General features: G+C 41.5%; 2 protein-coding genes and 1 pseudogene across 3 annotated transcripts; 2 read left to right on the plus strand and 1 right to left on the minus strand.

The window, feature by feature from the left end:
- Positions 1 to 8,372: 8,372 nt before the first annotated feature.
- LOC308414429 (large ribosomal subunit protein uL30m-like) lies at positions 8,373 to 9,042 on the minus strand (annotated as a pseudogene). The gene is made up of 2 exons: positions 8,900 to 9,042; positions 8,373 to 8,728 (listed from the first exon to the last, which is right to left on the minus strand). The product of its transcript is annotated as a large ribosomal subunit protein uL30m-like (transcript).
- Positions 9,043 to 19,648: 10,606 nt separating this feature from the next.
- SLC25A43 (solute carrier family 25 member 43) lies at positions 19,649 to 51,520 on the plus strand (the record flags this gene model as incomplete). The annotated part of the gene is made up of 5 exons (XM_080909787.1): positions 19,649 to 19,923; positions 26,662 to 26,903; positions 31,696 to 31,868; positions 50,184 to 50,318; positions 51,320 to 51,520. The coding sequence occupies 5 exons, from the start codon at positions 19,649 to 19,651 to the stop codon at positions 51,518 to 51,520; spliced, it is 1,026 nt and encodes a 341-aa protein (XP_080765913.1).
- Positions 51,521 to 66,359: 14,839 nt separating this feature from the next.
- Positions 66,360 to 69,538, plus strand: SLC25A5 (solute carrier family 25 member 5). The gene is made up of 4 exons (XM_080909595.1): positions 66,360 to 66,538; positions 67,538 to 68,024; positions 68,509 to 68,649; positions 69,126 to 69,538. The coding sequence occupies exons 1-4, from the start codon at positions 66,428 to 66,430 to the stop codon at positions 69,281 to 69,283; spliced, it is 897 nt and encodes a 298-aa protein (XP_080765721.1). The 5' UTR covers positions 66,360 to 66,427; the 3' UTR covers positions 69,284 to 69,538.
- Positions 69,539 to 72,089: the final 2,551 nt, after the last annotated feature.

Raw genomic sequence — 72,089 nt, forward strand, 5'->3', positions numbered from 1 at the left:
GAACACATAGGCACAGGAGAAAATTTCCTGAACAAAACACCAATGGCTCAAGCTCTAAGGTCAAAGATTAACAAATGGGACTTAATGAGATTGCAAAGTTTCTGTAAGGCTAAGGACATCGTCAAGAAAACAAAACGGCAACCAACAGAATGGGAAAAGATCTTTACCAACACCACATCAGATAGAGGCCTAATATCCAAGGTGTACAAGGAACTCAAAAAGCTAGACACCAGAGAATCAAATAACCCTATTAAAAAATGGGGTACAGAGCTAAACAAAACGTTCTCAGTTGAGGAACACCGAATGGCCGAGAAACATCTGAGGAAGTGCTCCACATCCTTAGCCATCAGGGAAATGCAAATCAAAACAACCCTGATATTCCACCTCACACCAGTCAGATTGGCCAAGATCCAAAACTCAGATGACAGCAGATGCTGGCGAGGCTGCGGAGAAAGAGGAACACTTCTCCACTGTTGGTGGGGTTGCCAGCTAATTCAACCACTCTGGAAATCTGTCTGGCGATACCTCAGAAAATTGGATATAGTACTACCTGAAGACCCAGCTATTCCACTTCTGGGCATATACCCCAGAGACACTTTAATACACAACAAAGATATGTGCACCACAATGTTCATAGCGGCTCTATTTATAATAGCCAGAAGCTGGAAGGAACCCAGATGTCCTTCAGAAGATGAATGGATACAAAAATTGTGGTACATATACACAATGGAATACTACTCAGCCACCAGAAACAATGACTTAACCAAATTCTTAAGAAAATGGCTGCATCTAGAGAATATCATCCTGAGTGAGATAACCCAGTCACAAAAGAACAGACATAATATGCAGTCACTGATAGTGGGATGCTAACCCCAGAGGCTTGCACTCCCCCAGAAACAACTCACAGACTGTATGAAGTCCAAGAAATAAAGAAAACAAAACAAAACAAAACAAATATTTACAAAACAAGAAAACTTTAACTATTTCCATGTTACATTTTGTTTTACATGTACTTTAGCTCATTGTAACTATTAAGTTTTCAAGGCATACAACCAAACCTTGAAAAAAATCAAGTACTGACTAAAAAATATATTCATATAGTTTTATATAAAAATTATGTTAAAATCTGAAAAAAAGTACTGACAAAACATGTATAATTTTAAGCAAAAAAATGTTTAAAATCTGTACATTTATCTTTGTTTTGTAAAATAAAGTTGTTAAAAAAAAGAAAAGAAAAGAAGTCTTCGGAATCAAACTGAGAAGTTCAGTTTGGGAAGTGATGGTGCATGCCTTTGATCCCAGCAGTGAGGAGGCAATGAATGGCAGGCAGATCTCAGAGTTAGAGGCCAGTCTTGTCTACAGAGCAAGTTCCAGGACAGCCAGGACAACACAGAGAAACACTCGCTATCTAGAAAAACAGGAGTAAACAAACAAGCAAACTAAAAACTTGAGGTAGGAATTGGAGAAATGGTTCTGCAGGTAAGAGCACTGACTGTTCTTCCCAATGGTTGTTCTACCAAAGAGCCTAAGTTCAATTCTCAGCACCTACATAACACCATGTACAACACCATTTCCAGGGGATTCAACCTGTCTTCTGGCCTCTAGGTACTACATACTGGGTACCTAGACATACACATGGGCAAAATACCCATAAAGATAAAATATAAACAAATCTTTCTTTAAGAAATCAAGGTATCTATTAGGCAGTTAACAGGAAATATCAGTAGGCTATGAGTTTAGATAGAGTCCAAAATGGAAGTTGTTTAAAGAGGAAAGACTACAGATGGCAAATTGCTTTTGAAAATATGAAATTAGATAAGGTAGAGTTAAGAAATGTGGCACATACTGTAAACCTAGCATTGTGGGAGCTGAGGCAGAATCACAGCCTGAACTACATAGACTCTCAAAAAGCGTGGGGCAAGGGAGATAACTAAATTGATGAAGAATTTGCCACATAAGGTTCTGAGACCAACGTATCCCCAGTACCCTGCATCAAAGAGCAAGACAATATAATCTATATAAAGTCTACAATCCTAGTACCAGGAAGATCCCCAGGACTCACTGGCCAATGAGTTGAGCTAAATCCAGGAGCTCCAGATTCAGTGTGAGACCCTGTCTTCCAAAAAAAAAAAAAAAGGAAAACCATTTCTAAAGACATCGGTCTCAACTCTGGGCTCCATATGTGCACCTGTGTATACACAGGCACATACCCCAACTCAGGACAACAAACAAACATATACATATGAAGGAATAAGCAAGAGAAAACAAGTGGGCTAGGACAGAGAAATTGGAAAAAAAAGATGTAAAGGAGGTCAAGAAAAGAATTGATAAAGTCGAAAGGAGCCAGGAGATTACTGGTGTCCAACAAGCCAACGATAAGGCTTCAAGTTGGAAAGAGCAATCAGCTATTTCCAATTGTGTGAGGAAAGAGAGTTGAACACTACAATCAACTAATGTGTTGATCAAAGAAAACAAAGAATGAAACTGTAGAATAATAATCATGGGCTGGAGAGATGGCTCAGCGGTTAAGAGCACTGACTGCTCTTCCAGAGGTCCTGAGTTCAATTCCCAGCAACCACATGGTGGCTCACAACCATCTGTCATGAGACCTGATGCCCTCTTCTGGTGTGTCTGAAGACAGTGAGAATGTGCTTATATATAATAAATAAATCTTAAAAAAATGATTTCTCTCTCGGAATTCTTCCCTACATAAGTTTATTCTAACATATTGAATGTAAGTGGTACCCAATCACCAACACTAACTAATCCCTTTTTGAGTACTGGAAGTAGACCGAAAGCTTTCTACCTGCTAGACGAGCACAGTACCTTAACTATATTCTCAGCCCCCCACACAGTGCCTTTTTGATGAACACTAAGGCTGCTACCTTCTTGGTAATTGTAAACAATGCTGTGAAAAAGATCTCCAAAGACACTTATTCTGTGCAGATTGGGTTTCTGAATTCTGAAACTGGTAAATTAAAAACTACAGGCATTTTTAAAATTTTGATGGGCATTACCATATTGCCTTCAATTTATTTTCCCATTGATAATATATGAAAATGCCTCCCCCACTTCACCCCCAATCTTTGAAGCACTGAATAGTGATACTCTTTTAATCCTTACCAATTTGATAGATTTTAAAATAGCTACTTAATTTGCATCACTTTGATCACTGGTGAAACAGAACAGCGTTTCATGTTTATTTCCATTTGTATTTCTTCTTTTGTGTGACAACCGGGTTGTTTGCCAAGATTTCCATTTGAAGATGTGCCATCCTTTTATTTTAATCAATTTGTTAGAATCATGCTATGTAAGTTGAAAATCTTTTCTCTGAATATATTGTTTGGGTTTCAACATTAATGACGGTGTTTTTAATAGAAGCTTTTGTAAAATGTGATCTAAGCTTTCATTACTCCCTTTTAATGGCTTCTGCCTTCAATGTCCCATCTGATTGTTTTTTAACAAGGGCTACAGAAATGGATTTTAAGATTATTAACCTAAAGCTTAGAGAGAACACGTTTTCTTTTCATAGCTAATCAGACATCTACAATGGGGATAAAATTGCTTTTCTCCACCCCCCAACTTTATATTATTGGCAAAAACCATTACCTAATTGAGACTTCCATGTATTCAATGGATGCTTCTGTGTATTTGGCCTGACAATGCCTAGGGACTAATGGGACTATGTGTTCTCTCTAAGGAAAATGAGTACAAACATGAGTAAGGCAACCTAATAGGAGTCTGCATATGTCTTTTTAAAAATATAGCATTTTCAGCATATGAAGTGCATGAATTTAGTAGCACAATGCTTTCAATGCATTTTGGTTGATTCCATTTAAAAAGCCTTGTTGAAATAAAGCAATTCTGCTCCAAAGCACTTCTTAGACATGAGTTCTTTGAAAGCTCTAAATTTAGGCAAGATATTTTTTCCTTTCTTGAATCACTAGAAATCTATGAAATGAAGTAAATTACACAGTATGTGTATACTAAAAGCTGAATTTTCTTTTCATCTAAAAGCTCACACGTTTCCATCACCTGCATCTCATCCTTTCTCGTCACCTAATATTTACCCTTTCTTGTTCTCCTTTCTTTTTAAAAAAGAGATTTTAATTTACTTTATGTATGTGACTACATTGTACATTGTCGCTCTCTTCAGATATTACAGATGGTTGTGAGCCACCATGTGGTTGCTGGGAATTGAACTCAGGACCACTGGAAGAGCAGTCAGTGCTCCTAATCACTGAGCCGTCTCTCCAGCCCTTGTTCCCCTTTCTACATGTTATACTTCCTTCACATGTAATTTGTCTTCATGTATATATACATATAGCTGAGATCTACATATGAGGGAGAACATGTGGGTTTTTTTTTCCTTTGACACTTGAGTCATAAAAGAAGATATAAAGGTTTTTTTCTGGTTTTAACTCTAGTGGATTTTAGGGTAGTTGTGATAGATAAGTGCAAAAAATATGTTTGATAGTGAAAGCATAAAGTCTATTGTGAAGCCACACAGCTTCAAAATGCCTATTCTCACCTGTATAAAACATCACTGAGATGTTTAGAGCTTAAGGCACTATGTAATATTTTTATTTTCAAGTTTTTATAATAAAAATTTAATAAATAAAAATAAAAGCATGCACAAGAGAACTTTGCTATGAACTGAATACAATGTTTTCTATTAATTAAGATGTCAGTTTTTTAAATGTGCTCAATTCAAAACAGATGTTTTCAATTACCTATGGAGTAGAGTTCTCAGTCTTTGGTTTCCCAAAGTAGTTGAGGTGTTTAATACATAAATTTTGAATTCAGTAACTGTTCAAAACAAGGCAAGTCAAATAGAGTGTTTGGCCTTCAAGTACTACAAAAAGCTTACAATTTACAAAATATTAGTTAAAATATCACACTGTCCTTGTGGTAGCAGTTGTAATGTTCCTCTGTGGGAAAGGAACTGTTACACAATGTAATGCTTCTTTCTTAGCCACACAGAAAGAGGCATATAAATGACAGACACAAGAAAAGAAGAAAGAAGAAAGATCACAATGCTGAAACAATAAGCGTGCTTTCTACTTAAGTTCAACCTCCAAAACCCACATGGTGGAAGGAGGGAACTGACTCCCACAAATTGTCTTCTGGACCTTCATATGTTCACTATGGCACATGAGCACACACACACACACACACACACACACACACAGAGAGAGAGAGAGAGAGAGAGAGAGAGAGAGAGAGAGAGACAGAGACAGAGTTTTAATTCAGAGACATTTTAAGCATTCCTGATAGAGAAGTAAAACAATGTGGGCCACTATAATTGATTCCTTTATCCTTAATACCAGAAATAGAACGTTATGAAATGATCATAAAATAAAACTGATAACCATCCAGAATTTATGGCAAAAGAAACTAGCCCATTCATAAAAACAATAAGCATCTAGAACAAAATCAGAAATGTACTTGGGAAGCTTTGTGAAGAAAGCATCTATGTAATTCTATATGGATCCTAGACATGTGTGCATATGTATGTTTACATGAAAACTATGAAACACTACTATAGGACATAAAACAAGTCCACACAAATATAATCTTATAGAGAGAATTTGGGTTGTTGATTTGTTACATGAGACAAAGGTCTCACCATGTTGCCCAAACTGACAACAAATTATTATGCTCAAAAGATCCTCTACCTTACCCCGGTGGCTGGGACTAGAGGAATGGCATTTCATGACCAGTTAATGACGTATCTTAGTTAAATAGGAAGATTCTATGTGAAGTCAGTTCCCACAAACTGATCTACAAATCCTACACAAACCCAACCAAATTTCAGAGAGAAATTATCTGAAGATGAGGAACTTAACATAATGAACACATTATGCACTGATTTATGAAAACACAACGGTAATAAATGAGGACCGCACTATCTATCATTGAAATGGAAAAACAGTGCCGTCAGCTGAGAGGGAAGCCCATGTGACTGTCAAAATATTTTTCTAACAACTGAGACTCCATTTGAGACTCTCTTTAGTTCTAAAGTATGTCTTTTGTCATTGCCCTTAGAAAGGAGGTCATTTGGATACCACACCTTCCCACTATATCTTTGTCCTACAATAACCTTCACATTTGTAAATATGACCTTTTGGATTCTGTGGTCTCCATTAAAAACTGAACCCTGTTTACCTTCCATTATTAATTCATTGCATAAAAAAAGCCATCTGGAAGAATGAAATAGACTATTAATAGGAATACATCAAGGTGGAGACACAACTCAGTTGGTAAAGTTCTTGCCAAACACATATGAGGAACCTGATTTAGATACCCAGAATCCATGTAACACATACACACACACACACACACACACACACACACACACACATGCACCTGTGCAAACATTAAAACACAGAGAGAAACAAATGTTATGATGAACTATATAGTTTCAATTTGTGAGCTACAATGAACCCTTTCTCACTTTATTCGTTACTATTTTGTTGCTATGACAAAACGCCATGACCAAAGGCAAACTATAAAAGAGTTTGTTTTGATTTACAGTTGCAGAATTAGAATCCATCATAGCCGGGAGGCATGGTAGTAAACAGTTGGTACATCGGAAAAAGCAGGAAGCTGAGAGATCACATGGTTAATCACAAATATGAAGCAAAGAGCATGAACTTGAAGTAGGGAAAGGTTGTGAATTCTCTAAGCCCACCCCCAATGATGTTCTTCATCCAACCGGTTGTACCACCTCCCCAGACAGTACCACCGTCTGAAGAACAAAGTGTTCAAATGTCTGAGTCTTTGGGGAACATTTGCCATTTGTGATGGCTTGCAAATGTTCAGCACAGGGAGTGGCACTATTGGAAGATGTGGCCTTGTTGGAGTAGGTGTGTCACTGTGAGTGCCAGAAAGACTGTATTCTGCTAGCAGCCTTCAGATGAGGATGTAGAACTCTCAGCTCCGCCTGCACCATTCCTGCCTGGATGCTGCCATGTTCCTGCTTTGATGATAATGGACTGAATCTCTGAACCTGTAAGCCAGCCCCAATTAAATGTTGGCCTTTTAAGAGTTGTCTTGGTCATGGTGTCTCTTTACAGCAGTAAAATTCTATCTAAGACACCATTCAAACTACCACACTCCCTGAAGTGACTGCTCATCAGGTACGCCGACACAGCAATGACTAAAGTAATTAATACAGCCAGCAGGCTGGAAAGATGGCTCAGTGGTTAAGAGCACTGACTGCTCTTCCAGAGGTCCTGAGTTCAAATCCCAGCAACCACATGGTGGCTCACAACTATCTGTAATGGGGATCCGATGCCCTCTTTTGGTGTGTCTGCAGACAGCAACAGTGTACTCGCATACATAAAATAAGTAAATAAATCTTTTAAAAAATTTTAAAAACAATGAGTTGGGATCATTCTAGCTCTAGACCTGCTAGCTCCTGGGGAAGCCAACTAAAGAACGTTTCTAAATCCTCAAATGAGATAAACAGCCACTGGGCCCTTTTACAAAGAGACTCAATCCCTGGGAGACTATGATCAAGCAGCGAAGTGATGAAAGCAGGCTATAAAGGCCCAAGAAATGATTCTAGACAACGCCTAAAAGGTATGTGATCATACATGGCTGAGAAAGGGGGACATTAAAAAGGAGGCAGGTGTGTAATAGCGCAGCAATTAAGAACATGATCAACTACTGTGGACACCACTGTAGAGCTTCCTCGGAACAGCTCCATGTTGTGTCATCATGGATGTCCTACTGCCCCATAGACACATGTTTACCTTGTCCTGCTGAACTGTTGTTTACTTGCTTTTCTATGACCACTTCAATTAAGGAAATTTTAGATACAGCACTCTAACTTCCTATTTAGCAATTTCTTTAAATGATAAACATTAATGCATGATATACCAGATATTTGGAAAATATGAGTTACTGAAAGATTAATAACATAATTCACACTAATTAATGTATCTGAGGAAAGGCCATGCATATTTATCAACCAATTAGGACTATACAATCAAAGGAATAAAGAGTACTTCCATGGGGAGTATAAAATAAATAAATAACTATAATATTTTCATTAGTGTTGACAATGTTCCTTTGAGCCTCTTTGGATGCTAGAAATTCATGTATAAATTTAATGTTCTTGGCATTTACAAGTTTTAGCTCATTAGAACTGAGCGTAGGCCTGACACTTCTTTAGCATGAGCTAATATACTGTGTGGGCGAGGAGGTAATGCCAGTGCTAGAGCTCAAGCTAAAAATGTGTCAGGCCTAGGTTCAGTTCTCCATCTTCAACATCAATACTTTATTTGGTCATTAATTTTGATTAACCTACACTTTAATGAGAAATCTTTCCTCAGGAACTGCATCTGTGAGCTGAATCTGTGTCGTCAAGAGTTTGCTTCCTGCTCCACAGGCTCCAGCTGGCATTGTACAACCAACTCCCCAGTACTCTTGAGGCACAGGCTGGACATGTTCTCTTATGTGAGAAGTCCCTGTGGAAGCTTCAGGGGCTGGATGCTTATCAAGTGTTTAATCACTTTCAGCTTTGCATTCACCGATGGGATGTTCTTGTGGATTTAAGGGCTGTGCACCTTCTGCAGTCCAAGCATCTTGATTGTATCTTTTTCCCAGTATGGATGTCTCTTTGTACTTCTTATTCTTGTAGCAACGTGCAATTTATAAAGGCTCTGGGGGTCCCCACCATAGTTTTCATGATCTTCAAGTTTAGGTTGAAACACTTTATCTGGAATTATTTTTAAGATTTATTTATTTCATGTATATGGGTACACTGTAGCTGTCTGCAGACACACCAGAAGAGGGCGTCAGATCACATTACAGATGGCTGTGAGCCACCATGTGGTTGCTGGAAATTGAACTCAGGACCTCTGGAAGAGCAGTCAGCACTCTTAACCACTGAGCCATCTCTCCAGTCCTGGAATTTCTAATCTGGTAAATTTGTGACAAATCCACTGTACAGATGAGAGACTCCGCACCTTTCTTCACAGTCCATAGTCTGCCTGAAGGCCTCCAAAATACTGAGTGCAGAACCCCAGCCATAGGTGTGGTAATTCTTCTCTGTAGAGACAGCAACCACTGTGTCCACTCCAGATGTCACACCAATACTTTTAAAACATGTGTGCTATCTGAAGAAAATGACCCATTACTCCTTTCAAATTCTGAAAAGAATGTTTGAAAAGACTAGTCTCTAGATTCCTATGAGACATGAGAATTTTACAAATTTTCATAGAAGGTTTGACCAAAGAAAAACACACTAACTCTTAGATGGGGAGTGATAAAACTATTTAGAACAACTCATAGTCTGAATCTATTTTACCACTGGTTTTTGTTTTTCTACCCATGAGCTAAAATTAGCTTTCATATATGTATTAGCCAACATGGTTTCCTAGAGTAACAGAATTTATATAATAAATATTCCTCTATATATAGAAAGAGGATTTATTAGAATGACTTACAGGCTATGGTCCTGGTAATTCAACAATGGCTGCCTATAAACAGCTCCAAGAATTCAGTAGTGGTTTATTCTATGACAATGAATATATCAGCTCATCTTCAGTATCTGCCAGAACTCTGAAGAAGTAGGTCCTCATGCTAGTGAAGGAATGCACTTGCCAGCAAGAGTGAGGACATCAGGCAGAGAACAAGTTCCCTCCTTCCATGTCCTTTCTATAGGCTGCCAGCCGAAGATGTGGTCCAGATTAAAGGTGGGTCTTCCCACCTCAAAGGTCTGGATCAGAAGTGTTTCTTCCCACTTCAAAATACTTTTTAACTGGTATTATTTCATTTAGCACTAACTGAAATGATGTGTTTTGTCTTTGAGAAATCCTGAAATTAAGGGCATGCAGGGCACACTGGGAGAGGCCACTGGTTCTGAGGAAATACCCTGAGCACTTCTTGGCTGTAGAGGTTCAGATGGATGAGCAGTGGGCAAGGTGACCCTGAACTGTAAGAGATGTCTGCAGACAAAAGATTTAATTAAGAAAACCTTCTTCACAGGTGTACCCTACCATTTGGGTTTTGGTTCATTTCATACATAGTCAAATTAACAACCAAAAATGGACACCACAGTATATTGCAGTATATTTAATGATTCAGGGGGGAAAAGACAGAGCTTTGATGGTACATAAAGCTTGTATGAAATTCAAATGTAATGTCCATATATAAATAAAGTTTTACTAGACCACAGCCTCCCTCAGCATACACAGGTCTGCACCAGTTGGGATCCTAGAGCTGAAATGAGAAGTGAACACATGTCCTCATTAACCCAGAAGAAAATCCCTCATTGATAACCACTTGCAAATGAAAATTTAGTTTCAACCAAGGGAGTCTCACTGGGTAGACGAACTACTCTGAAGGGTAGGCCACATGCGCAACAGTAGATGGCCAACAGAAAACAAGCTCAATGACAGCTTTGGAGGTTCCTCTTTTCATAATATTGTGTCGGGACTCTTCCTTCTCTTTTTAACTTTATCTTATTCTTTTTCATTTTATTTGTATTTTTTTTCTTTTCTCTTTCTACCCTGTAGATCCTTTGTATATGTATGATGGCTTTGAGTTCTGGGTTTTTATGGGATTCCTGAGTGTGCAAATAAGCAGTCCTGTTTCTTGGGCCTTCTCTTGGACTCTTTGGTTGTTTGTTTTTTCCAATTTCAGTGTTCGTTTTTGTTTTATCTTGTATTTTATTTTATTATTCTCTTATAACAGCCTATTTGTTTTCTAATGAGACACAACAAGAGTAGATCTGGTTGGGAGTGGGGTGGTGAGGACCTGGGAGGGGTAGATGGAGAGGAAACTGTAGTAGGGATATATTTGTTGTTGATGGCTATTCATATCCATTTCCTAGAGTGTAACAAATTATCATAACTAAGTGGCTCAGTACCACACGAGTTTATTATCTCACTGTGTCTCTAGGTCCCGGCATGATTTAGCAGAGCATTGCTCTCAGAGTATCACCAGGCTAAACTTAAAAGTTTAGGCTGGAGCCAGAACAGCCATTTCATCTGAGTCTCAAAGTATCCTTTTCCATCTTTCTTTTTGTCTTTTCTTTGTTTCTCTCTTTCTTTTATTCCTTCATGTTCTTTTTATTTATTTTTGGCACAGGGGTCACACTCTATATCCTCAAGTTATCTTTAAACTAGTAATCCTCTTGTCAGCGCTGGCATTACAGGCATTATAGGCATGTGTGAGCACACCCTCAAAATCCTTAGAAACTAAGGATTCATAAAGTAGTACCTTGCATTGGTGCAACTGAGATGCTGTTTCATATTGGACTTTAGCTCAGGGATACTCTTAACAATTAAAGGCTGGCTACCTTCCTTGGCATGAATCTCTTTTATCCTCTTTAAAAAATTTTTGTAACAATTTAAATATCTCTTCCTGGGAGAAAGAGAAAGCCTAATTTACCTTAAAGATTCGAATATTTCAAGCCTACCAAGGACAATGCCCCCCCTATCTTGAGGTCAACTGATTTGGAACCTAGTTACACTTCCAAAATACCTTTTGCAACAGTGTCTAGATTAGTGTTTGATTGAACAACTCAGGAGCCAGGTATCTGGGGAATCATCTGAGAACCATGTGTGACACACTGCTTTACCATACAATGTCAACCATGTGTAAGTATAATAAAGCCTGTATTGGTTGCTTTTCTGTTGCTGTGCTAAAACACCAGAACAAAGGCAACTTATAAAAAGAAGGGTTTACTTTGAGCTTACAATCTCAGAGGGATAACAGTCCATTACTCTTACAGTAAGGAAACATGGCAGCTAGAAGGCATGGCAGATGGTCCTGGAAGCTGAAAGCACACCCTCCCCAAAAAAATAAAAAATATAGATAACAAAAATTGAACTTGTTTTTATGTAATTTTTATGCCCAATGTGTTTATAATTTTTCTACCTCTTTGTGTATAGTTAAATAAAATGTGATCATTTTTAACTGCCATATAGTATCCTACAATATGAATTTAGAGTGTTTTCCCTTTCCTATCTACTGCTATTGCTCACTAGGGTTCTAACTAGCCATTTTCCAGTACAAACGATTCTACTGTGAACAATCCTGTGGACTCTTCTTTACTCAGATATGAAAAAATACCTCTATCACATTATCCAGGAAGTATAATTTTCATTTTCTTCTATTTTGAAACCTCTAGTCTAAGCTAACCCAGAACCAACTGTACAGCCCAATCTAGCCCGAAATTCATGATCCTTCTTTCTGCTTCTACCTCCATGTACTGAAATTAAAGGCATGTGTCACCATACATCACCTTAGAAGTAGCACTTCTGGGTCTTAGAAAAATATGTCTAAGTTCATCTTTATTATATTACAACAAATTCTCCTCCAACTTGTGTAAATATATGCTCTAAGTAACAGAGAACAGTCCCCTATTCCCCCAAAGTCCTTAAAGATAACAAGCATTATCCAGTTTCAATTTTTACCAATCTCGTGGCTATGAAGTAGTCATTATTATTTAATATTGCATTTTCTTGATTACAAGTTTTATTAAATTTTTCCATATTTTCTTGTCCCTTCAGATTTCCTCTTCTATGAACAGCTTGCCCACAGCCCTTGACAATTTTCCTCTTAAAGCCCTTGTTAGTTTTTAATTGATGTAGGCTCATTACATATTCTGAGTACTAATCATTATCATTTATATTCATGTATTCATTCTTGTGACAAGTATGTATTTCATTGGTATATGCTATGTGCTGGACATTATTTGCGAACCAAGGGATATGGCAGCCAGAAAAACAAAGCTTCCACTCTCAAGGGGAGGATTTCTAATGAATAGACAGATAAGAACTAAAAGAGCAAACAGGTTACAGACAGCTAGTACAGTAAGTACTATGGAGACAAAGCAGGCAAGAAAGTGGTGTTAATATCAACAGGCTGTTTAAGGACAGATTCTCTGAAGTAACATTTGGATAGAGATATAAATGAATTGAAGGAGAAAGTCAAATGCATATTTATATCAAGAATATTCTATTTAGAGGAAGACGAGGTGTCAAAGGTCTGGACATACTTGGGATGTAACTCAGTGGGAGAGTGTTGCCTGGGAGGCACAAAGAAAAAGTTGTAGGTGGCAGCCAGCAAGCTGCTGCCTTTTCCCAGTCTCTGCTTTGTTTTCCTCACTTTATGGTTTCTATTCATATACGCAAAAGTTTAATCTTTCTAATGTTATATAATATATCAAGATTTTATTTTATCAAATTGTATTTTATGAAATTTCTAACTACATAAGGTCATAAAGATGTTTGCTTATGTTTTCTGTTTATGTTTTCCAAAGTTTGCAAATACTTGTCATATTTAGGTAAAAAAAAAACACTTTGGGACTGGAGAGATGGCTCAGCAGTTAAAAGCATTAATTGTTCTTCCAGAAGTCCTGAGTTCAATTCCCAGCATCCACATGGTGACTCACAACCATCTGTAATGGGATCAGATGACCTCTTCTGGTGTGTCTGAAAGCAGCTAAAGTGTATTCATATATAATAAAGAAAGATTTTTAAATCATTTTGAGGGCCCTGTCTGGTAGCTCAGTTGGTAAAGGCACCTGCTGCCAAGGCTGATGGCATGAGTTTGATCCCTGGAACCTACATGGTAGGAGAGAAATGGACTCCTACAAGTTGTCTTCTGACCTTTACATGAATGACATCACATGTTTGACCACACACATGCACAATCACAAGCAAACATAAATACATAAAACATGATTAATATTGTTAAATCACATTGAGCTTGTTTATGTAAATGGTTTATGGTTAAGATGTAATTTTTTGTTTTCCATGAGAATAACCAGAAACATTTATTAAATAATTCTTAAATTCTATGCTGTTCACAAACCAGGTTTCAATGTATGTGTAGATTTGTTTCTGGACTCTATATATTTTGTAATCCTATTTTACTCTATACTAAATTGCTAAAATGTATAGAAAGTACTCAATCTTAATTGCTAAAATGAATAGAAAGTGCTGACTCTGATAGGCCGTATTAATGTTTTCATGCTGTCTTGACTATCCTTGGTCCTATTTGGAATATCAAGTGCAACTGAATCAAAGGTCTAACTGCATATAGAGAGTTTGATACCACTGCATTAGTAAGCATTTTCTAAACATAAGCATATCTTACCCCTGCATTCACTGAGATTTTCACTTAATATTCTTACAATTTGAATGTCTGCATGACATCATTCTACAATGGTGTCGCCATCCTCATTCAAAGAACCACAGAGGGTAGTGTGAGACTTGACCCACAGAGAGTCAAGAGCATAAATAGGATCTGGTATCCATGGATACAAACTAGATGAATGACAGTGATGGTTAATCTTGATAATCAACTTGACAGGATCTGGAATCAACTAAGAGAAATGCTTCTGAGAAGAAAAGATTAACCAAGGGATGAAGACCAACAGTTTAGAGAAAGGCTGTCAAGGAAGAGACATGCCCAATGCTGACTTTTCTTCTTGGTCTTTGGGAGTCAATTTTGAGGGGTAACTGAATGCCAGTTATAAAAAAAATAGAACAATTCATTAGAGAAACAAGGAAAGAAGCAAGGAAGCAAAGAAAGAAACAAAGGCGTAGAATGTACTACAAGCTAGGCAGTAAGCTGAAAGGGGAGAGCATAGTAGAGAGTAAGTAGGGGCTTTATGGACTGTGTACAGGTGAGACCTCTGAAAAGAGATGACATTTAAACTGAGTTCTGAAAGAAAGTAAGAAAGGACTGCCTCTGCAAATGTGGGTGGTCAAAACACACCCAGAAAATCTGGTCTCCGTGGTCATTGCATTCATGTGCACAAAGCCACACAGAGACACTCACAAAACACATAATTAAAACTATAAGTAATTTTTAAAAAGTCAATAATATTTATTGGGTGTCTACTCATCTATTTTATGCACCATGGTACTTGTTGAAGTCAGAGGACAACTTTTGAGAGATGGTTTTCTCCTTCCACTGTATAGCTTCCAGAAATCAAATCTAGGCCACCATCAATCTTAGATGGCAAATGCCTTTATCCACAAAACAATCTCACCTCCCCAAAAATCTTTTAAAGAAAAAGAAAGCAATTTAGAGGAGAAATAGTTTTAGGTTATAGTCCATCACAGGTGGAAAGCCACAGAAACAGAATCTTGAGGGAGCTGATTGGTTACTTCAAGTCCAGAATCAGAAACAGAGCAAAGAATGCCTGCAGTGCCCAGTTCACTCTCTTCTGCTTATTCAGACCATTCTCTTGTGAGGTGTGGCCCTCACTCAAGGTTTGTCTTCTCACTGCGATTAGCCATATTAAAACCTCTCACATGCATACCCACAGAGCAACCAAATCTAGACAGTTCCACTTGAGGTTCTCTTCCTAGGTGATCCTAGATTATGTCAAGTTGATAAAAAAATAGCTAGCACACATGTTTATAAAAGATTGTATGTTGTTTTATACATATAAAACGTTAGGGAGAATTGTTTGATATTGAAAAGGTAATCAGCTCATCCAGAGCAAGACAATGTTCCAGAAAAACATTGCACCTAATGAGAATGCTTCAAAGAAAACTGGTTGAGAGATTTTGGGGTTTTGTTTTGTTTTTTGCAATTCATGTCCATGTCATGAGAAAGGAGAAAAGGCAAACAGCATAAAATACATGGGGGGGGGCGAAGATGCAGGTGTCCATGCATATGTATGTATGTACTCACACACACATACCTCTTAGCTTTGGTTACCTCAGAGCACACATCAAAGAACTTCAGTTTCCTTGATATACTTCACTTCCATTTGTCTTAGTCCAAAAGACAAACTACTTTTGTAATTTATAAAATAAAATTCCACAAACGAAAAGAAGGAAGGGGTACTGGAGAGATGGCTCAGTGGTTAAGAGTACTTCCAGAGGTCCTGAGTTCAATTCCCAACAACCACATGGTGGTTCAGAACCATCTGTAATGGGATCTGATGCCCTCTTCTGCTGTGTCTGAAGACAGATACGTGTACTCATATAAAATAAATAAACAAATAAATAAATATTTTTAAGAATGAAAATGAAAGTAAGGGAACAGGAATCAATCAGTGTTAGTCCAAACGGCAAGATCAGCAATCATCTAAGGACTACTGGGTAGCTAAGAGAATGTGACGAGGAAGGATTGCTTTAGTAAGAAAAGAAACTGAAAGATGACAGTTGGAGGAAGTAAGGCAGCAGGAGGCTGCCTCCTGGCTGGTGTCAGTTGGCTGCCTATCTACTTCCCACCACAATATTACTGCTACAGTTTTACTAACTGCCTCTCTTTCTGCTATGTTTGTGCTTTTAGCACAGTACCTCAGTTTCACATGCTATACACTCCCGGAGTCTATAGGTCTCAAGGATCATTGTAGAGTTTTCCTTTTTTTTTTTTTAAATCGGTAACTGAAAAAGGCAAATAAAGTTAGAGTCTGTCTATACATCACAATTCAAATGCCAGATGTCATCAGGAATTGACTTATGTCTCAAATCGACATACTCACCAGAAGCGTATTTGCTTAGCATGTGTGAGACCCTGGGCTCCATGCCCAGGACATGATTTAAAAAAAAAAAAAAAAAAAGACTGACAATTATCACATGCCCAGTGCTTAACAGATGAGCAAGACTCAGGCTCAGGAAAATGTGAGCACATCTCATGAGCACATTATCATGAAAACAGAAGGTATCAAATACAGACTTTACTGCTAATCATTTTACTGTTCAATGTTAACTGCAAAAGAAAACATACTAAAATAGACCTCATTATCTTTCTTGGCCTAGAGTTTGCTAGACTTAAATTGGCTCCATCTCTGGCTCATTTAACATCTTATTTGTGCTAAAGACAAAAAGAACGATAAAACAAAAGAAAAAGGCAGAGTACACAGTTCCAAAAAGGTATATTTGAATATTTCCATACAAGCTGCCATGAAAAAAGACCAAAGTGAGCTAGGGATGTAGCTCAGTGGTGGAGCACTTGCTTAGTGTGTATAAAGCTCAATTACACATCTCCAAATGAAAATGGTTTTGTTTTTTTTAGTTGACTCAACTAAGACAAGCCTCTCTAGGTACAACTGGGTAGGTAGCAGCAGCTGCCGTCCCGGGGTGATGCTTCCTGACAGAGCTTTAAGGCCCAGTTGTGGTAACAAAAGTGCTTAGGAAAGAGCTGGTACCTGAAGGTTTCCTTACCACAGTCCAAAACTCCAATTCATGTCCTTTTACAATCTTCCATCTTCCCATCTGCAGAGTCATAAAGTTACATTCTGCCCTTTCCACACCTAGAAAATTCCCTTACCGCTAGCTAGACACAGTAACTCACAGAACAATACAAACACGCGTATTCCCCAGCTGCTGAGAGCACAGCAAGGCTTCCCTAAAGCAAATAGGTGCTCCCAGTGGAAACCCTGCCACGCCCAGTGCTTAACAGATGTGCAAGGCTCTAGCTGTGGAAAATGAAAATCCATCTTGTTAGCACCTTATCAAGAAAAAGCAGAAGGCATCAAATACATGTTTTGCTGCTAGTTGCTTTAATGGTCTGTGTATCTGCACAGGAAAAAAAAAAAAAATATATATATATATATATATACATGCTTGGGAGGTTAAAATAGACCTCCTCTTTCTTAGCCAAGAGCTTGCAAGACTTAAAATGGTTCCTGTTTCAGAAATGTCTCTGTGTTGAGAACATTAAAAAATCCTCTTTTCGATAATTTTGAAATCTTCAATAAATTACTGTAGATGTTTAAGGTGATGGGTATGCTAATTACCTTGATTCGCTCCCTCTGCATTGTATCTATGTAACAGGAGCCCTAAGGATTATAATTCCCCCCTGGGAAAACCCATGCTGGGGTGAAGAAAAGCCACCGGGAGCCTGGGTACCAGTGGATGAACTGGTTTCTCACGAGAAAAGACTTATCTCTGGCTTCTAATAGCTTAGAATTTATATATGCATTATTTCCAGCCTGTTACTTTACCTTTTATAAATCATGACACTAACATGGACAAAGCAGAGAGGATTTAGAATTTTTGTCTGCTCAGTTCTGGCCAAAACAAAACAAACCTTCATTTCTTTTGGTGCATGTGTGCAGAGGGGAGCAGTGGGGACCGAGCTTTCACATGCCTGTACATATGGAAGCCAGCGGTTAACAGAAAGTGTCTTCCTTGATCACTATCCCCATTCTTTCTCAATGGATTGTTTCTGCGTATTTATTCTAAATTTAAAATTAACACGCACAGTGTTTGATTTCACTCTAACATTTTCTTTTTCCTGACCTCTCCCCGATCCCTCTGAAACTCCCAGCTTAATTTCTGAGGCAAGTTCTCTCACCAAACCTCAAGTTCACTATTTCAGAAAGACATGGGCCACTGTGCCCAGCTTTTACATGGAGTCCCTTTGCTTGCCTATCAAGCACTTTACCTACTGAGCTACCTCCCCAGTTTTTTCACTAGTGAGATGACCCACCAAGAATCTGAAATTCCTGTGACTCGTGTTCTGATATCATATTGTATCCCATGAAAATGTACAACTAGCATGTGCCAGATTGGATGAATGTGTGTACCTTAAAAAGGTTCCATTAGCAGCATGATAATCAATATAGAAAATAATCTGTAGCCCTGGGAAGTCTTATGCTAACAGTATGTTTGCTAACTGTCCCTTTCCTTGTAATTATTATTTTAAAGAAATAAAATTGGAAAGTTGTTATTTTAAAATCCTTCTTAAATTTCTGGCCAAGCCACAGTTAGTACCTTTTTACCTTTATTGTCCTATCCCCTACCTAACAGAATCACTGAACGGACATACTGCCACTATGCAATCCTTGTATGTGGCCCTTAGTAGATGTAGATCTAAAATTGACCTACATATGAACAGTGATTCTGTGTGGTAGTGGACACTTAGCCTTGAGCAAGTGTCTCTGTGCCTTAGTTTCCTCTTCTCTAAGATAACATCTAATCATACCCTCAGAAGCAACACATACAGAGTGGCTACTTCTTCCAGTCACTCTTCATTCATCTTTATAGTAATTCCTTGAAAATACTGTCTTCATAGTGCATGGGAGCAACTGAGACACAAAGAGAGCCAATGACTTCCCTACCCTCTTATGACAGGCCATCTACAAAGCCAAGACTTTTAAGGCAGGTAAGGTTCCAAAGCCTTAACCACACTCTCTGAAAATGAGCCCTATCTGCTAAAAGCTGGTTTGTATGTACCACTGAATGTTTGGCAAGTGTCTGCGAGGTAGCAGCTGTGGTTGTTACTCGAGGTCTGTCTTTTCTGAACTCTGGACTTAAAACAAAAGAGGCTGCTGGAAGAAAAGATAGTCAGGAGGGGGTGGGGGGATCGAATGTGAAAAGGGACCCAGAAGAAGCAAGATACCTAAGGGAATACCTAAGAAATACGTGTTGCTGGCTAGGCCTTGGAAGAACAGAGTGACTAGTCACCACAGAAAATGGAAGCCTCGGTCTTGCCTGTTGCATTGCAAACACACACTGACTGAGCACGCCTCAGATACCTGAGAGTCGCCTTTGATCCCACCCTAGCCCTGAGGCGCTGCTCGGGTGTGAGCAAGGCTTCCCGAGTTCACCTCTCAAGTCCGCCCCGCGCCGGGCGGGGCCTGGCCGGGCTGCTCTAACTGCCCCGCGAGCCCAGGTCACCAGCCAGGAGGTGGTCGGCACAGGGCAGGGTCGGGATGGCTACCTGGAGGCGGGATGGCCGGCTAACCGGCAGCCAGCGGCTCCTGTGCGCAGGGCTGGCGGGGGCGTTGAGCCTCAGTCTCACCGCGCCCCTGGAGCTCGCCTCTGTGCTGGCCCAAGTCGGCAGGGTGCAAAGCCACTCCCAGGGGCTGTGGGCCACAGGACGCTGCGTGTGGCTGTCCGAGGGGCCAAGGGCCCTGTGGAAAGGGAATGGCGTGGCGTGCCTGCGCCTCTTCCCCTGCAGCGTGGTGCAGCTGGCCTCCTACCGAAAGTAAGAGCCCGGCGGGAGGGGTCGGGAGGTTGAACTGGGATGGCAGAACTGCCACTCTGATGCCAGCACAAGGGAATCCTGAGAGGTCCCAGCCTCCCTTCCTTCAGGAAAACGGGGCGCGAGTGGGATGGGGGTGGAGGTTGGCCTTGGGGCTACAAGGTCATATGTATGGCCCCTAAAGTACAGTAACAGTTTTTTGACATGCCCTGTGAACTCTTTTGTGAACTTTTGAGTCTTTTCTGGGAGGAACAAGAGGAGTCAGGATTAGGAAATGAGATCTGGAGGTAAAGAAACAAAGTGGCTTCCCAAGGAGATGAGGTTTATCATTCCCAATGTCTAGTAGCTGGAAAATGTTTGCTTTTGCTGGCTTAGGAGAGAATGCTCTTTGTGGTGTGTAAAAAGTGAGACCAGTGTTCTAAGGAGTAGTACAGGAAGAGAAACTAGTCTGTTGCCTCAAAAAGATTCCTGCCCACCATCCCCAACTCCAAACTCTGCCTAACTTGGCTTTACGATCCAGTGGGACCTGCAGCATCCTTTCCCCATCCTGTCTCCCCGGCCTAATGTTTCCCCCACTCCCAGCTGCCCACAAATCTCGTGCTGGGGAGTTTTCTCACCTTTTCCCATATCAACCACTCGAAAGATGCAAATGACGGAGGATGCAAGTAAGTGACCTTAAAAAGAGCTCAAAGCTATTTGCATGGGAGCTGGAAAGGGAGCCTAAAAATGAGAGCCGGTGATGGCAACTCTGGAGGAGGGGCTGTTTCTCTATTGGGGACGATGGTCTGTAAGTTCCTCATTCGGTAGGCACAGTGCCAGCTCTAAAGACTGGCCTTGGCTCTGAATTAAACAAGCAGCCTACAGGCAGGAGCTGCTTGAGACACTTTTGTTTTGTTTCTACTTTGTTTCCAGTGCAGGAAGTGAAACCTCAGGTCTTAGGCTAGTGAGCTGCTTTACCACAATAGATCCCCAGCCCTAAGAACTGGCCAATCCTAACCACAGTTCAGGCTTGGGAGAGAGTTACTGAGGCTGGTTGAAAGGCCAGAGCTGGGACATTGACTGGCAGTTGACACTCTAAATGGAATCATCATTTATCTTTAAAGTGTTCCCGGCCAGCATTCTCCCGCGGCTTCTGTTGTTCTCCCTCCCCCCAGCAATAGCTGGCCTGCAGTCTGGACTTTTAATGGTTCACTTTTTCCCTGTTTCCCTCTCTTCTCCACAACTTGGTAGGGAAATCTTTCCTTGGATAAAGTAGAATGTATATGAAGGAGCAGGGTGACTGAACAGATTTTCAAAGCCTGATTCTAATGGCATGGCTTTTCTTCTAACCATCTTATATATTCACAGCATTTGGCTTTCATAACTTCTGCATCCTGCCTACGACAGTCATAGGCCACAGGACAGGAAGCACTATGTCCATATTTACTGATATAGAGCTGGGCTCACGCTGGGACAATCACAAATCAATCAAATCAATCACAGTACAAACCACTTGGCCTAGTGATTCCAAACCTCATACTGTTTGCAGCACATCATGCCACCTTCCTTTCTGTGTTCATTTGACATTAGTTAGGACACAGAAGTAATCACCATGGACATGAAACCAGAGAATAGGCAAGAACAAAACAAGTATGGTCTCCTACTCCAGTTTATAATGTACTAGTTAAAAGAAAAAAACTGCTATGCCTCCATCCACACCCATAAAGTTCGAGGTGGCATGCGACAGCTGTGAATCAAATACTATGAAAACAGACACCGGGTGAGGGATGAGAAGATGGGAAGGCTTCGGAGAGGAGAAGAAAATATCTGAGTTTGGCTTTAGGAGAGTGAGTAGGAGTCTGATGGGCAAAGATGAGGCGTTGCAGGGAACGTCAGCACAGGCAGAGAAGGGGAAAGGCATGCAGCACAACCGGCTGGAAAAGCAGGTTGGGATGAGATCTTGAAAATCAGACTTGGTATGTGCAGGTGGCTGTGGGAAATATTTATGCAGGGTGGGGGAAGTGCTGGAATTGAAAAAGCAACTCAAGGAGATGGGGGCGATTGTCTTGTAGGTAGGGTAGGATGGGAGAGGAGAAAGACTGTGGGTAGAAGCAGCAGCTGAATTACATACACTGGGTTTTACTAATTTTTTTTTCCTGACTGATTCTTTCTGAAAACCAAAGAAAAACATTCCAGTGAAAGGCAAGGCGTTCGAAAGGTTGATTAGTCTTGGGAAGCCATCTGCCCTACATAAAGATGACAGTCATGGCTAATCAGTATGTCCATTCATTTGTACTATCTCCTGACCATGAAGTTGCAAAATGGGTGACTGGGAATAACAGTACGCTGTCTGATTGGAACAAAACATTCAGTGTAGCCAGTGAACAGAGCGGATGAAAAAATTGTCCATAATTACAATGACAGAGCTCGAGCATAAAAACCCATTCTCCAGCTCCTCAGTCCACTGTCTGAGGTTCGGTCTACTACTGCACAGCTAAATGCCTGCTTAATTAGATCGACAATGAAAAGAGATTACTGGTTAGAGTGTTGGGTTCTATGTTTCTGCCACAAACAAATAATAGCTGATACAAGGGGTGGCTTTCAAATGCATCAAAAAGAATGACCTCCTCCAACTTTCCTGTACAACTGCTTGTTTGTCTGAATATGCATCGGCTCGGATCCCCACTGTTGCGAATTGTTCAGAGCTGCCACCATTTTCTAATTACTTAACCAGTCATGAGCTTGTGTTGGGGTGTGTTGGCTGCTATTATGTGTTGGCATTACAAGTAACTGATCACATATATCCAGGGGTGTGTGTAGAAACTAAACTAGCTGAAAGGAAGAGGTTCCTGCAGATCACCAGCCTCCCTGAGAAAAAGCTTCTTTGCTCATACGACCATGAGGAAGAACAACATTGGAGCACTGTTGCCCCAGCCAGTCAGACAAGAATTTTAAGATATAGGGACCATAGTGATGTCATTTGTAGCCTAATGAGGTTCTCTACCTTGACCATTTTTTAAATGTCTTTGCCTAAATGTGCACTATGTACATTCCTAGTACCCACAGAGGTCAGAATGGTGCACCAGATGCCCTGAAACTGGAGTTACAGATGATTGTGAACTGCCATGTGGGTGGTAGGAACTAAACCTTGGTTCTCTGGAAAAGCAGCCAGTGCTCTTAACCACTGAGCCATCTCTCCAGCCCCTTGACTTTGCTATTTTAAGGGAAGATTAGTGGTTAAGAGTCTAGGAAGAAAGAAAGTCCTTCAGACTACATACAACAAGCCAGCATAAGCTAGTTCAAGGACTTTATCAGTCATTTCCTTGTCAGGACTGCTGAGCTCTCTTTTAAGTGATCTAAGCTGAGAACTAGGCCAGCATCTGGCACATTATGGTAGGTCAACAAATGGGCAATAAATAAATAAGATGGGCACCTATGTCCTAGAATGGTGGAGTGGTTTAGGAAATGAGAATGGGATCATGAAAAAGAATGGTGCTTTTGCATTCCAAACTCCAAGTAGATTTCTTATCGGTTGCTGCAGATAATAGGATGATCATTTCTACTTCCTGTGTCTCCAGTACCTCCAACTTGACTGGCCAGAGGGATAAAGCAGTAAGCCAGCATTAACAGAGGCAAGTGGCCCATTGGTGAATAGCAGCTTTAATTGTTTGTGTATCATTTCCCTTTGATGCTGGGAGCATAGCCAGGCTTCCAATTGAGATGCACCAATAACCCCTTGAAGGAAGTGTTCCGAATAAACCTTTTACTTGGGAGCAGAAGCAGTAGCCTGGAATCCCTCAGCTGGTTTCGCTTGAATGCCCACTCATCATACATGAGGCCAGCTGTCACCTGAACATCAGGAAACCGACCCTTCCACTGGACGTTTGAGAGCCAAGGAACTGGGAATGCTTTCATTTTGAAAAGGATAAAACTATTATTTTAACCCAAATCTCTTATTTACTCTTATTCCAAACCTTCGGTACCTTCTCCTTGTACCCTTACATGGCTGAAAGTACTATTTTTCCTGGTTTCCCAGCCTCCTCACTAAGGAATGAACTTGCTTTTTTTGTGACCTAGAAGGGTGTGCTATGTAGAAGTACCCGTATAAATATTTCTTCTGGGTTAGCACTCATGATTGGGGATGCCCTGCTTTTCAGATGGCTTCTAACAGGTTAGTTTATGGTTTGCGTTTGTAAATCTCTATGCAAAGTAATTTGAACTGAACTGTAAACCTACTAAGAAATACAAAGACTAGTTTGTCAAACACTCATGCCTACCATCCACACTTCACATGCTATTTTTAGACGGTTTAGACGGTCTCTCTATAAACCTTGAACTTTTTCTGTAGCCCAGACTGGTCTCAAACACAAGATTTTCCTGTCTTAATCTCCCAAGTGCTGGAATTATAGGCCCACAACACCAATCCCAAAATATCTTTTTTGAGGCATCTCTCTCTCTCTCTCTCTCTCTCTCTCTCTCTCTGTCTGTCTGTCTGTCTGTCTCTCTCTCTCTCTCTCTCTGTCTGTCTGTCTGTGTGTGTGTATGTGTGTTTTCTCTTTGCTTTTTGGCAATGCTGGGCATCAAATGCAGGCCTTGAGTATGCTAAGGCAGCATGGTACTGAACTCCAACCTCAACCCCCTTGTTTCATTCTTGAGTTTGAGTCTTGGCCGAGCAGAGCACAAATTACTGGGCTCAAGTGATTCTTCTGTCACAGCCTCGCTAGAAGCCATAGCTGGCTCCCACATCTCTCTCTTAAATATGCTAAAGCCTGGATGGAGGTAGAATCCTCTTTATGTTTGTTCTTGGTCCTAGCCCCTCTCCCCTTTCCCAGAGGCCTACTTGTATCCTCCTGCTAAGTACCTGTTTCTGTTTCACAGCACTTACAGGCTTCGTTGTTTATGGTTGCCTTATACTACAGATCACTCTGCAGCTTGTTTTATTCACTCATCAGTATGCTTTCATGGCTTTTCTCTTGTGTTTCTGTGATTTGTCTAAGCTTATTCATTATAACCTTCTGGACTTCACTGAATGGCAGTGCCATCATGTATCCATTCCCCTACATTCTGACATTTAATTGTTGGAGCTTTTCACTGTTGTAAGAAATGTTTGCAGTATGTCTTCATGTGTAGATCCTGAAGAGTTCCTCTAGGCTGTGAGCCAGGAAAGTAAAGCCCCGTGCCCCTCCGACTTTACTAGATACTGCAAAGTAAAGGGTGAGGGTTACCAGTTTTCACACATTCCCCCATCATTTGCTGTGATGCCAGTCTGCTGGGTGAAAAGTAAATATCTTGTCACAGCTTTTGTTTGTTGTTTTTCTGATAACTGGTTAAACAACAACTTCGCTTTTAATTATCATTATAAAAGAAACTAGTCCTTTACACTAAATTTAACAGAGTATATTTGAGCAAAACCAAACCCAACTCCAATCAGATATCCCCCAGGACCAAGGAATTTCCAAGAAGTCCAACCCATCTCATGACAATCAGATAACATTTCCAGGAAAACAAAAAGCAAGGTATAGAAAACAAATAGTGACAGTTAGGTCATCCAACCAGCCAACTGATTACAGGTTAGCTAGTTAATCATTATAGCCTAATCAGCTAACTGGATGTAGGGCCTTCTGCAGCTAGCAGAAGCCCAGTGGCTACAATTAAAGTTTATATTGGCTTGGTCTATTGGGCTCAAAACTCAATTTCTGGGATGATAGACTTAGGATGTCGTTCGGTAACAGTAGGGGATGTATACCTAATGTATGGAACACTCTGGCTCCCATTTCCAGTGCTGGAGGAGAGTGAAATTTCTATTTTCATTCATTTCAGAAAATTCTGTTCCTTGTAAGTATCAAGAGGATAGAAAGTATAGCAGTTGCCTGGTGCTTTTGCTTATTTACAGCGTACTGGCAAGTTAGATTATTCATATAAAAGGTAGGAAATTGCTGGAGATAAAGTGGGAAGAATTTGGAGAAGATATAGATCAGAGGCTGGACTTCCTTATAGTTAGCTGGCATTGTATGGTGGTGGGATTTACATTTACTAGCAAGTAATTCCAGTATAATTCTATGATATTTTTCATGTATGGTACTTTACATAAGAATGGCCCCCATAGACTCATATGTTTGAATGCTTGGCCCATGGGGAATGGCATTACTAGGACATGTGGATTCATGTTGTTGAAATGGGTATGTTTGAGGCTGGGGAAATGGCTCAGCGGTTAAGAGCACTGACTGCTCTTCTGGAGGTCCTGAGTTCAAATCCTAGCAACCACATGGTGGCTCACAACCATCTGTAATGGATCCGATGCCCTCTTCTAGTGTGTCTGAAGATAGCCACAGTGTACTTATGTACACTAAATAAATCATTCTTTGAAAAAGAAGAAATATGTATGGTCTTTTTGGAGGAAGTATGGTCACTTTGGGGGTCGACTTTGAGGTCTCATTTGTTCAAGCTATGCCCAGTGTGACTCACAGCTACATCTATCTGCAGATTAAGATGTAGAACTGTCAGCAGCTCATGTGTGTGCCTGGATGCTGTCATGCTCCTACCATGATGATAATAAACTAAACCTCTGAAACTGTAAGCCAGCCCCAATTAAATGTTTTCCTTTATGAGTTGCCATAGTCATGGTATCTCTTCACAGCAATAACAACCCTAAGACACACTGTAAAGTACTTCCAAATGCTAGGAAATATTTGAAGCTGTATAGGGCATGCTAGCACAGTCCAGAACTCATATCTTGAGCTTTCTCTGTTTCCCCACCACCAGGTTTGTTGTGCTATTCATGGATGACCTGGGCCATATTTCCCAGTGGAGCTCCATTGTGGCTGGAAGTCTCGCAGGCATGGTTTCCACGATTGTCACATACCCTACAGACCTCATCAAAACCCGGTTGATTGTGCAGAACATGTTGGAACCATCTTACCGGGGCCTTGTCCATGCGTTTTCTACTATTTATCATCAAGAAGGGTTCCTGGCCCTTTATCGAGGGGTGTCCCTCACTGTTTTAGGTAAGGTGGAATTTGACACCCAACAAAAGGCTGTTCTTTGACACGTGTGAAGGTAGTTTAAACCTCTGCCTTCTGTGGACTAAAATTTCAGGCACATATCCATATCACCATACCACAATTTTAGAGGTTGTAGGCCAAGCAATGCAGGTGACTCAGAAAGGAGTTTTCCAAGTGTGTATCCGTGACTGAGCACAGCAGTTTCTCAATGGTATTTGTAGCCTTTGACAGAGCTACATATATACAAGGCCTCTGTTTGCCAAATCCAGAAGGATTTTCCATCTATGCAGTACTGAGATTAGCCAGTCTGTCTCTGGAAAGCTGGTTTCTAGGGTACTACTACTTCGTATCTTCACATCTGTCCTACAGACCTTTCTTATCTAATACACTGGCCCTTTTTCAGTCATCTGATACTGACAACCTGCTTATGCTTGTTTCTCAGGCTCCTCCCTCAGCTTTATTTTTACCCTCTATGCTGGCTTTCTTTTTTGTTAGTGTGTATGTCTGTTTGTTCATTAGAGAACAGATCTCACTCTATAGTGCTGGCTGGCCTGGAATTTGCTATGTACACCAGGCTGGACTCAAACCTGCCTCTGCCTCCTTTGTACCAAGATTGCAAGCACATATCACCATACCCAGCCTTCTACATTGGCTTTCTTGCCCTGCATCCCCTCTCTAGGTGAGCCCTTCTTGTAGCTTCAACAAGTATGAGTATACTTTTAACTCCTAGTATGTTTAATAATAATGGTAATATTTTAAAGGTGCTCACTGGGTACTAAGTTACTTTTCCAGAAGCTATGACTATAGTTTCTCATTAAAAATTTTTATCTTTATTTTTATGTTTTAACATAATATTTTTATTAATTCTTTGAGAATTTTATATAATGTATTTTGATCATATTAATCCCCAGTCCTCCTCTAACTCCTTTAAGATCCACCCCCTCACCTCCCTACCCCCTGTCAACTTCTTGTCCTCTTTGTTAATAACCCAATCCAGTCCAATCTGTGCTGCATACACACCTATGGGTATAGGGTTCTCCTGCTGTTCATGGTCAACTTATCAGACCTGCACTCCTGAAGAAATATAACTCTCCCTCCCCCACAAAAAATGTATTGTTTTTTAATCAAATGTATATATCTACATCTGTGTGGAGGTATGCACTTAGGAATGTGGGTGCCTACCAAATCCAGAAGAGGGCAATGGATGGGTGTTCTCATATGGGTCCTGAGAACTAAACACATGTCTTCTGCAAGAACATACAGTCTTAACTGCTGAGCCATATCTTGCTTTCAATTGATATATACTTATACATATTTATCAGCTATCATTTGATATTTTATACATGTATATATTCCATAATGATCAAGTCAGAGCACTTAGTATATCCATCACCTCAAACATCATTTCTTTGTGATGAGTTCCCCCATTCTCCTATCAAGAATATCTTTTCTAGCTACTCTGAGATCTATAATACACTGTTCTTAACTATAGGCACCATGTTTGGCAAAACAACTCCACGACTTATCTTCATATCTTACATGTTATTGTTTATTTCTGTTTCTGAGGCAAGGTCTCATTAAGTAACCTAGACTGGCCTGGAACTTGCTATGCAGCCCAGGCTGCCCTTTAACTCTTGATCACCCTACTACCTCAGTTTTCTGAGTGCTACAATTACAGATATGTGCCACCTTGCCAAGGCTTCTGACTTATTCTTTTATTTTATTTATTATTATTTGGGGGGTTGGTTTCTACTGTTGTTTTGTGTTTGTGTGTGAGTCTGTTTCTTTTGTTTTGTTTTGGGGGGACAGAGTCCCACTATTACAGTTTTTGCTGTCCTGGAACTTGCTCTGTAGACTAGGCTGGCCCCTGAAACACAGAGATCTGCCAGCCTCTGCCTCAGCCTCTGGCCTCTGCCCCCCTACTTCTGGCCCTCAGCTCCTGGGTCTCTGGCTCTGCCTACCCCCTCTCTCTACCTATCTATTTCTATCTATCCATCTATCTATCTATCTATCTCTGTCTCTCTCTGCCCCCCCCCTCTCTGCCTCTGCCGTCTGCCCTACATCATCTTCCTTACTGACTCTAGGGACTCTGCCTCTCCTGTAGGCTCATGTTCCTATCTGTGGCCCTGTGCCTGGTGTGCCCTATATACTGCTGCCAGACTGGGATAATCTTCCCAAATGGTCTGCTTTCATTTCACTGCATTCTTTAAAAGCTAAGGGAGAAAGGTAGAATTCCAGATCATTCAGAGCTGGCCCCTGCCAGTCTGCCCTACCTCATCCTATCCTGTACCGTGCCTCTCCCAGCTCTTATGTTCAAGCCATACAAGAATGTGTGTGCTTTTTAGAGATACATGCTCATTGCATTTGCCTGGACTGCCTTTCTACTCTCTTAGTGTCTGATGGACTCCTACTCTTTGCTCAAGACCCATTTCAAAAGTTCTCTGTTCTAAGCTATGTGTGATGATACATGCATATAATATAATTCCAATCCTCTAGAGTTTAAGGCAGGACCATCATGAGATCCAGGCTAATCTTGGCTACATAGTTTTCCTGTCTCAAACAACTATCCCCTCTTAGCTTCAGGAGGTGGAGGCAGAAGTGAAAGTTCAAGGCCCAGTTGGGCTACAGAGTTCAAACCAACCTAGGCAATTTACTGAGGCCTGTGTCCAAAAGTTAAAAAGGTGAGGTGGGGAGGGGAGTAGTGTTGGGACTATTTGTTCAATCCCTAACATCACACAGAGAGACGTAGATAGTTCTCTTTACTTTTAATAGTTCTCTTTACTTTTAATTCTTTCCTGGTTCTTCAGGGCAACATTAATCATTCTGACACTTGTACACATAAAATCTCTTACATGGCCCACTATATGTGCGGGCTCTATATTCATTTGTAGTGTTCCTTAGCTAGTACCTGCATTTGATGTTAAAATATGCAGAAATGAGCCTGCTCTGAGCTGTAGTGCTTGGCATAGTGCCCAACACATAGTAAGATATCCCTAAATTCCTATTTCGAGACAGTGTAATGTAGTGAAGGCTGGGCTTGAGCTTCCTATGTACGCAAAGCTGACCTTGAACTTGTCGCCCTTCCTCAGCCTGTCTAGTGCTGGGGTTATAGACATGTGCTACCACGCCTAGCTTCCCTTAATGCTTTTGAATCAAAGTTGGTGAGTCTTTTTAAATGTTTATTAAATATAATAATATATAAAGATAAACAATAATCTACTTATATTCTGCTCCTCTTTTTTTTAATTAATTGCATCCCCAGCCCTATCCCATTTATTAGATCTCTTTGTGTGTTTTTATTTTTTGATTTTATGTATAGGGATATTTGCTTGCATTCATATCTGTGTATAGCATGTATGCAGTGCCTATGTAGGCCAGAAAAAGGTATTAGAGCCTATGAAACTGGAGTTACAAATATTCCTGAGCCACAGTATTCATGCTGGGAATTGAACCTGAGTTCTCTGCAAGAGCAGCCATTGCTCTAAACCGTGAAGCCATCTTTCTGGCCCAGATCTCATATTTTGAGGGACACATTATGTCTATCTGTAAACTGAAGATGGCTTTGAAAGTTTCTGGAAATGTGTAAGCGTATCAGATCATGCACTATTTGCTCACCATCATAGTTACTAGGAAGGTAAGGATACACAGTGTATGATGCTTAACCGGGCCGCATGACATCTAAGCCGGGTCAAGTAACCTCATGGGCACAGTAATCACGGAACGTTTCCTTCTTCACTAGAGAACAGTCCTTTTCTAGCCTCCAATACTAGATCAAGTGTTCTATGGAAGTGATTTAGTTTTATTTTTATTTTCTTTGTAAGAGTGTGTGTGGGTATATGAGTGCCTGGGCCCATGGGGGCTAGAAGACAGTGTAAGATTCCCTAGAGCTGAGTTACCGGTGGTTGTTAGCCACCTAATTCTCGGTAAGAACAGTAGATGTTCTTACCTTATAGGACATCTATCTCTTCAGTACCATGGAAATGGCTTTTCTCCCTCCATGTTTTTTTTTTTTTTTTAAGATTTACTTATTTTATTTTCTAGGAATACACTGTAGCTGTCCTCAGACACACCAGAAGAGGGCATCAGATCCCATTACAGATGGTTGTGAGCCACCATGTGGTTGTGGGAATTGAACTCAGGACCTCTGGAAGAGCAGTTGGTGCTCTTAACCACTGAGCCATCTCTCCAGCCCCATGTTTCTTTTCATTTTTCTTTTTTTTTATTCCAAACACACAGAAAAGTTCTTAGAATTATAATAACCACACACATCCATTTATATTTTTACTTTATCACGTTTGTGCATCTCTCAGAGCCATTCATAAATCCATCTTTTTCTTTTGTTCTTTCAATGTAAGTTACAAATACCAGTATACCCCCAAACCCCTTTAACATCTAAATCACAAACCCAAGTTCAACATTAGGGGTTATTTTCTTCTGCCTTACACAGTGTGTCCTGTACTTAAGTAGTCCAGGCTGGCAGGTAAGGATGAACTTGAACTACTACTGATTGCCCTGCCTCTACCACGTGGACAGTGGGATGTGTGCCACCACACCTAGTTCCCAAGATTTGTTTACATTTCTTCATTTATTTACAGTAAACTGTACAACCTTGACTGACCAGCTCTTACCTTGACCTTACCTTGACCGTGTGCCCTTTGCTAGTTAACTAGACGAGCTTTAAGCAGCCCCAGGCACTACCTACTCCCCTTGTGTAGCCCCCAGAGGCTTTTTTTTTTTTTTTGGTCCAGACAGTGGTTCCCAAAGACAGCAACCTCTCTCTGTACTTGATTCCCAGGTGCTGTTCCCTTCTCTGCTGGCTCTCTTCTAGTTTACATGAACCTAGAAAAAATCTGGAATGGACCCCAGGGCCGCTTTTCTCACCTGCAGAACTTTGCCAATGTCTGTGTGGTTGCTGCTGTGAGCCAGACTTTCTCCTTTCCCTTTGACACTGTGAAGAGAAAGATGCAGGTGCGGAGCATTGGGGCGGGCAGAGGGTGGGGTGGGGTGGAGGCAGCTTATCATGAAGCATTTGCAGCTGAATAACCACAAAGACTACTTTGATTCCACCTACCTACCTCCCCATCCCGTCTTATAGCCCCTCCACCAATGACATTTTTCTAGAGCTCAGGACTGCTTATGCAAATACTATGCAAACCACTTCTGCTAACCTTCCAGCTACCAGCTTAAGCCAATGCCCATACCTCTTTTTTATGTATCCTTGTCTTCTAGAAAACTTCCAGATGAGTTTCCCCTTTCTTTCCTGGTCCCCAGATATATCCTTTATGGTTCTCCTTCCTACAACACTAGAAAAGGAGGACACTGCAGAATGCAACCTGCTAACTTGCCTTCTTACTGCCACCACAGGGAAGACATAGCGCTCTTTCTTGTCACTCTGCCTTTCCTGACTGGCCTTGACTAAAATAAACCAAGAACCATTCTACTAGGGGCCAGAGAAAGAAACTGCACTTCAAAAGGGTGCAACGGTCCATGCATTGTCCTAACAAATACTGGGGAAACATGTTCACTAGAGAGCACAAAGGAAAAATCAGAGGTAGAGGTTACAAATTGAAAAACTACCTTAGCCTGCATTATTATCAACAAAACCAATCTGATCACTAGTGGGCGTTACCACCACTTTGGCTAATCAGAATCCAAGCAAGACTGACTGTTTTTGCATCTTTCCCTAATCCTGCCCACTCCTTTGGCTTGTCTGCCACCTTGGCCTCTCTTAATGACTTACATGTTCCTGAAGCTCTGTGTGGAAATGAATTTGAGGTCATGTGCATGCCACTTGAAATGAGTAGTCCCACTTGGTTTCTCCACAGGTCTCTTAACTTGTTTCTCTAGTTTCTCAATGCTACTCCCTATTTCCTGTTTCCCTGCTACTGTATCCTTTGGACAGTCTGGCCAGTGCCAAAAAAACCTGAAGGGTCTTGACGTCACAATGCTGTCATCAGACATAATGATACTCCACTCTGTCACTCCGATCCACAAAACATCTCATCTGTCTGCGTTTCTTCTCTCCTGCCCTTGTCCAGATGAACCACTGCCACATTGCTATGACTATAATGCAAAACCTAGTGAACATAACTTTCTAATTTAAAAAGTAGAGCCCATATTCAAACATGGTTTAAAGGGTTGATTTCACATTATGTATGTTTGGTCACAATAAAAAAAAGTAATGTACATGTGGTTGTAGAAATTTGAGGAAATATAGCAAAGCAGAGAAAAAAGGAAAATACCCAATACCTATAGAATCTAATAGTTACTAGTTTTTTCTATGTTCTCTCTCTCTCTGACTCTCTCTCTCTCTCTCTCTCTCTCTCTCTCTCTCTCTCTCTCTCTCTCTCACACACACACACACACACACACACACACACACACACACACACACTACTGACATTATTTTTTTAGAAATTGTATTCAGACTACAAATAAAAGTTGGTAGCTTGCTCTTTTTTTACACACCATTAACTGTAATTTCACCATACAAATGTGTTAAAAAAAAATAGTTAAAACTTCTCAGTTTCTAAATAATGAGGCTAATTCTTAAGGGTAATCGGTTTCTAATTCTTAAGTGTAACAACACTGTACTAAAATCTCTTGTGTTTTTCACATATTACTAGAAATTGACTTAAATGTCACAAGACCTGAATGATTCTAAAGCATCCTTAATTTTTAGGTATTGAGGATTGAGGCCAAGAACATGTGTGAGTTAGACTCGTATTGTACCACTGAGCTACATCCCCTGCCCTTGCATATTTGTGTATGTGCCAAGATCTCCTCAAATTATCAGATGTAATCAAGAACGGTTTCAAACTTGAGAGCTTCCTACCTCAGTCTCCAGGGTACTGGGATTTTTTCAGCATGAGCTCCCATGCCCAGCTCACTTCCTCTCTGATGCTCACGAGAGCTTGTTTTTTTTGTTTGTTATTTTTTTACATGTAATTATTTATTTATGCATTTTATGTGTATTAGTGCTGTCTGCATACACCCCTGTATGACAGAAGAAGGCATCAGACTCCATTAGAGATAGCTATGAGCCATCTCTCCAGCTCTGTTTTTTTATTTTGTATTATTTATTTATTTATTTTATGTGAGTACACTGTAGCTGTCTTCAGACACACCAGAAGAGGGCATCAGATCCCATTACAAATGGTTGTGAGCCACCATGTGGTTGCTGGGAATTGAACTCAGGACCTTTGGAAGAGCGGTCAGTGCTCTTAACCACTAAGCCATCTCTCCAGTCCTGTTCCTATGTCATTAAGACAGGATTTCTCTATGTAACCCTGGCTGTCCTAGAGCTCACTCTGGTCTCAAAACTCAAAGATCTGTCTGCTTCTGCCTCCCAAGGGTTGGGATTAAAGGCATGCACCAATATTCTGACTCTTAATGAAATTCACACTCCAAAAACTTGGAGGCATTCATTTGCACCTGCAGTATGGGACAGTGGTCCATCTCCTATCATGGACATCAACTGTCTCTAATTCATTGTTTACAAGTGAGGTTGCACATTTTTCACAGTTGCCTGTTTGCATTGCTTTATAATTTGTATATGCTCTTTGCCTATTTTTCTGGGATATCTAGATATTCCTATTGTTGGTAACAGGCCTTTGATATTAAAGGTATCACCTTTGCATGTATTCTCTTCCATATCATATTTTCTAATATTTGCCTTAATGCTCCTTATGTGGGATTTTTTTAGATAGAGTCTCACAGTGTGGCCCAGGCTGGTCTGGAACTCACTATGTACCCAAGCTGGCATAAAACGTGTGGCAAACTTCTGCCCTCGGCCTCCTGATTGCTGAAGTTACAGACATTAAACTCCTCTTCCAGGTCTGTTTATGTGTCATGATGTATATATTTTGAAATGTAATATAAGCATATAATTTTGTTTCTAACTTTATTTCTCTGCTTTAAAGGTCTGCCCTCACAATCCTTTTAGTCAGTACAATCCAGAACCTCAAACATGCTAGGAAGGGCTCTACCACTGAGTTATGTCCCTAGCCCCCAGCCCTATGGCTAGTCACCTATTTGATCCTTAAGTACATTTTATTATAACTTCAACACTTAGCATTTTAATATATTCAGAATTTGTAGTTTGCCAATTGCTTGTGCAGCATTTGAAAATAATCTTTCTTTTCCCACCTTCATTGTGATGTGGCTTTTACCACACGGTGAGCACGTTTTCCCAGGGTCTCCATGTCTGGCAGAGTGTTCTGCTCAGTTGTCCTCTAGACTGTCCTTGCATCAATGCCACATCTTTCTAACATGCCCCTAACTTCACTACTCTTCATTACAACATTTTCTTGGTTTTTTGCAGTCATTTGTCCTTCCTGGTAAACTTCAAATTTGTCTTGTGTTTAGGATGGAAATTGCAGTATAAACTTGCAGTAATTTATGTAAAACATTTCATTTTTCCTTCAGGACCACAGTATGTAGCCCTCATTTAGTTCCAGTCTTCTTTCTTTAGGTTTAATCATATGAGACTGCTACTATCCAACCTGTTTAACATATTCAAATGCTAACTTCATAAATTTCAATCCTAGGAAAATGTTTTCTTATCCGGGCAATGGAGGGGCATGGCTTTAATCTCAGCTCTCAGGAGGCAGAGGCAGGTGGATCTCTATGAGTTCAAGGCCAGCCTGGTCTACAGAGTGAGTTCCAGGACAGACAGACAGGGGTACACAGAGAAACCCTGTCTCAAGAGAGAGAGAGAGAGAGAGAGAGAGAGAGAGAGAGAGAGAGAGAGAGAGAGAGAGAGAGAGTCTCTTACTGCCAGTGACATCCCAACATTTTCTCACCTCTTTTTAAGTCTATCCTAGTTTATATAAAGTTTGGTGAGCTTATCTACTAATGGACCTTCCTAAAATAGAGCCCTGAGACCTGGGGGCCAGGCTAGTCGTCAGAAAGTGTTTCAGGTAAAGTTCAGTGATATCTGGATGTGAAGCTGAGAGATCTTGGTCTTCTCCATAAATCTTCAGCTTTTATTTTCTCTTTCTGGGGGCTGAAAGAATGACTTTCTCTAGGAGACTCTAGTCAACGCTACATTCTGCACTACAATATTACCTTACCATAATAATCTGCTCCAACCAGGGTATAAGATACACTGAGAGTGAGAATTTGAGTGTAGTCCTAATCATTTTCCCTTTGTGTGGGAACTGTATAGATAACGCATATATAGTGTGTCAAGATACTGCAGTCACAGCTGAGTATGGTGATGCTTGGCTGTGATCTCAGTGACAGAGACAGGAAGATCTTATCATCTACATAGCCAGTTTGAGAGTAGCCTCAAGAAACCGAAGACAGAAAAAATAGCTTTCAAAGAAATGTAAAGTCATAGTGGTTGCTTTTAAAAACACAAGGAAGTTGTACTATAAAATAGGATTGGCATCTAATTATGACTAATGTCATAAATGTCAACTGAAAATATAGTAACTCAACTAATATGACTCAGTAAAAATTTTGTTTTTCATGGGCTAATAAATATAATAGCTTGTCCATTTTATATATATATATATATATATATATATATATATTTTTTTTTTTTTTTTTTTTTTTTTTTTTAATTAACACCCAGGATAGAGCCACAAGTTTTTTAAATGCAAACACGGCATTACCTTCTCTAGCCACTAGGTGTCACTGCAGTAAACACAATGTATCTGAGCCATAGAAAGCTATGAACCAGCCACTTCGTGAGTTACCAACCTCACAGTCCCAGCTCAGAATTATTTTCAGTTAGGAAGATAAGGAGCTAGAAGCAATAGGAAACACCTCAAGTTTTTTTTTTTTCTGTAAAGCACAAAATGCAATATTCATCAAGAAGAGAGCCATACGAACCACCTGCCCCCTCTGGATCAGGCAGGTTTATACACTTGATTTGTCCCAAGGGCAACAAGCTGCTGTGACCTGAACACAGTTAATGGTAACATTTGCATTCCATTGGTTTTCTCCGTGGCACTGCCCAACATGAAGCAAATCAACAGCAGGTGCCTGGTGGATAGCCAACTGAACAGGGAGTTTTTCCCAGCACCCTCAGTGGCTGGCGCCTTTGTCTGAGGGCCTAGCTGTCTTCGTGGGCTTTTATCCAGACACTCGCACATACAATCTGTCTGTCTAATAGCATGCCAGATTGGAACTATTCTGAACATTAATGACAATAATCAGAAGTCTTGTTTAGTCACCTGAGCCCTTCCTTCACCAGGCTTACATTCACTTAATTCTGCTTTTCTTTTTCCTTGCTTGGCCTGCTACAGGATGGAGAGGTAAATAATTTATGCATGCGCATGTTTGGAGAGAAGGCTTGGGGGGGGGGAGAAGGGTCAGTTGTATGTGGAGTGAAGCGCCTCTACCTCTTGTGCTTTCACGGACCCTAATACCGCTGTGCTTTTCCACTCATCTGTACACTTTAACCCAAGCTCTTCTTGATGCAGCCTGGCCCTTCTCTCTGGATCTCTACCTGGCTAAGACCCTGGGCCAGAAGATGCTGGCAGCACTAAGTGTAAGCTGGACATAATGGCATAACCTTTAGGGAGGCAGAGGCAAGTGGATTTTTGTGACTTTGAGGATAATCTTGTCTACATAGCAAGTTCAAAGCCAGCCAGACCTACACAGTGGGACACTGTCTCAAAGGGGGTGAGGGGTGAAGAAAAGGAAAGGATTCAATAAAAGAAAACATATGATGAAAAAAATACTGACAAAAATATTTTATGTGATTAATCTGTAAGCCCTACTAAGAACTGAAGAATTCTGAAAAAAAAAATCACCCTATAATGGTCTGGTAGACAGGCATATTTGAAAGAGACAGTGAGACGGCTGGGAAGCACTTTGCTGGGAATCTGGGGAACAGCCTCAAACAAACCTGGAGTCTGAGGCCTTCTAAAGTACTCAGGAAGGAGGTCTGTGTGCACCCCCTCCACTCTGTTGCCCATATTAGGTATCTCCATTTCATCAAATACAAACCCGTGTGTCACCCTGTTGATTTATACACCGGTGGACTTTGCCCCCACCACAACTCACAAGGTAAGCAGGATTAGGCCAGGTCAGCATTTGAACTGAAAGTGCATAAAATGAAGGACAAAGGTGGTATCCAAGTGGCACGGTTCAGTGAGCAGAACACACATGGTCAGTGAATAAACAGAGGCCCCAGCCTGCTCAAATAGACTCCAATCTGACAGCGATGGTTACCACCTTGAGCAACCTTTGCTGAGCAGGACGCATTCACTCCGTTTACCCACTCAGAGCTTCTCATGCTCCATTCTGTGTCTTCACCCCCACCTCCCTCCTCAGTCCTGGGCTATTCATGATCACTTCCAGGCCACTGTCTATCAAAGTTACTCTGGTTCCCCTAAAACTGTCTTCCTAGAGTTTCCCCTTTCTGGGCCATCATTGTCCCAAGCTAAGCATCCAGAAGTTACATTTGGCTCTGCTGCCCCTTCATCCAACCAACCCACAGCCCAGTTGCTTCTGCATTCATGTCTCCCACATGGGTCCTTTTTCTTATTGCCCAGAGTCCAATCGAAGGCCTTATCAGTGCATACTGCAGCACAAACTGTTCTCTAGGATTGATTCTAAAAGTGACCATTAGCACTGAGCAGGAAGATATGGTAGGCATTATGTCATCCAATTCTTACAACAATCTACAAAATGAGCAATGTTATTACTATACCTGTTTTATTGCATGTGTCTGTCTTCGTGTGTGTGTGTGTGTGTGTGTGTGTGTGTGTGTGTGTGTGTGTGTGTGTTTGTGTGTGTGTGTCACGGTGCATATAAGTCAGATAACTTGAGGGAGTCGGTGTCTCTGTCCACCACAAATCACCAAGTCTTGGCAGCAAGCACTTTTTACCTGTTGAGCCATCTTGCCTATTGAGATGAAAAAACCGAGGCCTCGAAGGTTCTCTGGATTACAAGCCCATCTTTGAGCAACAGAACTGGGATAAAAGCCATGCAGTTTGGCTCTAGGATCACTTCAGTCCCAGCAGCCTAGTCCATGGGTTTCTTGCAGGACAAATGTCAGTGTTGCGCCTTCTCCATCACCTTTAGAGAAGAAAGGACAGGCCCATTAGTCTGGCGTATTTCCCTCCCCACCTTCACTGTTCGTGTTGTATAGAGGCCCTTTGTATAGGGAGTTGCAGAATCAAATGTCTGTAAGAATTCAGAAGCAGCATGGACTGGAGAGCCAGGGAGACCCAGATAACCGGCACTCAGCCCCAAACAATAAGCCTTTAAATGCATTCTTAGCCTTCGTGCCTTTTGAAAGCATTCTGGAGAACTAAACTCGGTGCACAGAATGTGATTAGCATTTAAATATGTGTAGCAGAAAAGAGTGAAGTGAGCCTGTGGAGGCTGCTGCTAAGCTGCCAGAGTCTGCTCAGAAGGATGGTTGTTATTTAGAAGTGCAAGCCTGGTTTTCAAGGGAGCCCCTAAATCTAGATTTTTCTGTAAAATATTTTTTTTCAGATTACAAATAAAAAGTACTGATTGGGCAAAGGAAAACATGCCTTCTCTTGGCCTCTGTTCAATTGAAGCATCCAGTTGCAATAGTGAAGAAGTTCCCCTCCCCCAGGCCCTGAAGGCCAAATGTATTTTATATTCCAGTCAACAGGCCTTTGTTCCTGCAGCCACCTCTCTCTGCCTGAGTATCACTTTGGTCCCTGTAAAGGCTCAACTGAGCTTACCTTGGTAGTAGTATATCTATTAATTTTGTTTGCTGGATTTTCCCACTATAAGACACTTAGTTTCAGATAATAGGTAAAGGCAGATTTAAGCCTTTGAGAACCACAGTGCAGGCACTCCAGCCCACTTCTAAGGGCGTCCTGGAGAAGAAGAAACTCAATGAACTGAAAAGGTGGATGCTGTTTTTCACTGACTCCCACTTTCATTCTCATGTCTACGGGAACAGGAGTTGTATTCCCAAAGATCGTGGGTAACTCTTAAAGGATGCTGTTTTAGTCTCTCCATGGATCCTCTCACACTGACAATTTCCTTTCCATAGCAATTTTTTTCCTATCTCCCCATTTTTTTTATGTCAACATTATTGCTCTACTGTCCCTTCCCAGCCAAAACTACCTCTTGATAGAGGCTATCTTATTGTCCCAAGTAGAAGTAGTCTCCTCAATCTCGGTGTCTTTATTTGCTTAGTTTTGAGCACCCCTACTCGGGAACTCTGAAATTCAAAATGCACTAAAGAAACTTCAAGCATCTACTCGATGGGAAACTCTGCAACTGACCTCAAGGAAAAGACTGTAGATAGGGCTGGGGAGATGGCTATTACATATGCTCAGGGACTTCAGCTTGAATTCCCCAAACCAATATAAAGCTAGGCATGGTAGTAGTGTGCATCTGTATTTCCAGCACTCCTGTGTTGAGATAGGGAGAGGAATGAAAAGAATCCACAGAAACTCATGGTCCAGATAGCCTCCCATATACAGCGGTAAACAGAGATGCTGTGTATCTAATAAGTTTGAAGCGAGGACCGCATCTGAGATTGTCCTCTAACCTCCACATGTAAGCCACGGCACACATGTACCAGCACACAGACTCCATATACACATGCATATGCATATGTAATAATAAACATAAAAATTTAATAAGACTGCTTGTATAAAGTTACCTTCATGCTTTATAAAATAAAGCATATATGAAACATAAGTGAATTTCATGCTTAAATTTTGCTCCCATTCAGAGATCTCTCTTTATGTACAAGTACTCCAAAATTAAGAGATACTCAAAATTTGAGGTACTTCTTATCTCAGTCATTTTAAATAAAGGATACTCGACCTAGAAAGCTCTTTTATGCATGTCACAAGATCCTTTATATTATAAACGTTTTCTTTTCTCTAAACTGCTAGCTCTTTGCCCATGGGAAGTATATGTTATACTTTTGTGTATCCCTATAACATGCATCCCACCCTCCCATCACTGTGCATGGATCTGACAAATCACACCACCATCCAATTCATAGTCCTTAGGTGACTGCCTTCAGGAAATGTAGGAATGTATATGACTCTGCTGTTCTTTACTGAAGCTTTTGCATGAATATTTGTGCAAGACAATAATAACAGGAAAAGCCTACCCTGGGTTAAGGAATTGTAACTGTATTACCATTTGTTGGTCAAATAATATGTGTGTGTGTGTGTGTGTGTGTATGTAGCAGATTCCTAATTCATTTAATCCTCTTTATCAACCTCCAAAATAGGTACTATTACGGCTCTAATTTCATGGGTGGGAAAATGAGGCACAGAAAGGGGAAGCTACTTGCTCAGAAGTCACTTGGCTAGTATATGTTAAAGTTGGCTCTCTCCTTCCTCCCGGCTTCCCTTTATCCACCAGGAAGTACAGGGATCCTTCCTAGATGCTAGGTAATTTGTTAATTTAGCCTTTCATTCCTTTGCCTCTGCTGAGATGGCTTTTTGGACACTAATCTTATTCCTACGGGCTCTGGCCTCGTGATCTTATTATCTTCCAAAGGCTCCACCCCCTGAAACATTACATGGGGTCAGGATTTCAACACAGAAATTGGAAGGAAACACAAATATTTGGACTTTAATGAGCCTGGTTTTGGCCAGAAACTTGTTACTTCAAATTAAAGAGGGGAAAAAATTCTTAGGAATACTACAGGATCCTGGAGGTTGGACTCAGCAGCCTGTCATTGGAAGCTCCATTGGCAACATTAACAAGCTGTCCACTGTAAGACGAAACAGAGCACAGGTATAGACTGTTCCTCAGCCACAAGACTGATCAAGCTGATCAGAGGACTGGAAGAAAGTCCTTAGTGCCCTGGAAGGAGCAGCAGCAAGACACCAGGAAAGGTAAGGAAAGTGTTGTCCCGGTCACTAGTAGAAGATGCTAACCAAGTTTAATAGTTCTGTCTACTTGAGCCTCTCCTGGTTGGAACAGCATCTATTCTTAGTAAGAAAATGCATGTTTTCCTAAAAGACCACTTACCTGTCCTGACATACAGTGTGGAGTGCTGAGTACTGACCTCTCAGAGAGTTGAGGGACACTGACCCTTGCCTTTGTTGCAGTCTCACTGAAGTCTGGCCCCTTTGAGGACTCACTTCTGCCCAAGGGAGTAGCATTGCCTTAGCAGCCAGAAGTGAAGGATGCTTTGTCAGGGCAGGTGAATGGCTGAACATCCATTAGGCAACATAGGGATTTTAGGAGAGCTTTGTTATTAAAGTGAAGGGGAAAAAAACTTTTGTTCTCTTAAAAAATATGCAATGCCCTAAACACTTTGGGGATAGCAGTTATTGTTCAGGGAAACAAGACTGTCCCTAGAGGGCAGGCAAGGAGGGAATAAGGAGGTGATTTCCCTGTTCCACCGAACTGAGCACAGCTCATTGCCCTTTTCTCCTGACCTGAGCTGGCTGGTTCCTTTGAAAACGATAAAAATCTGGGAGTCCAAACAGCCACCCAGTGCTAGGCTCTGTCTAAACACTAACAGCAGGTAAGATAAGACCTCCCACCTCTGTCCCCAAAAAGAGCAAGCAAAGATAAGGGAAAGAGAAGGTCTCAGAAAACATCTACTGTCAACAAGAAAGGTCAGCAGCTACCCGGGAAGCCTCTGCTATCTGAAGGCTGTGAACAATGCTGTTAACTAATAACACTGCTCGCTTGCAGCCAGTTTTGGAGATGAAGCACCTATTTTCATCAACTCTATCCCCCCATATAGTTGTCAGTTACTTATGGCTGTGTCCTCCCTGGGCAGATTAGCTCACAGGGGTAATAACATGGGCATTGAATCTAGCAGGGCCCTTAATCCTGCTGGTGGACACAGGCCCTCTCTGAGCCTCATATCCCTCACCTATACAGTGTGAAACAGAGGACTGTGCTTTCTTCGTGTACCTGTGCAAAAGACTGAATTAGGTTATTGAACATAGGCATATTGCAAATGCTGCTCTCACTGTGCTTGGAGCACCTCTTCAGGATCTATGCATAGATCACACAGGAGCCCTGATTACAACTCTATAAAGCCAACCCAGGTGCACTTCTGTTTCCAGAACTTACTATCAATACACAAATGAGCCAGGCTAACAAAACCTTAGTAGCCCCTTGATAGCTAATAAGTAGTGATGGCAGAGGTCATTATTCTTCTGTTGGGTAGTTTAATAAGCATTTATTAGGCAGGCCCAGTGGTGCAAGCCTGGAGTGGCTGAGGCAGGAGGCAGGAAGATCATGAATTCAAGGCCTGTCTTGACACTTGACAACAGAGTAAGTTCAGCCTGGGTAATTTGGTGAGACTCAGTCTCAATTTTTAAAACATTTTCTTATACTGTGTGTGTGTGTGTGTGTGTGTGTGTGTGAGAGAGAGAGAGAGAGAGAGAGAGAGAGAGAGAGAGAGAGAGAGAGAGACAGACAGACAGACAGACAGACAGACAGACAGACAGACAGAGCGAGCATTCATGTGGTGGTCCAAGGACAATCCAGAGGTGTCAGTTCTCCCCTTCCACCACATAGACTCTAGGCTGTTAGCCTTGCCTGCATGTGCCCTTACTGGCTAGGCCGCCTCACCAGGCCACAGTTTTAAAATAATACAGGGATATAGCTCGGTTGAAAAGTACTTGCCTGACATTCACATGGCCGAGTTCCATCCCCAGTACAGACCTTTACTGAGAGGCCATGAAACACCAGTTCTGTATATACCTGGATGTCCTCAACCTCCTGGAAATTGTCGTCTTCTGAATTTGTATTCTTCATGTACCTTCTCCCTCCCAATCAAGATGTCGCTGTCAGAGTTTGCTCTTAGAAAATTTAGCCATGGCTGCTGCTGTGTAGGTCTTCTGTGGCTCAAACCCCTGGGCCTCTGCCCAGTCCACCCACGCTTCCTCACAGACTGTTCACCTGCACCTCAGTTTCTTTCTCCTGGAAACTCCGCTGTGCTCTAGGCTTCCCCACTGAAAGCCTTCAGTGGCCACACTGGCATTGACCGTACTCCTCTCTTCCCAAGCACAAAACCAACCTGCTCTGGTTGTTCACCTTTCCTGAAATGATGGCAGTCTTTCAGAGCAGCTCGTTGTCCCTCAGGCCTGATGCTGAAATGCAAGACATTTGCCCTGGCAGAATCAAGATGAGCTCAGAGGCACACTGCTGCAGGCCAGACAGCCATGCCCACTGTGCAAATGCCTCTACAGTAGAGCAAGGGCTCCTCAGCTATGAGACAACATAAGTCATGTGGGTCACAAGACAAAAAATGACCTGTTTACTTCACTACTATTGGCCTGCATTGCCACTACTGTTTAATTGTTGGATCTAGTTTCATTTCTGTAATTGTAATAAAAGCAACTCAGAAGGTTTTATTCAGCTTACAGTTCTAGGTTATATATAGTCTATTATTGTGAGAAACTTGAAACATATCTATAGTCAAAAGCATACAGAATAAACCCATGGATTGATTGACCCTTCCTTCTTTCCTTCAAGCTCACTTAGGTTTCTTTACTTTTTTTAAAGATTTATTTTATTTTATGAGTATACTGTTGCTATCTTCAGACACACCAGAAGAGGGCATCAGATCTCATTACAGATGGTTGTGAGCCACCATGTGGTTGCTGGGAATTGAACTCAGGACCTTTGGAAGAGCAGTCAGTGCCCTTAACCGCTGAGCCGTCTCTCCAGCCTGGTTTCTTTGCTTTTATGCAGTTTAGGGTCCAGGCTAGGGACTAGTGCTGTCCACAGTGAAACAGTTCTTCCTACATCAATCAACAATCAGGACAGTCCCCTGCAGACATGCCCACAGGCCAGTGTGATCATGTAATTCCTCATTAAGACTCTAGGCTCTACCAAAGTGACAATTAAACCAGCACAGTGTTTGCTAAACGATTCGAGGCTCTTCCACATATATGCCTCAGATGGTTTCAGAAATGCACATTTTGCCTTAAAGTTGAATTCTGCATATCTCCAGAAAATAAAGGTCATTTCCCATCAACAAGTTGAAAAGTTCTGAGCTCCTGTTAGCTTCATTGACAGACCATCTTTTTTCTACTTATTTTCCCCTTCTCTTCCCTGACACACTGATCTTGAACTGCTGGCCTCATGTGTTCCTCCTCACCCCACCCCAGACTATACTTTGTCTTACTATCTTAAAGCCCTTACAGTGAAATTTTCTTTTCACCAGGTAATACAAGCACACGAAATCCAAAAGGTGGCATAAACGGACACTGAAAACCAAGTGTCCTCAGCCTGCGCGCCCTCCCACCCAGTTCTCTCCCAGAATCAACACTAAGGTTACCACTTTCTCACATATATCTTTCCAAAGATGGCTTATGCAAAGGTCTCCATAAATGTACAGGTGTCTCCTTTATGATTTTACATAGTTAGTAATATGCATGCATATTCTTCTACACCCTTTCTTTTTCACTAAAAAATTGTCTTGCTGGTGATACCCTATCCACCAGATGGAGCAGCCGAATATTTTAATTATGACATAATATTCTCTAGCATGGTATCTTATTTCCTACTGGTGAACACTTAGACTTATCTCCACTCTTTCGTTGTTATACTATCACTGCAGTAGCAAATACCCTTGTAATATATAGTTTCATATATGTGCGGATATAACTGTAGGATAAATTTCTTGAAGTAGTAGTATTTTGACCAAAAGAGTACATGGTGGGCTGGATATAAAGTCATTTGGTGGAGTCCTTGTTTGATATGCATGAAGCCCTAGGTTCCATGCCTAGCACCTAATAAACTGGATGAGGTGGTAAATGCCTGTAACCCCAGTACTTAGGAAGTAGAAGCAGAAGAATCAGAAGTTCAAGGTCATTATCAACCACACAGTGAGTTCAAAGTCAGCTTGGATTTCATATCACGCTGTTATCAAAAACATCGGAGAATATATATATATATATATATATATATATATATATATATATATATATATAAAATACATATATATGTGTGTGTGTGTGTATGTATGTATGTATGTGTGTTAATATTGTAAATATTGTCAAACTATATCAGTGGTTTGTGGAAAGAATATTTAGTGAGTACTACCTCTTCTGGAAGGCCTGGGAAGTTTAGCACAGAAATATTCAAATGTTTAGCTTTGAAATGTTTGTCTATCACTTTAATGTAAGTGTGCCCCTCCTTTTTCTGTGCACTTTTGGGAAAGACCCATGTCAGGACAGATGTGGTAACTGGCCCTGTGGTATTTGTGGTCACAGTAGGATAGGGACTAGGAAGAGGACATGAGGAAAAAATAATTATAGACAACAGATCACATTGTTATCAAGTACCATGAAGAACATGGTGACCAAAAAAGTGTTTGATAAGCTTAGTCTGGGTAGCTTCTATTTCTTCTGATCATTACGAGAACTTGTCAAGACCGAGGGAACGGCAGAAGGTACGTGGAGTTTGTACAGCTGTAAGGGTTGCATAAACTACAAAGGGTCTTCAAGGTCATTTCATGTCAGTCTCCACTGTAGACTATGAGGAACTAAGGTCTAAAGAAGTCAGTGACTTAGTCAAGGTGACAGTGATAGTGGCAGAGCCAGGCCTAGTTCTTATGGTTTCTTCCAGGTGATGTTACTGAGGATTGAGGATTAGCCTAAGAGTTGTCTGGCTTTGTGTAGAAGAAGCCTTGAGTTCAGGCCTTTATGATTAGCCATCTACTATGCTCTGTTTCTCTTTGCTAGTAAGACACAATTTAAGAACACAGCAATCTAGCATTCCAGTCTAGCAGGTTGGTTTGGTCTTCAGCATACTTGTCTCTCCTCCAAGTTTAGATAATTATAATAATGACCTTAATGATGGCAGTTACTTATTTAGTGCTTGCTCTTTATCAAGTATAGTTCTAAGCACTTTGCATGTACTAAATTACTTAATATGAACAACAATTCTATAAGGTACATATTATTACTACTCCATTTTACCGAAAAGGGGGGGGCTCATACAGATCAAGTCATTTGCTGAAGGTCACAGGTGTGAGTTATTACAAGCCGTCTAGCTCCAGAGCCCCAAGCCTGCCGTGAAAGTAGCAATTTGTTTTCTACTTTTTAAAAAAAAGAAAGAAAGTAGCAAGCCCTCTAGTGAGGTACAGTAAGGATGTAGATGAGAGAGTGGATGGGACAGGAAAGCTGAATGAATCAAGAATTGGGCTACTTACTGACAAACAAAAGAGGACTGAATGAACCCAAAAGAGTACTTGCTTAGGATATTACAGGGTTCTAGATTCCGTCCCTAACACCTCAAAAAAAAAAAGTACCAAAGAAACAACATGTGGCCACATCAAAGACAAAGGCATCTTACAGTCCTATTCACCTGTTAGCTTCATGTTCTTTGCTCCCATTTGCTCCTTCCCTCTCCCTCCTCTTTTCCTTGTTCCTTCTTTACCTCCTCACCCCTAATGATGTGAGCTTTTCCAAATTGGTCCACATCAAATGTCTGCACATGTGTGTGGAAGTCAGAGGTCAATATTGGGGGGTGTTGTTCCTCAGAAGTCATCCACCTTGTTTTTAGAGATAATCTCTCACTGAGACCTTGCCCAAGGCAAGTAGGCTTGGATGTCTGGCCACTGAGCCCCAGTCTCTGCCTCACTAGCACTAGAATAAGCATGGATCATCAAGCCCATCTTTTCAGCTGGGTGATGAAAATTGAAACAAGACCTTCTTGGCAACAGACATCTTACTGTCTGCCCTCTATCTCCAGGCCCTTTTTGTTTCTTTTCTTTGAGACAGGGTCTCACATATCCCAGGCTGGCCTTGAACTTGATAATAGCGGAGGGTGACCTTGAAGTTTGGATACTGCTGCCTTCACCCCCCCCAATGCTACAATTACAGACGTGTATCATCATGCCCAGTTCATGTGGTGCTGGAGATGGAGCCCAAGATTTTGTTAGAGTGCTAAACAACCACTAAGTCTTATGGCTTTTTTGTTTGTTTGTTTGTTTGTTTTGTTTTTTTGTTTTTTTTTTTGCTCCCATTCTGAAAATCCATGCCACTGGTCCCTCAGCTTATCCTCAACCCCACACACTCCCTGTGGTTCATATTCAGCTGAAGATGAATGCACGGAAGGGCAGGTGGGGGCCACAGAAAGTCCATGGCCCGCCTGTGCTGCTCCTCAGCCTGCAGAGCCAGTCTTCTGGATGTCCTTTGTATATCCTTCATAACAGCTTTTTCAAATTTTACCAGGCTCCTCACTGCACACCCATCACCTCCCCCGGAGGCAGGTAGCCTGGCTGGCTCTTTCCTGGGGAAAAGAGAGTGATAACCAGATTCAACCTTTGGAATCTTTTCATGATATCCCTCCTTCTTGGTGGTGTCCTGGGTGTCACACTTCAAGTTCTTCTTGGGCACCATTCCTCCTTAACAGATGAATAAATTCAAGTCCCACCCATGTGACAAACAATTTCTTCCTCCAATCCAAACTTTGCCTTTCAGAACATTGCCCACTCTTATTCCCAACTCAACACAGCCAAAGTAGTTTGTTCTGATGCAGAGTTCTAACAGTGTGGACGGATATATAAATGTGTGTGACTGCTGCTTCCACCATTAGGACATAGAACTGTTCCATCAGTCCCTCAGTTCTAATGTGCCATCCCTTTGCAGTCAAGGCCTCTAGGACCACTCCTACAATGGTAACACTCTGTGTGCTCCCCATCCCTGTAGTTTTATCTTCTGAGAATAGCTTCCTCAGTGTGGTGACTCTAGAGTTCATCTGTACTGTTGTATTCAGCAATAGCTTATTATTTCTGTTTTTTAAAGATGTATGTTTAAATGTATATTTAATTCTATGTGTCTGTGTATGTCTGTGTGTGGATATGTACACAAGTGTGTGCCTACAGAGATCAGAAAATGGTATTGGATTTCCCTGGAGCTGAGTTACAGGCAGTTGTGAGCTATCTGTCGTATCTATTCGTTGCAAGGAGTTATCGGTGCTGGGAATTGAATTTAGTCCTCTGTAAGAGCAACAAATTCTCTTAACCACTGAACCATCTCTCCGGGACTGATTTCTTCTTTCTTTTTCATACATTTGTTTTATTATTTTAAATTATGTGTATGTGGAGGGTAGGTGTACACTCCTGTGTGGGCATGCCTGCCTCTGCCTCATAAGTACTGAGATTAATGCAACAAGAAAGTTACTTTTTTTATGAAAAACATGATTTTCTTAAAGATTTACTTATTTATTATAAGTACACTGTCACTGTCTTCAGACACATCAGAAGGGGGCATCAGATCTCATTACAGATGGTTGTGAGCTACCATGTGGTTGCTGGGAATTGAACTCAGGACCTCTGGAAGAGCAATCAGTGCTCTTAACTGCTGAGCCATCTCTCCAGCTCCCCCTCCCACCCTTTTTTAAAGTTCCCTAATAGTAAGGCTGGACTAAACTGAACCACCAGGTGTCAGTCTCCAGTAGAAGGGTGGCCAGAAGGTCCATAGATGAGAACTGGAAAAGGACTATGGAGCAGCTTGAGGCCTGGATAAGTACTTTTGTCATACAGTGTAGGGGACAAGAATAGGCAGTCAGAAGAATGCCATAATCACTCTGTTCTTAACCCTGTGACATTTGTGGTATGGGAAAATCAGCCCCTATTTGGTGGTTTCCCAGAAGAGAGATCAGTTAAGGAGTCAGGAGGGAATTAAAAAAGATTAAAGTCTGGGACTGGAGAGATGGCTCAGTGGTTAAGAGTGGTCTGCTCTTCCAGAGGACCCAGGCTCAGCAAGGACATGGCAGCTCACAACCATATATAACTTCTGTTCTAAGGAGACCTGATGCCCTCACACGTACATGGTACACAGACATATATATGCATATGCAGGCAAATCATATATATGTATATGATTTTCATATATATATATATATATATATATATATATATATATATATATATATGAAAAAAATAAATAAGGTTAAAGGCATAGGACTATGTAACAGGTCCATTGGGCATAGGCTAGATTGGAATGTAAGTATGAGATTGAGTCTATCTCAAATGCCTACTTTCTTTTAAACAAAATACACCACAAATATGTGAATGAGGCATGGTTCTATAGCAAATTAATATTAATTCTAAATTAGTAGCTCACACCTGTAATCTCAGCATTCAAGAGACTGAAACAAAAGTATGGTAAAGTTCCAGCCAATCTGAGCTACATAAGCAAGACTGTGTCTCAAAACACACTCATTCTAAGACTATGGAGGAAGATGAACTCTGAAGTTACTACTTTTTGCCACCATTTTGGCACAAAGCATCCAGAGTCCAGACTTGAGACCCTTTTTACTTTGTGTAGGACATTTACTTCCCAGCACTCACATCACTTCCCTGTACCTTCTATGTCCTGCCAGGCTCAAAGTCCTTATCTTCCCCACTATGGAGGAGTAGATGTCCACTTCTCAGGAGCAGCTGATTGCTTCCGGCAGATAGTGAAGACCCAAGGGGTACTGGGGCTCTGGAATGGACTGACAGCTAACTTACTAAAGGTGAGAACAGTGGCCAGTCTCCTGCTTCTCTGCCTCTTTCAGTTCTTTCCCTTCTTTTCTTCTCCATAAAATTTCAACTAGCACTAATAGATGATATGCAGCAACCCTGATGAATGTAATGGTTTAGAATCTAATACCACACCCTTGAAGAGCTGAGCATTTAGTATCAACTGGAAGTTTCCAACACTAGGACATATGGACCCCTCTGTGAGGAGAATACAGCCCCCACCTAAAATAGTCTGCAGAAGTATGACTATAATACATGAATATATCATAGTCCCATAGACTTCTGTAACCAGAATTAAGAACAAGAACTCTGGACTCGCCTTGTGTAAATAAGACCAACATATAGTGATGAGCAATGGCCAATCAACTACATGGATTTTAATGCTTACACAGGGCATACCCTTCGGTGGTTCTGAAATCTTTCATCCCCTTCCACACTGGACCAGTTTTCCTTTTTCCATAGTCTTTGATTCCAAAAGGAATTAGCATGTAGCACTGCCTTTGGCTATCATCTTAGTTTACTCTTGTGTAACTCTACTGCAGAAGGACCTTCTTGTAAGAGTTCAAAATATGGCTCCAAAGTGTTGAGTTCAGTTCAGGGCAGCTTCCCCATTCTGTTAATTAAACTTTGGGACATTGAAACTGGCTAATGGAAATGACTGAATAGAGAAGATTACTCTATTCATATACTTTCTAGTCTACATCAATAAAAAATTAAAATTTAATTTTTTTAATTTAAAAAGTTGTTTAACATTTAGGCTGCAGAGGTAGCTCAGTGGTTAAGTGTGTTGGCTGCTTTTCCAGATAACCAGAGTTTAGTTCCCAGTATCCATGTTGAAAGGCTCAGTATCACACAAAACTCTATCTCCTAGGGATCCAAAACCCTCTTGTGGCCCCCTTGGGTCCCCACACTCACACAGAACACAGATGGATAAATAAAGATAAGTCTTTTCTTTTGAAGAATTTAACACAGTTTTCATTTTCTGTTTTAACAGGTAGTTCCATACTTTGGAGTTATGTTTAGCATGTTTGAATTCTGTAAGAGAATTTTTCTTTATCAAAATGGTTACACCTTGTCCCCCCTGACCTATAAACTGACCCCAGGAGTGGACCAAAGTTTGAAGCCCCAAGAGTTACGAGAGTTAAAGAAGTTCTTTAAACCCAGCAAACTGCACTCGAAAAAACCAACTCTGTAAACTGAATGGAACTACACTGGTAGAGGCACAGTCACAGATGACTATGATCTCTTAACTGCACATCTGGAGGAGGAAGAGGAAACGAGAGCACTAGACCATACATCACCTCGGAACCTCAGAGTTTCCTGTGAATACCTGTGCTTTGAGAAGCTTCTCTGACACTGTCCTGTCACAGTGGCATCCCCACAGACTATAAGAAAGCCTAGAGGTAATCAGATGTGCAACATACCCTCTGAGGAGAAACACAGTGCAAAGAAGCCTAGCCTCAACGCTTCAGAGCATCTTGTAACTGAGGCAGCAGAGCAGACTGTGGCACAAGCCCAGTCACAGAAGTCCCCATGGAGTAGGGCAAGTTTCAGTGTCTTTGACCTGTGGCTTCCCCACACAGACTTCTTAAACTCGTTCCTTTGCTAGCTTCTGAGAGCACAAACCACCATGTAGGTTAGGACTTATCAAAATCTCCAATTAAAAGCTTTTTGTTGTTGTTGTTGCTTTTCAAATGATCTTGTTACAAAGTCCAGGCTGCCATCGGGTGCTTGTATGATGCTCCAGCCAAGACTCCTAGGTGGCTGGCATTAAAAGTATGTTCTGCCACACTAGAAACCTAGAGCCCTAATTCTTCATTGAAAAACCAAACATCCCAAGCCTTTCTAGCTTTTATTTCAAGAAGGCAGTTTTCTCCAGGATTTCTATCTCCAATCCTTGACCCCCAACCCCGAGTCAAGGTTTCTCTGTATTTCCTGACTATCCTGGGACTCACTATGTAGACCAGGCCAGTCTTGAACTCACAGGGATCTGCCTGACTCTGCCTCCCAAGTGCTGGAATTAAAGGTGTGCAACACCGCAGCCTGGCTCTCAGGACTTCTTAATGATGCACTGAGATAGATTCCTGACTACTGAAGCTATGTACAGTTTCAGTGACTTTAATTATCTGCCTTTTTAACTTACTATATAAGCATACCCTGAAAATTATTTAATCATATTCCATTATTTTCACAAAATGTCCTAGTTGCCTAGAAAATATCAGATAGAAGATATGACACACATACTCTCCCAAAATGTCATTAAATTAAAATCCTTTTAGATTAATAACCCATTATACAGTTTTGGTTTTAGATATTTTTATGTAATTAAACAGGGATTCCATGTCAAATTTATATGGCTGTACTTTTCAAATATTACCAACCAATGTATTTCTAAAATGCATTAATATGTAACTAGATTGCCCAGCTAAGGCAAGAGGATCATGAGTTCAAGGCCAGCCATAGCTATATAAGTACGTTCAAGTTCTTCTTGTTCAGAGTGAAATCTTTTTTTAAAGATTTATTTATTTATTTTATGTATATGAGTACACTGTAGCTGTCTTCAGACACACCAGAAGAGGGCATCAGATCTCATTACAGATGGTTGTGAGCTACCATGTGGTTGCTGGGATTTGAACTCAGGACCTCTGGAAGAGCAGTCAGTGCTCTTAATTGCTGAGCCATCTTTCCAGCCCCTCATAATGAAATCTTATCTTAGAATTTATTTCTTTACAATAAGTAAAGAAATAAATGTATTTCTGACATGAATTTACACATTTTCTTCTTTTCCTTCCCTCTACCACGTACCTGAAGTTTTTCCGAATGTTGAAAGTAGTTCATATCAAACTTATTTTCTAAAGAGGAAAAAATGGGGCTGGAGTGTTGGCTCAGCAGTCGAGAGCATTTATTGCTTGCAGAGGAATGGGGTTCATTTCCTAGCACCTGCATGGCAGCTTGCACCCACCTGTAACTCCAGTCCCAGGGAACCTAACACCATTTTCTCAACTCCATAGGCACCAGAAACACACATTGTGCCTATACATACAGGCAGACAAAACACACACACACACACACACACACACACACACACACACACACAAAGTAATTCAATAAATCTATTTTTTCTTTCATTTTTTGAAGAAGAAAATGTCAGTTATTTATTCCTAATCATAGTTATAAAACTATGGTTAAATTCTTAGACCTTTGTCTGATTTAAATATGCAAAAGAACTCATTTTTCCAACTCCTGTGACAGACCGTTTTATACAGAATGTTAGTGTTGGGGGGGGGAGGCACATACAAAATTCAGTCATTGCTCCATGTTTGCCAATTATTATTTCTTTTTAAGCAACACATTTTCCGAAAGCACTGAATACTGTAAACAAACACATTTTCTAACAAAATTTAAAATCTAGCCTCAGATTATATACACCTTAGTATTCCTTCTGTGCATTCTTCCACAAATACAAAATAGATGCTGCATGGCACAGAGGTGTTTCTGAGTTTCGGGCTGGTTTAGAGTTATTTTTAATTATTTCCATGTGGGGATGAGGGCACGTGTATGTGAGTGCAGGCGCCGGTGGAGGCCAGAAGCGTCAGATCCCTTTAGATCTGGAGTTTCAGGTGGGTATAAACTGCTTGTCACGGTTGCTGGGTACCAGACTCTGGTCCTCTTCTAAATCAGTGTGTGCTCTTATGAGCTGAGCCATCTCTCCAGTCTCACTGAGTTGTGATTTTTTTGTAATAAATCAAAATATGGCTCATTTTCTTATAGTTTCAGAATGACTCCTTAAAATTCTAGTTCGGTTCCTAAAATGAACTGAGCAATGGTTTTATTTACTTAGCGTTGTAACAAGATGCTCAGCCTAACTTCTGGCTACCAGCATGCACCACACAGAACTAAGAACTGCAGAAGAACCATAAAGAGGTGTGGTGGGATATCCAGGAGTAAATGTTAAGGAATAAACTGTATCTATAGCCATGAATGACTAGAATTACAAAGCTTGACAGAGTAGTATCTCCTATTGACAAGACTGTCATGGGGCTCAGTCTGTGAGTGCTGAATAAATGGTTAAAAGGTTCAGCACAGGAGAGGCTAGTCATGAGTAGGGACTCTGAGGTGATGAGTCTTGAACTGAGGTTTAGGATTTTTGCTTTTTGTTAACAGGGTGTCCTAGAATGCCATTCACTTTGTAACCCAGACTGGCCTAGAACTTGAAATCCTCCCTGTCTCCCAGGAGCTAGAATCACAGGTATGTTGTCCGGTGCCTAGCTTTGAACTACATTATTTTTGTGGACTTTCATTTGATTGCTGTTTTATTTTCTTCGTTTGCAGGAGTTGTTTTAGACAGGGTTTCACCTGGTAGTCCATTCAGGCAGGGCTTAAACTATTCCATAGTGGCCCCAAACCCATGGCAGTCTTCCTACCATTGCTGGAATTACAGGTATCAGGGCATATACATATGGCCTGCTAGGTTTTGGTACTTTAAGTAGGGACTTCATTGCACAGCCCAGGCTAGCTTTGAACTCATGATCCTCCTCCCCTTAGATTCCAAAATGCCAAAATCTGAGGTATGCCTCTCCATGCCTGGCTCTGAACTGAGTTTTGAAGGACAGACTGTCGTAGTTTGAGTGACAAATGTCCCCTATTACATGCATATACTTGAATGTTTGGTTGCCACTGCTAGTGTTGTTTGGGATATTCCAGAACTGTTAGGGGAACCCTTGCTGGAGGGCATGCACCACTGGGGGCAGAGTTTCGAAGTGTATAGGCTCACCCCGCTTCCACTCTGCTTTCTGGATGTGGCTGAAGATGGCATCTGTCAGCTTCCTGATCTGCTGCCTTCACTGACATTGTGCCCCCCTTGCCCTTCGGAATGATAAGCCAAAATAAACTCTCTCCTACATGCTGCTTTTGGTCATGGTGTTTATCACAGCAACAGAAAAGTAACACATAAAAGGACACAGGCAGTACCACAGAGATGGATACAAGCGAAGAGTGCTTGAAGCAGAGAGAGAAGACTGACTTTGTGCATTCATTCAACAACTGCTAGGCACTGTTCATGCACTGATATGAAAGGCAGATGTGACCACTGTCCTGGAGAGCCCATCCTAGGGCGCACAGAGGACAATAAACAACTATTTAAAAATAAGTATAACTATAAGGTAGTTTTACATTTTAATGTTGGGAAGAAAATAATCATAGTGCATTAATTAAGGGATTGTGTGGGAGAAAAGTAAAATTTTTCTCTCAGGGAGCCAGGGGAGGCCATTCTGAGAGGTGACATTGGAGATAGGGCCTAAATGATGAGAACGAGCACAGAAAGAACCAAGTGTGAACCTCAGTTGAGGAAATGCCTCCATGAGATCCAGCTGTAAGGCATTTTCTCAACTAGTGATCAAGGGGGGAGGGCCCAGTCCATTGTGGATGGAGCCATCCCTGGTCTGGTAGACCTGGGTTCTATAAGAAAGCAGGCTGAGCAAGCCAGGGACAGCGAACCAGTAAGCAGCACTCATAAGTGGCCTCTGCATCAGCTCCTGCTTCCAGGATTCTGCCCTGTTTGAGTTTCTGTCCTGACTTCCTTCAATAATGAACCGTGATATGGAAGTTTAAGCCAAATAAGCCCTTTCATCCCCAACTTGCTTTTTAATCATGGTGATCCATCATGGCATTAGAAACCCTAAGACACTGACCTTCTTGAGGGTTGGAGTATAAGTTCTAGGACCTGCAGCTGCCAGTTAACTCCAGCTCCAGAGGGATCTGACACTTGTAGCTTCCAAGTGTACACACTCACAGCCATCTACACACACACACACACACACACACACACACTTTAAAAAATAATAAAAATAGGTGATGAAAAGATTTCTCAGTGGTTAAGGGCACTGGCTGATCTTCCAGAGGATATATGTTTGATTCCCAGTACCCACATGGTGTTCAAAATTGTTTGTAACTCTATCCTCAAGGGATCTGACGGCCTCTTTTGGTCTTCTTCATCGCTGAATGCATGTGCTGTACAGTCGTCCATGCAGGCAGAACATCCACATGCAAAAAATAATATTTGTAAAAAAATACTAAAACATGTTTTGCAGTTGGACTTAGAAAGATTTACCGAACAAATAAAGCCAGAAAGTAAAGGGGGGACATTGAGGCTGGGATCTAACACTTTGGCCTTTAACTTAAATCAAATTATGTTGCCATTTGCTGATACAGGAAAAATGAGGGAGGGTCAGAGATTTGCTTGAGAAGGAACTAAATGTTCTATTGGTAATACATTAAATTCAAAAGGCCCAGACTAAATCCAAGTGAAAAAATTGTTAGTTGGCTACAGTCTAAACTGTCCCTACAACTGCCTAGTTTGTAGTAGATGGAATGATGACCCCCAAAGTACCCATATCCTAATACCCAAGACATTTTAACTAATTTTAATTAATTTAATTAGGAATTGATAGTTTTGAAACAAGTTCTTACTTACTATTATAGCCCATAGCAAGCCACCTGCCTCAGCTTCTCAGGTACTATGATTACAGATTACAAGCATGAGGCACCATTCTCTGTGACAAAGGAGATTTTGAACAAGTGATTAAAGTTATATTCATTGAGATGAAGAGATTATTCTGGTTTGTCTGGGTGTACCCAATCTATCACAAGAGTCATCAAAAATTAGGAGGAGAGACTCAAAGCATGGGGAGTAAGCGAGAAATACAAGAACAGAAGAGACATGACAAGGACTGTCTCTGAATACAACAGTGCCCACGAGCCAAAGATACGGACGGTTTCAAGAATCTAAGAATGATCCTCAGGTGACAGCCAGTAAGGGACAAGAACTTCAGTCATAACCAGAAGAAGCTATGGTTAGTCAATAACTTGAGTGAGCTACAAATGGGTTTTCTCCTAGAGCCTCCAGAAATGAATGCATTGATTCTGCTTCAGAGTTGTGACTTACAGAATTGTAACACAGTAAATCTTTATTGTTTACCCACAGTACTTATGGTAAGTCATTATAGCAGCAACAGGAAGTTCAAAGAACCCTAATAGTAGAATAAGAGGGACAGATTAGAAGTTTGGTGAAGAGTAATAGTGAAAGACATAAAAACAGTTGTCATCAACAAACACATGGTATTTAAAACAGAGAGATTGGGATGGAGATGGAGCTCAGTGGTTAAAACCACTAGCTGTTCTTTGAGGGGACCCAGGTTCAAGTCCCAGCTCACAACCATCTATAACTCAGATTTCAGGGATCTGATGCCTTCTTCTGGCTTCTGCAGGCATCAGACACGCATATGAAGCACAAACACACATGCAGGCAAAACACTCAAACACATAAGACAATTTTATTAAAAAATTTAAAACAGAGGACTTGAACAAGATTACTAAAATAAGGAAAAGGAAGAAACTTAGAGAATGAGAAAAGCAACAAGAAATGAAACTAAGGAGGCAGAAGCTAGAGATAGAAGAAATGAAATACCTGTGCCATACTCTTAGGGATATACAATGAATGGTAACTCTAAAGAAGAGAAAATAGGTGTAAGACACACAGACAGGGTCTGGAGAGATGGCTCAGAGGTTAAGAGCACTGACTGCTCTATCAGAGGTCCTGAGTTCAATTCCCAGCAACCACATGGTGGCTCACAACCATCTGTAATGGGATCTGATGCCCTCTTCTGGTGTGTCTGAAGACAGCTATAGTATACTCATATACATTAAATAGATAAATAAGTCCTTTTTAAAAAGATGTTTTAAAAAAGGCACACAGACAGTAAGGAAGGAAGGAAGCAAGGAAAGAAGGCAGGCTGGTTGGTTGGGTATGCTCACATAAAATAAGCAAAGAACAGAAATGGCTCAAATATTCATCAATTGACAATATGTCAAAAGCAGTCAGGACAAAGAAAAGTACATATACTGCATGGTTCCATTTATTCAAAAGCCTAGGGAATGAAAACTAATCTAAAGTGACAGTATGCTGAAAGCTGTCTGCTTGGTCGGGGTTACACAAGGACACAAGAAAACTTTGGTAATGGATTTGTTCACTATGTTAACCACCATAGTTTCATTAGTGTGCACATATGTAAATATATATAATCCCAGTTCTTGGGAAGCCGGGGCAGGAGAGTCAGAAGTGTGAGGCAAGCCTTAGCTACATAGTAAGGCCCTGTCTCAATAACAAAGATTGGGAAGATGTACCTCAGTGCTTTCCTTTCATGCAAAACTGCATAACTCCGTAGGCTTGAGGCCTCGAACAAGAAAAGAATGAACAGCTCTGTTGTATACCAACAACACTGCAGTAAAACTTGTTTGTTTTGTTTAATTTGCTTTATCTGGAGCAGTCATCCAAGGCTGAAATCCATCAAATACTTTCTCAACCTTCCAGAAACCAAATCCTTCCAAGCACTGGGATAGAAAGAAAAAAGAAAGCAGGGGCTTCAAATGCTAATCTGAGTTTAGGTTTCTTCCAGTAAGCAAAGAGAAGTCAGTAGGTTTGGAGAAACATATGTGCTATGATAAAAACTGTATGAAAGGTAAAGTATAGTGGCAGAAGCCTGTAATCCCAGTGCTGGAGAGATGGGAACAGGAAGATCAGGAGTTCAAAACCAACCTCAGCTCATAGTAATTTCAAGGCCGTCACAGGCTATGTGAAATCCTGTTTCAAAGTAATAGTAGTAGTAGTAGTAGTAGTAATAATAATAATAATAATAATAATAATAATAAGAAGAAGAAGAAGAAGAAGAAGAAGAAGAAGAAGAAGAAGAAGAAGAAGAAGAAGAAACAAACTGGGCAGAAGTAAGAATAGTCTAGAGGGCAACATACCAACCAACTAGGCAAAAAAAAAAATTCTCCTCAATAATTATACAGCAAACATAACTGTGACAATAGCTCCAACCGGAAATGTGAGCCAGGTCTGAAAATGAACAATGCTTACTAGGAATTCAAATCCTACTTATGTAGTCTCATATATTATTGTCAACTGGGTTAAATAGATCGCCACCATGTTTAAGCAAAGATAGAATGAATTGTTTGCTAAAATTCAGATGTGGGGGGTCTGAGGATATAACTCTGTGATGTAGTGCTTGCCTACTGTATGCCCAGGAAGTCTCAGGTTGTATCCTCAGCAATCAACCAACCAACCAACCAATCAATATTCTCAGTCAACGAGCATTTTTCTTTTATTAAAGATTTATTTATTTATTATATATAAGTACACTGTAGCTGTCTTCAGACATACCAGAAGAGGGCATCAGATCTCACTACAGATGGTTGTGAACCACCATGTGCTTGCTGGGAATTGAACTCAGGACCTCTGGGAAAGCAGTCAGTACTCTTAACCACTGAGCTATCTTTCCAGCCCTGCATTTTTCTTAATATTGAAGAAATAAGACATGTACTGAATACTTAATATATACCAGGTTTTATTTGACCTCTTCTCCAGAGTCCCTGATAAGTATGTGACTATTCTTTCTGCATGGTTAGCATTTCCAGTAATAATTAGTTCACCCCATCAAAAAGTCCATACCACCTTGAAAGCATTTATATTTTAAAAAGCAATGTCTTTCTGTAGTTTTAAATTATTTTTAGTGTATAAAAATTTGTTTCTTATACTGTTTTTATTTTCTTTGCCTCAAACTCACTATGTAGCCAAGATACCAGGAAATATGTGACCCTTATGTCTCTATATCTTAAATACTGAGATTATAGACATTTATCATCATGCCCAGTTCATGCAGTCCTGGAGTCTGAACCCAGGGTTTTGTGCATGCTAAATCAGTACCCTTTGGGGGCTGGAGAGGTGGGTCAGTGGTTAAGAGCACTGACTTCTCTTCCAGAGGTCCTGAGTTCAATTCCCAGCAACCACATGGTGGCTCACAACCATCTGTAATGAGATCTGATCCCTTCTTCTGGTGTGTCTGAAGACAGCTACAGTGTGCTCACATATATAAAATAAATAAATAAATAAATAAATAAATAAATAAATAAATAGCTCTAAAAAAAATCAGTACCCTTTCAATTGAACTACAACCCCCAGCCACATAAAATAATAAGTTTCATTATGACATTTTATACATATTATAATCTGCTCATATTTGACCCCACCCAAAAAATAATTTCCTGCTGGGCTGAAGTCTACTTTCATGAATATTCCAACAGTCCTGTTATAATAAGGAAAATTATGTTGCTTCTCCTTTATCCAAAGCACTTTCCCAATTAAATGTCTCGAATCCACTCAGCCATCTCTCATAAGATATAATATTATTTCGCTTTCACTTTCCTGATGTCCTTGTTTGACTATATTTTAATCACCCCCCCGTGTGTTTGTGTGTGTGTGTGTGTGTGTGTGTGTGTATCTGTGCAGCTCTGTGTCTATCTGTCTGAGTCAGGGTTTCTTTGTGCAGCCCTGGCTGTCCTGGAACTCGCTCTGTAGATTAGGCTGGCCTCAAACTCAAGAGATCTGTCTGCCTCTGCCTCTGGGGTGCAGGAATTAAAGATGTGAGCCACCTCACCCAACCTGTCCTAGTTTCTTTTTTTAAGATTTATTTATTTTATTTCATATATGTGAGTTCACTGTTGCTATCTTAAGACACACCAGAAAAGGTTATCAGATTATGTTACAGATGGTTGTGAGCTATTATGTGGTTGCTGAGATTTGAACTTGGGACCTCTGGAAGAACAATCAGTGCTCTTAACCACTGAGCCATCTCTCCAGCCCCCTGTCCCAGTTTCTTAATGCCCTTTTAAACATGGTACTCAGAAGTGAACCTAACACTACAAGCTGGCCAGCAAAGACAAAGTGGAACTCCAAGTTTCCCTCATCTTATGTTCTCTACCATGTCAGTCCAACTCAAGCAAGACTCAATCAAGTCCTCCCAGTTCTCTTCCTCTTTCTCTCTACTAATACAGAGTCCCGCTGTGTCTCTCTGGAGGAGGAAGTTTTAATGAACTCACCAAATGTAGATCATCAATATAATCATCATTAATATTATTTTTATTCTCCTGACCTCTTCTTAGTCCTGATCTTTTCTTTGAAAATTTTTAACTTTCATATTGCAAAAATAGTATAAGGGGGCTGAGAACATAGTATAGCACTTGCCTAGCATGCATGAGGCCCTAGGCTCAATTCCCAACTTTGCAAAAAAGGATACACACTTGGGATTGGGTTGACATCCACAATACGAGGAACTCCTAATCTCAACAAAACAAAAATAACCTAATTACAAAGTGAGCAATAGAGAGACAGAGGCAGGTAGATTTCTGAGTCTGATCTACAGAGTCTGATCTAGAGAGCCAGGGCAACACAGAGAAGCCCTGTTTTTAAAAAAGAAAAGGAAAGGAAAGTGAGCAATAAACCTATACTTGGTTTTAGTCAAAAGGCCAAGAAGCTATAGCAATAAAACTAACCAGACATGCCCTAAAAGATTTGTAAATTGCTCAATAATCATGAAAAAAAAAAGATGTTCTACATCACTAGTTATTTATTAAGGTAGTGCAAACAGAAACCACAGTGAGACAATAACTGCTCTTATCAGAAAGACAAAGGAGAACAGCTCTAGTAAGGAACTGGAGAAAAGAATTCTTACATGCCATTGGCAAGAATATAAATTAATAATTCCACTCTGAGAAACTTTGGAGATTCCTCAAAAGACAGGTGCACTATGTAAATTAGCAATCTCACTAGTAGGTATATAATTTTAAAATGTAATTTGGCATGTTGAAGAGGCATTTTTCCCATGTTCATTTCAGTACTATTCATAATATTAATCCTGAAATTCACCAGAGAAAAACCAATTCCTCCATTTGGGGCCAAATTTGAAACAAGCTTTATTAAATATCAAATACTGACCAACAGGTGGGCTTTGATCTGGACCATTCCCAGGAATTCCCAGCTGGGTGACCCTGAGACACGTGTTGCAAACACTGATACAGACAAAACCCATAAGCCACCATACTTTCCCATGAGGCTTTGTTATTTTCCAAGAACTACAACTCCCAGCATTCCAGGAAATTACCTGGCCCTTGAGCGGGTAAGGCTTACAGGTTAACTTCAGGTATTACAACAGTAAACCAAAGTAAACACAGCCTGTATATTCATTGCCCTGAGAAGTAGACAAAGAAAATATAGCATATACGCACGATGGAATGCTGTTAGTGTATCCAAATGGTGAAATCCTATCATTTGCAATAACCAAAAATAAATTAAAGATTTAAAAAGGCTAGAGATGTAGGTTCATAATAGAATACTTACCTGGTATTGACAAGGCCCCGAATTCTAGCCCCAGCAATATATAAAAAGAAAAACGGGAGCTCCAAAGATTGTTTAGTATTTAGGGGACTTGCAGCTGTTACAGAGGAGCTAGGTTCAGCTCCCAGTACCCACCCACTTCAGGCAGCTCTCCCTGCCTATAACTTCAATTCCAGGAAATCTGATGTCCTCTTATGAACTCTGTGGGTACCTGCACACCCACACACGTGCTATACATAAACACATACAAGCACACATACAGATAATGAATAAATAAATAAATAAATAAATAACATTTAAGTCAGTCAGCCAGGTGTGGTGGTACTTGTCTTTAATCCAGTACTTGGGAAGTAGAGGCATGTAGATCTCTGTGAGTTTAGGTCAGCCTGATCTACATAGCAATTACCAGGCCGGCAGTTACATGATGAGACCCGAAGGAAGGAAGGAAGGAAGGAAGGAAGGAAGGAAGGAAGGAAGGAAGGAAGGAAGGAAGGAAGGGGAAGGAAGGAAGGAAGGAAGGAAGGAAGGAAGGAAGGAAGGAAGGAAGATGAAGGAAGGAAGGAAGGAAGGAAGGAAGAAAGGAAGATGAAGGAAGGGAAAGGAAAGGAAAAGAAGGAAGGGAGAAAAAGGAAAAATATAAAACCCACATGCTTCAAATGAAATTCACTTCAGTGCCTAGTGTGCACGGAGTCCAGGATTTGATCCCCAGCACTGAAGTCCACGTACCGTTGCTTTAGCTGTTGTTTCAGTGGAGCAGTGACTAAGCTTTCACAGAATACACTTTACCAGTGTACCATTCTCAGGATGGTCATTTCTAAACCCGAATCACTGATACAATCAGCTAATAAAGAAACACTGTATCATCTCACAAACATGTATCAGAGTTCCCTTAGGATAAACAAGGCTGGATTCAAAGTTGCTTCTTAGGAAAACGTCAATTCATCCCTATTTACTGATGATAGTGCCGTAATTAAGGAGCCGCTGGAAAAGTTCTTCCATCTGATAAACACTTGCAACAAAGTTTCGGGACACAAAGTCAATAAACCACCACGGTGCTAGCACAAAATAGGCACATAAACCAATGGAATAGAATAGAGGACCCCAAAATAAACCCATACAGCTCTAAAAGAGTGATTTTGTTTTTAAGATGCAGGCCCCAAAAAACATACCTTGAGGCAAGATAGTCTCTTTCAACATACGGTCTGAGAAAACTGGATATCCACGCATAGAATGGAATTAGATCCATCGTTCTCACCTGTACAAAAAGCAATTCAAAGTGAACCAAAGACATTACATACATAAGAGGAAAACACCTCAAGATATAGGTACAGGCAAGAACTTTCTGGAAAGGACCCCAGTGGCTAAGAAATAGAATCCAGAATTCACAAATGAGTTTGCAGGAAGTTAAAGAGATTTTTCACAACAAAGGAATTAATGTACAGAGTGAACAGACAGCCTAAAGAATGGGAGCAAAAGTCTCTGCCAGCCATGTGTCTGACAACGGAATTTTATTATACCTTAAAGGAAAACAAAAGTATGCTATTTGCAGGAAAATATATGGAGTCTGAGGTCATCTTGTTAAGTGAGATAAGGCAGATTCAGAAAGATGAATGCTGCAGCTTTTTCTCATATGTAGAGTCTAGGTTTAAGGGTGTGTGTTTGTGTTTGTGTGTATGTACACACGCATATATGGCACATATGTATAAAATGGAAGATGGTAGGAACCAGTGAAAGTGATGGGGGAGCAAAAGAGTAATGAGGGGTAGATCTGAGCAAACTATATAACAGGCATGTGTAAAGATGTGATGATGGAACTCATTATTTTGCATGCTGTTAGTATCAAATAAAAATCGAGGGGCTAGGATTGTAACTCAGCACTAGAGCACAGGTCTCACATGTAAATGGTAGATATACTGGCTCAAATAAGGTAGCTCACAGGAACCTTTAAAGAAAGAAAAACACTCCTTGGAAACCCCACATGTATTATGCCCATCGTTTTGTATTGCTTGGCTTCTCAGAGCTAACAATTAACAAACTCTACCCCTAGAATGGCCCGAAACCCTGGGGAAGCTGTGGTAGACAGATATAGAGGTAGGAGAGGGTAAGAACAGAAAAGAAGTGACTGGTCCACTGTGCTGGCTAGTTTTATGTCAACTTAACACAAGTTGGCATCATCTGAGAAGGAAACCTCAGTTGAGAAAATGCCTCCACCAGACTGGCCTATGGGCAACCCTGTGGCGCACTTTTTAGTTTGATGATTGGTAAGAGTAGGCCCATTGTGGGCGGGGCCACCACTGGGCTGGTGGGTATGGGTGCTGCAAGAAAGCAGGCTGAGCAAGCCATGGGGAGCAAGCCAGTAAGCAGCAGTCCTCCAAGGCCTCTGCAACACCTGCCTCTAGGTTTCCACCCTGTTTGAGCTCTTGCCTACAGCGTGGACTACAAGCTGTAAAATGAAATAAACCCTTCCTCCTCCTCAAGTTGTTTTTGTGGTCACAGTGTGTTATCGCAGAAACAGAAGAAGCCTTAAGTAAGACACCCACTATGTCTTAAGCATGGACAGGCTTACTGGCATGTTGCCATTGGGAATTTTGAAAGTTGGACACATAAGGTTCGGATGCAGTAAAGTTTTCATCTGTTGCCTTTATTCCTATAAAGCAAACACTGGTTATTTAGAAAGCGCTTTTGTGATCTCGTTATCTGCTTCCATCCTGAACATGAGGGAGGACTCCTGACCTTAAGGTCATTCCTAGCAAATATTCACTCAGTTCAGGATTAAGGGGCTCAGGGAAAACAGGTCCATTGCCACTGCAGTGGGAGTTCAGCAATCCAACAGTCGAGGAGCACTTGGTGTCTGAAGAGTCGACTGCCAATTGCAATGTTAACCTAAAAGCCTCTTATCCTTCTGTATTAGGCTTCCAGTTAAAATTATTTTCTCACCTCGAGTCCAGTCCTTTGGACTTTCCTAGGCCAATTCCCTGAAAGATCTCTGTTAAGCTACTTGCAAAGCCGTCTGGGGCATGCTGACTGGATCACACCCTGCTGGTACCTCAGTTTTCTCTGGCTCTGAAGACAAACCTTCAAAGTTTGTTAGTGCCAGGTCTAGGGTGAAGTTCACAGGAATGGACACAGAACAACTCAGCAACCAAGATAAATGGATTTCATGCACAAATGTGATGTTTTAAAAACTGAAAACTAATTGCAAAAATCCTTGGGTTGCTGATGTTAAGAACTTTACAAAGACAGGGATCCCATTCTGTACTAGCATGACCTTGATTCTTGTGCCTCACTGTCATTCCAGTCCTAGTTCTTCAAGTACTTTTCTTTACAAAAATGGGTGACTGCAAACTTTAAGTATGTTTGAATGAAATCTTTTAATATACATTTCAATATTTATCTCGATTGCTGAAATTTTGGGGGGGGGTTGTCTGTCTGAAGCGTCTTCACCCTAGGCCTGGATTAGTTTTTCTTGTTGGTTTTTTGTTTGTTTTGTCTTGTTGTTTGGGCACAATTATCTTCACCCTTCCTCCCCATTCCTGACCCTTCTTAGGGTCCAGGTCCCAAGTTGTAGGTACTCCCGCCGGCGGCGGCCACCCCTTACTCTGGCCTGATCAGGTGCCAAGGGCAGGCAAGGCAGGGAGGACGACCTCCCAGGCTCCTCCCGCGTGTCCCGAGCCACTCAGCAGCTCTGCCATTCCGCGCGCCTGTACTGGGCGCCCGCCTCGGCCCGCCCCTTACGCCGGCAGCTCAGCGCCTGGCTGCCGCTATATAAGTCGGCCATTTGCTTTGCTCCGCCCCAGAGTCCGGGAGTCAAAGCCGGTTGTCAAGCCTGTCCTGTCCCCCACTCGCCTGCCTCTTCTTTTTTTTGCTTTCAACATGACAGATGCCGCTGTGTCTTTCGCCAAGGACTTCTTGGCCGGTGGAGTGGCCGCAGCCATCTCCAAGACGGCGGTAGCACCCATTGAGCGGGTCAAGCTGCTGCTGCAGGTACGTCCTGGGATCGAGGGGCCCAGGCAGGAAGTAAAGGATCCGCACAGAAAGGGGGTACCCTAGCGGGAAAGTGGGGATCAGTCTGTAGATTTGGGGCAAGGTGAAGGCCGGGCCTAACCACAGTGTCAGACCGAAAGGCAACCCGGAGGAAAGCGCCTTTAAGGACCTGGAGTTTGAGTGTCGCAAGTGATCGGGGCCAGAGAGAACTTGGGCGCTTGGGGACATCCCTAGCCCAGAGAACTAGAATGGGGCTGCCTGAGAGCCTCTGTCTAGCCTGGATTTTGAGTCAAGGGCAATGGGGCTGAAAGCAGGAGCTGGAAAACAGAGCACCTGGCCTTACCGAAAACCTCAAGGTCATGGCAAGGAGATTACAGCTCTAGGCAGGCCACGCGGACCGGTTCCGCGGCCACGCAGCCGGCGAACAACGCGGTGTAGGCTTGCCGGCCGGCAGGCCGGAAGTGGACGCCGGGAAGAGCATGTGCCGGCGACGTCCGCCCCCGCGCAGCCCCTCGCCAGCCTTCCTGCCGCGCACCGCCTCTAGGGGGCGCTCGCGGGCGAGAGTTTAGTCGTCGTCATCACCGCCCCTCCCGGCCGAAGTGGGGGTGGGGCGGAAAGGGAGCAGCTCAGGAGATCTAAGAAGTTGACTGTGGTCACCAAGGTGACCCGAGTCCTATGCAGGACCCACCCTAATGCCTCTGAACCTGACCTGGAAGGAATGACCTTTCTTCTTGGTCTAAAGGTCATAGGTACACTTGAGGGTGCCCCACTCGCAGAGGTGGAGGCTTACTACTTCTGGTGGTGCGGCTCAATTTTTTTTAAACACGCTCCCTACCCCCTCCCCCAATAGTGTCAGCAGTTAGAATTGTCCGGCTCATGGGATTCTGAAAGCTAGATTTGGAGAAACGGGAACCAGCCTTAAAGATTTTATGTGTATGTTCTTCCCTTTCCCCTTCTCTGTGGTTATAACTATCCCTATTGCCTTCTTCTATCCATCAGGTGCAGCATGCCAGCAAGCAAATCACGGCAGATAAGCAATACAAGGGCATTATAGACTGCGTGGTTCGTATCCCCAAGGAACAGGGAGTCCTGTCCTTCTGGCGTGGTAACCTGGCCAATGTCATCAGATACTTCCCCACTCAGGCTCTCAACTTTGCCTTCAAAGATAAATACAAGCAAATCTTTCTGGGTGGTGTGGACAAGAGGACCCAGTTTTGGCGCTATTTTGCAGGGAACCTGGCATCAGGTGGTGCCGCTGGGGCCACATCCTTGTGCTTTGTGTACCCTCTTGATTTTGCCCGTACCCGTCTAGCAGCTGATGTGGGCAAAGCTGGCGCTGAAAGGGAATTCAAAGGCCTTGGTGACTGCCTGGTTAAGATCTACAAATCTGATGGGATTAAGGGCCTGTACCAAGGCTTTAATGTGTCAGTACAGGGCATTATCATCTACCGAGCTGCCTACTTCGGTATCTATGACACTGCAAAGGGTAAGTTTGCTATATGCTTAGAATGTGGGAGCTTTGGGTACTTATCTGCAGAACTCAACTTAGTGCCTCATGCATATTGATCCAGTGCTGAGCCATATAACCAAACCCTGATTTCTTTCTTTCTTCCCTCTTTGAGACAGGGACTCACTGTGTATTCCTGGCTGGCCTGGAGCTCACTTTGTAGACCAGGCTTCTCATTCATGGCCATCTACCTGCCTCTGCCTCCTGGGTGCTAGGATTAGACATCCAACACTCTACCCAGTTACTGATTTGTTTCTTTAGATACACTATCACACTAAGTTCTAAAGCGAGCTGGGTGTTTTTGGTTTGGTTACTCTTTTGAGGCAGGGTTTCTCTGTGTAGCAAAAGTCCAACATTCATCTTGTTTTTAATTGCTGAAGGAAGCATCTGAAGCTCTGTTGGGTGTAGAAAGTAGGTAAGCAAGACTACATTTTGATTTTTCTTTCAAATCTCTTATTTTTAGGAATGCTCCCGGATCCCAAGAATACCCACATCTTCGTCAGCTGGATGATTGCACAGTCTGTCACTGCTGTTGCCGGCCTGACTTCTTATCCTTTTGACACGGTTCGCCGTCGCATGATGATGCAGTCTGGACGCAAAGGAAGTGAGTTCTGCTTGAGGGAGTCAAGGGAGTGGGGCAAGTTATGGCCACAAATAAGTAGACTGCTGCCTTTAATAACTGCAGTCTGGGGCTGGAGATCCATCTCAGTGATAGGGTGTTAGCCCAGCATACTCAAGACCCTGTATGTAATGTCCAATGTCATTAAAATGCTTTAGGCTGTGATAGAAGGACAGGACAGCATCCATGTTGGCTGCACAAGTGACTGAGCAGAAAGCCCTTTAAATACCTATGACATGGAGTGTTTCTCCAGTCACAACACTTAAGCAGTGCTTGGGCTAATGTGTAAATGCTGGGTTTAAAACTTGTCACTGAGTGCTTGGAATAGCTCAGTAGCAGAGAGGGCTTCCTTAGCATATTCAGGGCCTAAGGAAAGGTGGGGCTCTGTTTTCTTTAGAGTTAGGATTTGGGAGGCATTCACTGCCTTTTAATCATCAACTCCATGTCTTTATTCTTTGCAGCTGATATCATGTATACAGGCACGCTTGACTGCTGGCGGAAGATTGCTCGAGATGAAGGAAGCAAGGCCTTTTTCAAGGGCGCATGGTCCAATGTTCTCAGAGGCATGGGTGGTGCCTTTGTGCTTGTCTTGTATGATGAGATCAAGAAGTACACATAATTATGTCCTAGGTGTTCTCCCCGAGAACAGGCATGTTGTATAATATACCATATTCTTGAACATTCTGGACAGATTCTCTGGGCTTGTCTGTTGTCAATGGCAACTGTTTACCAGTTGAAAAGTGGGAAGCAATAATATTCATCTGACCAGTTTTCTCTTTAAGCCATTTCCATAATGACAATAATGATGGGACTCAATTATATTTTTTATTTCAGTCACTCCTGACAATAAAAAATTGAAGAAATAAAAAATATCCAAAACCAGTTTTGTTTGTTGCTTGTTTCCATATAAGAATCTGCTTTGTTGGAGACTGGGGGGTGGGGTGGGAGAGGGGAGCGCTGCATTTGAATAGATATCTCTTGAGGTGAAGAAACTTCTAGGACAGCCATGTGTCCCTGCCTCCTGGATGCCGGGTGGGGGGGTGTGTGCACCACCATTGCCTGGCTGGAAGGACTTTGAAAGCTAATTGTCAGCAATCAATTTTGCAGAAAATAACTTGGATATGTAGCCCTTGATTCCCAATTCATGAGCAAAATTTGGGATTAGTGTCTGAAGAATTTTGGCCTGTTGCCTGTAACCTGTCACAGATGCATGACTCCCAGAAAAGTAGCCTGTTCCAGTTTAACCTATTCCTGTGGTTAAAAGAACCATGAGCCAAAGTCCTTCACTTTCCAGTAATGTTAGAATATCGCCCCATTTAAATGACAAATATAAGGTAATCATAGTTCCCAGTGTTCATCTACTCGTCTTTCAGCTTCACCTGGCTCAAGCCATTTTTTAATGTCAGTCAAAGCAGAGGATTAGGGCTGGCACCTTTCTGTAGTGCCGAGATTGCAATGCTGTTCAAGATACGGAGAGTGCTGGATGACAGCCACCTGTATCTTGCCTGGCCTGCTCACAGCCTGTCAGTAGGGAATGTCCCTGTTTCTATTGGATAAGCTTTTATTTGGGATCCACAAGGGAGCACTGCAAATTTGGAAGTTCATTGGGGCTCAGAAATCCAGTTTGTTTTATTAGTACCATGAGATTTATATGAAGAATAAAATATTCCGCCAAGTCTCAATATACATAGGAAGAAGGATGGGCGATCTCACGCACAAATAAAGCTTGGGAACACATCCTGCTTATTGGGGTGTGTTAAGACTGTTCATAGACAAATAGTGGGATTGATAAATGAGGCCTGGGAGATGCAGTGCGCCGACTGGCCAAGCACCTGAGTAACGGGATATCTTAGTCCGTTACTTAGAGCTCTGTATTGACAAGGAGGTAACAGCGTTCTCTCCCGTGTGAAACTAGCACTCAGGGTTGCTTTGCCTCAATTCATTCATCTTCAGTCGTCATTCCTTGTTCGGGCAAAGATAAAAAAGAATATCATCTGAGATGTTTCTGAAGAGAAATATTTTTTTATTATTTATGTTTATGAGTACACTGGCACTGTCTTCAAACATGGCAGAAGAGGACATCAGATAGCCATCTGTAATGGCTGGGAATTATAGATGGATGTAATTCAGATGGATGGATGTTGCTGGAAATTGAACTCAGGACCTCTGGAGGAGCAGCCAGTAGTCTTAACCACTGAGCCATCTCTCCAGCCCCTGGAGGGAAGTATTTTAAAAGCAATGCTATTCTGGTATCACAGGGGCCTGGGCTAAAATCTGGACTCTGGGTTTGGTGAGTTTCTTAATTTCTCTAAGCTTCCATTTTTCTCCTGTATACAATGAAGACTCTGACATCTGTTTCAGAGGGTAATTGCAAAGGTGAAATTAGTTTATGTGAAGCGGATGCCACAGAATATACATAATAAGCACTCCCTAAATGGTACCTGTGATCATCAGGAGGGAGGTGAGAATTCTATGATCAGACGTACCTGGATTATCACACAGTATGACCTCAGGCAAGTCAGTAACTCTCCGAGAGCCCCAGTCACCTCATTGGTAAAATGGTAAGATAGTGACTCTAGCCATATTTCTTGGGGGTGTTACGAGGATAAAGAAGCCTGGTGACTAGTAGGTATAATACGTGACATCTAATCAACACCCCAAATGTGAGGATTTATTTTGCTATTCAGTGCCCATTTCTAGTGAACAAAGTACAGCAGCATTTATGAATAAATTCAAGCCCACCTTAAAAGAAAGCTAGACACACCATATTGTGAAGCACTGATATATAAAATAAACTTCAGCCCAGGCCTTTCAGTTACAGATTCTGTTCCTGAAAGGGAACAAGAGGCTCTCCACTTAGGGTTTCAAACACAATACAAGAGGACCCAAGCCCCCTTTATGGTTATTACAATAGATGTGTACTCACTGAGCTGCCGGCTATTAAAATAAACGTAGGACTGGGCATTAATGACCAGAAAGCAAGAAGTGGTACCTCCTGTCATTGGGTGGCTGACACAGATGAGGTGGGGGTTTCTGTTGTTGTTCTTGCTATTCTTGTTGTTCAATGATTTTTGAAATTTAATTTAAAGACAAAGTGATTTTAATCTCTCCAAGCTGTGCAGGATAGTGCTATAGAATTCATTACGTCCATTATGCTCATGCAAACGGTGATGGTACACAGTCTCAGCAACACTGTAATTTATGCTGCTGTTTTGTTACTATTCAATGCATAACAGGATCTGTGGAGCCTGATTCCAGGTGAGAGAGCCGGAATACAGGTCAGCTTGCGCACAGCGCGGCTTCCTATTCCAGAGGGCCCTCTCCACTCAGTCTCTGGGAGCAGTGTGCGGAGCGGGTGCTCCAGACCGCCGGGGAAAGAAACAAGGGGTGCCTTCCCAGAGGGGCAGCTGTCGTGGAGGGTAAGT

Source organism: Micromys minutus, assembly GCF_963924665.1.
Source record: "Micromys minutus genome assembly, chromosome: X".
Taxonomy (NCBI): domain Eukaryota; kingdom Metazoa; phylum Chordata; class Mammalia; order Rodentia; family Muridae; genus Micromys; species Micromys minutus.

Bases quoted from the DNA above. Each gene is read 5' to 3' on its own strand.
- SLC25A5 (XM_080909595.1), top strand. From the start codon at position 66,428: ATGACAGATGCCGCTGTGTCTTTCGCCAAGGACTTCTTGGCCGGTGGA. The intron at 68,025-68,508 runs GTAAGTTTGCTA...TCTTATTTTTAG, and splicing joins TATCTATGACACTGCAAAGG to GAATGCTCCCGGATCCCAAG. The intron at 68,650-69,125 runs GTGAGTTCTGCT...TATTCTTTGCAG, and splicing joins GCAGTCTGGACGCAAAGGAA to CTGATATCATGTATACAGGC.